This window comes from Perca flavescens, chromosome 12 (assembly GCF_004354835.1).
Source record: "Perca flavescens isolate YP-PL-M2 chromosome 12, PFLA_1.0, whole genome shotgun sequence".
NCBI lineage: Eukaryota > Metazoa > Chordata > Actinopteri > Perciformes > Percidae > Perca > Perca flavescens.
Window position 1 is genome coordinate 21,716,978 of NC_041342.1, and position 60,948 is coordinate 21,777,925.

The 60,948-nt window shown below is 39.8% G+C and overlaps 2 protein-coding genes across 2 annotated transcripts in view; one reads left to right on the plus strand and one right to left on the minus strand.

Moving 5' to 3' along the window:
• Nucleotides 1–1,042, plus strand: part of pigk (phosphatidylinositol glycan anchor biosynthesis, class K) — a 28,032-nt gene extending 26,990 nt beyond the window's left edge. Inside the window, exon 11 of the mRNA XM_028594161.1 lies at nucleotides 1–1,042. This exon is cut by the window's left edge and continues 353 nt beyond it. The gene's annotated coding sequence lies outside the window, so the exon portion shown is untranslated.
• Nucleotides 1,043–3,670: 2,628 nt separating this feature from the next.
• On the minus strand, nucleotides 3,671–60,449 carry st6galnac5a (ST6 (alpha-N-acetyl-neuraminyl-2,3-beta-galactosyl-1,3)-N-acetylgalactosaminide alpha-2,6-sialyltransferase 5a). Its single transcript, XM_028593811.1, has 6 exons — nucleotides 60,177–60,449; nucleotides 59,457–59,641; nucleotides 58,554–58,763; nucleotides 27,852–28,264; nucleotides 18,070–18,177; nucleotides 3,671–6,378 (listed from the first exon to the last, which is right to left on the minus strand). Exons 2-6 carry the CDS (start codon nucleotides 59,469–59,471, stop codon nucleotides 6,120–6,122), a joined length of 1,005 nt encoding a protein of 334 aa, XP_028449612.1. The 5' UTR covers nucleotides 59,472–59,641; nucleotides 60,177–60,449; the 3' UTR covers nucleotides 3,671–6,119.
• Nucleotides 60,450–60,948: the final 499 nt, after the last annotated feature.

A 60,948-nucleotide genomic window follows, 5' to 3' on the forward strand; every position in this document is an offset into this window, starting at 1 on the left:
TGCATCAGATATGCAAAGCCTTGTCTCTGCATGGGCATACCACTGGCAGTATGGCCATTTTTAACTGTTTTATGTTTTCTTTTTGACAAGGACACTTTTATTTATTTATTTTGTGTCAAAAGTTCTGTTTTGTTAAGCCATTCCATAATTGTGATGTAATGATTTGGTTAAAATGCACTTAATTGAGTCCGCAGATAAGAATTACATTTATTTTTGAGAGTGTGCTACTCTGCATATTTCAGCAGCAGCCTTTCTGTTTAAGTGCTACTCAGAACGTCTGCTCGGTCAGAAAAAGGAGCGGGGTGGTTGGCTGTGAGTGGGCTGTGAAGAGATTACTATTTAATGTCTCCCTTGTCCATATACATTACAGCCCTTGACTGTCATATCACGCTTGTGAAGGATAACAATCGCACCTAATCCCATCTCGCATGATGGACCCATCCACTTTCCCATTCACCAAATTGCCCTCCCCGTGGAAACATCCATTAGCTCCCCAGCCGTGTACTCCACTGATTGTATTCTGGGTGATGGACAGCTATTTCCCCGGCCATTCCACGTCTTGCGCTAAAGCAGCGATAAGTGACTGATAACCTAGTAAGCCGCCGGCCGTCCCAAATGAATCTGTGCTGGGACGTGTTTTCCCCCTCTCCTTTTCTCTGCATGTGTAACGACTCTGTATTGGGCTTATTGTTGGGGGGGTGACTGATGCTATAAGCATATGGATTGAACCTGAGGTAGTTTATCTTTGCTCCTTGGCACGAGGACTCGCCCATCGGGTGCCCACTGCCATTCTCCCTCGCGGCTGAAGTGGAAAATAGATGGAGTTGGAAATGAAACCACATGTATCGGAAGGCAGCTGCTGCGTCAGCCACCAAGTACCATTTCTTATACATTATTTATGTAACGCGTATTTCTTCATCCTTTTTCCTCCCTGTTTCTTATTTTCTGTAATCTCATGCCTCCTGGTCCCCTTTCAAAGAGAGCAAGCTCATTTTGTTTCCTTAATTGGAAAGATTTTGATTAAAGATGAAACACAAATGAATGTATTTGACTGAATTTTTTTTTCCTTCCTTAATTAGTCTAATACTGTAGAAAAACACAAGAACTGCTTTTACTGTTACAGACCTTTGAAGGTATATCTGACAGAGCTCAGTCTAAGCTTATTTTATTAAACAAAGACATCCTTGAAATTGATGCCGCTTGAGTTTACTTACACACCTGCTCTGTTGTTGCCTTACTGGAAACATTTAAAACAATCCAGAGAGGCTTGTATTTGAAAAGACACAACAGCCATTGGATGGCCTCCATAAACAATCAGTGTATACTAGGCAGGCAGCAGATACAATAAAAATTAAGCCAACCTATCTCAGATGGATTTGTTTGTTCTTAAGCCCACTTTAAAATTGACTCCATCTCCTCTGTGCCTCTGGTTCAGCACTCATAGATGGAATTGAATATACTCTGCCTTTCAACATGGTGATGTACTCTCCCATCTCCTCTGTCACTATGGTTTCCCTATGCAGAGCAGCCATCTCCAAAGAGGCAGAAAGATTTAAGGCTGAAGAGTCAGGCAGAATGCTCTGAATATGTCACACAGGTTGTTCAAACGACAGACAGCATTGGTATTCACCAGTGAGTGCACAGACATATGCTTGTCGTCTTTAGAAGTGGAACAACAACATTAGCCCCATGTGGCAGTCTGCTAAATTTAATGATGTACGCACAAACACACACATGCTGTTTGTAGACGTGTGTGCCTGATGTGTTGTCCAGTATCCATGGAAACTCTGGATTTCCAACTGCTTGCCTGTCAGTGAGCCTTTGTAATGTCAATCATTCCTAAGAATGATGATAGTAATTTTAGCAGTCACAGATTTTCATTCTCATCTGCAACAATAGCTGTGGCATAAATTATGCTCAGTGGTTGCCTGATAGACAGAATTATCAACTCGATACACTGTCAAGACTGTCAACTTTGTGAAACGGGAAGATTCAAAGGTCTGGACCGAGGCAAGCTCAGTGGCCCTAACTTTTTTTTTGAGTACCTTTTCTTAAACTTTAAGAAAACTAAAGTAAAGAAGAGTTAGAGAGGGTCGCATTTTAATTATGGTTGATTAGACAGAAAGTCTTTTAATAAATATGAACAGCTTTCTGTCTCTTGTCCAGATTGCATTGTTTGAATATATTTATTTATGCAAAGTCGATTTTATGGTTAGATTCCATCATTATGGGCAACAGGCAATTTTAGAGAAGAATCAAATGGTCTTTACCAATTAATCCTTTTTAATTCATTGATCCATTTTTTTGTCACTTTTCCAGGTCCATATGCAAAACCCCATGTAATAAATAATTCTGGGCCATAACCTGCTGGTTTTCCATCATACTTTGGCTTGTATGTCTGTGAAACAGGTGTTAAATTACATTTGATAGGTTAACCCTGCAGTACTTTGCAGCGCTGTGGAGATAGGTCTGGCAATGCAAAACTAACCCTACAGAAACCATGTTTATAGACCTAACAAACAATTAAGCAAAAGAACTGATCATTAAAATAATTGTTATCTGCAGCCCTAGTATCGTGTACTTTTTATGTGTATTAAAAGAGGATAAAGAGAACAGCATTATTTTTCAGCCCTGTTCATAGTTTTTGATATTCTACTTTAAATTTATATCTAGTACGTTTTATTGACCTGGCTCAGCGGTCTAATAATTGAAGTGCTAATGACCCTCTGCTGAATACTTATTTTCCCTTCATTGTCTTATAATGCTGCCTTGATATACTGTATGTGCTTTACCTTCAGTTTATGCCTCCGTTCTATTTTCAAATACAAAACAAATGCTCCAACACTCAGTCATGACAGTCAGGGATCTATTTGTAGCTTTGGGGAGTAATGGCCTCGTAACACTGCCTGTCTTTCATTATTATTTCAGTGTGACACAGCCTGATGTCACAATCAGACAGGAAGAGAGAGAGATTGAAAAGTAAAAATGGCAGCTGCTGTCAGTGGAGGGTGAAGGTGAATCACTGGCCTCCCATCCTCCACAAAACCTCCATTTTTTATCTTCATGTCTAGGGGGGGGCTACAACACACATACGGAGGTAGTATTCAAATTGTATTTTTAATATTGTTACATATAGAAATTACTGAACGCAGGAGGACTGATAAAAGTATTTTATTAAGTGGAATGATACATTTCCATCCTGGGCAACAACAAAAAAATAGAGGCAGGTGAGCGAGGATTTCTTCTGTTGATTTCTTCCCATGGAGCCGGCCTGAAAACTAGTTTAGTTAACTTCTGTTTTCTGGCAGGCAGGTTAGCCTGCCACTTTGCACTCTGCAGCTGCTAACAAACGACAGAGACGTTTGCGAGAAACGGTTAGTATGGACTGGATAATCACATCAAATAAATTATACATATAAAATATATACATGACCTGTATACATGGCATACAGGCAATCATACTTTATCGAGGCTAAGCTGTTACAGTTTTCAGGTGTTTCCTTTGGCATATCTGGCTCTCGAAAAAGGGGGACATTTTCGAAAAACTTGAGATTATTCCAGACGCTCGACTTTTTCGACATCTTGCATGCTGATAGTTACAGCCGAGTCTCTCTCTCTCTCTCTCTCACACACACACACACACACACACACACACACACACACACACACACACACACACACACACACACACACACACACACCCCTGTCTGAGAATAACTAATTATAGCCTAATTAATGTTAATGCATAAATGACAAATGTGGGATTACTATTCTTATATCATGAGCTATTTGGGATTTTTGGGGTAATGCATATATGATAATAATAAAATAAAAAAACTCCAAAGGGTTTGAATACTGATTTGGACATTGATTACCATGGATCAGCCCTAGAATATACAGTATGGCTGGAGCTTATTATTACACAGTCTATGGGCTGGAGTTAGCAGCTGGTTAGCTTAGTTTAGCATACAGGATGAGAGGAAACTGAAACACAGCTAGACCCAGCCTGTCAATAGGTAGCTAAATCCACCTACCAGCGCCTTTTCAAGCCCACCAGTTAATACATTATATTTTATTAGTTTTTGTAGAAATACAACTTATGCTTTTTAGTGTAATGTTTTATGGGGCTTATGTGACAGAACAACTCTTGGCTGGGACCAGGAGCTTCCTGGAATCAAGAAACAGTCCAGCAGCCCACATAACCCCCAGTAAAACAGCAAATTACATTCCAGTTTTCACAGCTAACAACTAGCTAGCCAGACAGAAAGGGTATAATCATATTTCTAATAAAGTCAAGCTATTCCTTTAAGTTATTCATGAAGCGGACAATTCACATATTCCACTGGTTTCGTCTTGTGAAATGTGAGAAATTGCTGCATTTCTGTTCTATATAATACCAATTGAATAGCTTTAGGTTTTGGACTGTTATATATAAAACAAGCAATCTAAAAATGTCATCTTGGGCTCGGGGAACTTGTGATGTACATATTTTGCTATTTGACTTTTTATAGACCAAACAATATAAAATGAAAATAGTTGTAGCCCCAAACGACATACTGGGACTCAGTTAATTAGGCAAAAAATATTCAAGTGCTCATCACTTTACTAATACAGACCGTTGTGCACAGCCAATCGCTGATAAGTCTCTCGAAAAACAAAGGCATTAGTCTTTGCTACAGCACAAAGTCGGCAGCAGGACTCTCAGTACAGCAGCAGCACCCCTGCAGCTGTTTGTGATGTATGAAAAATAATCACGTCCTCGTCGCTACCGAGGAAACGTGTTGTGAAACACGTCCTTGTGTGAGCACCTATGTATCTGACCAACATCATCCCTCCTCTCATTACTCACATTACAGAGATGAGGGTAAAATCAATAGGGACTTAGCACCAGGATGTATCATTAAGATAACCACATGTCTCATCACTTTCTCCAGACCAACACCTCATTCTTATTCATAGAGGAGCTAGGGGGGAAAATAGAGGATCTCAAAGAGAGGAAGGGGCAGTCTACAAGCAGCATATACTTCATCAAATGAGAGCAGACTGTACATAAAACACAATCCAGACCGAGAGAGGAAAAGACTGACAGATCACATACTCATCAGTTTAACAGAAGAACTGTGTAATTCTTCTGCAAGGCGATTCGGGCAGCAGATATATACTGTATAGTAGGATGGATGGCGCTGCTGCATCCCTGCTTTCGATTTTAATCTCCCACTTGTCTTGTGTGACATGGCTGTGCATTTACATGGAAATCCGGCTTGTAGCTATATAAATCGCGCTATTAAGTGGTGACAGGAGCCGACAAAGCCTTTTGATACATACGTACGGGCTGAGGCGGCACACACACACATTAGATAAAACCTCTCAGTTAATGTTACACACTTGTCACTCAGCCAGGAAGTGCTGCATTGCAAAGTTTGACTTGGGTGAGCTTACAATGCACATATCTGACAGTAAAAATGAAAGTCAGGGAAGTGATTCATATCTGCTTTTGTTGCTTGAGACAGGGGTCTTAAGAAGCTCATCCAACTTGACCTCCTCAGTCTTTGAAAAACGCAGACGAATATGAATCTGAACAGTTATGATTCACACTTCAAATAGCCAATACATTGTTAGATTACGGGCAGTGTAATGGTATTTTTCTTTCAGTGAACTGTAAGTGGTGAATCCTGCATAGATCCTTTGCGGAGAGCCCAAACTCAATGTTTGTATCCTCTGTGATCCCTCAGGTACACACACACACACACACACACACACACACACACACACACAGAATCCACAGTAAGACACAGCATGCATGCATTGCGAGTGGAGTGTGTAATGATGTGATGCCTCCTTGTATAAACTCACTTTACAAGTTGTACAAGGGATGTACAAAGTTTGATCGGGTTCACCTCAGTAAACAGAACACACTGCTGGAGAAGCAGTGGTGAAGCTGGAGAAATGTTCATAACAAATGTCAACAAGACTCACAGTTTATCCATGGTAACTATTTTTCTTGCCTACTACACATTTTATTCTTCTGTTAGGGGTCCAGCAGTCCTTAGTGCAAATGTCCCCCATCCTCCCTCTTTCTTAGATGAATCTCTAAATTATTTTCTTCACCCCAACACAGGTCACGTCTTCTGGGGTACCAGGGGCGCCGCTGTGACCGTGCCCTCCAGCGTCTGGTTGGCTGGGAGAGGCGGAGGACTCCAGTCCGGCTGGTAGAAGTGGATGTCAAAAGTCCGTGCCCATTTAGCGAAGACCCGCTTCTCTGTGATGAAGCGGTGGTGGCTTCCCCGCCGCCCACGCTCATGAGAAATGTACATGGCACACTCATCTGGACCACGTGGCTCGTAGTAGTGGTAAGGGACTGAGTGGTGCTGAGGCTCCCTGCAGTAGTAGTGAGAAAGGAGAGATGGTTGACATTTAAAAACGCTTTATGGGTGACTTAAGTTTCATGTGACACCCCAGAGTGGTTTTCATTTCGTGGGGATGGAGGGGGACTGATCTGCATTCATTTGTCTTTGCATGGGTTACACAACCAAATGTAGCTCATTTAAAAAAATGCCACCTGCACCTCAACACTGAATAAAAAACAAATGAAGAAACTAAGTTTGAGCATGACTAAAAATGGTTCTTTGGCATATGATTTAGTTTAGGGACATTTGTATAGAAGTGTGTTTGTATGATGTTCATTGTGTCTATATTTTTATTGTCTTCCTTTGTTTTTATAACAACATAACATTAACATAACTTTGTACAGCACTTTGCAGTAATTGAGGCTCGAGATACAGGGATACTTGATGAAAATGACAGGTCCCAACCGGTGATTTAGCAGTGTGTAAGAACTCATTAAGAACACTGTTTCCTTCAGGAGTCAAGACATTTTCACATTCTTTAGAGAAAAGGAAAGGAGGGTACTTAAAAAAAAAAAAAAAAAAAATCAACAACTTCACAATTTCAGTAAGTAATAAAATAAAAAGAAAGAGAAAAGAGGAGGGCATCGAAAAACACTCACACTGTATTAGGATTGGGTGTATTGGTTATTTATTCATGAATGCTTTGGCTTTATAAATGTCTACCCTTCATGTCCATAAAACATATTTGACGTGACGTTAGAGAAACATGTTTTTGGAATTCTCAGTTGGATCACATCCAGTAAAATCTACTGACTAAAAGGGTTGTCAAATATCAGCTTAAGCCAACAATTTGTTCAAAGAAATAATGCTGCATTTCCCTCATTATCATCAAGATTGAATTTGTGCCTAAATCCAAAATAAAAAAAATCCATCAGAACCAGGAACAAAGATATATTGAGCCTTTTACAGTTTGTTCTTTTTTATTAAGAAATCTAATAAGATTTGTTCCTTGTCCAATAAAATCCCCCAATTAAAGCGTTGGCTGAGACGGAAGAGACATGAGCTGTGATTTCAAACCAATAATCTCTGCTAATGAGAGGCTGGATGAGTTAGTTGCTATAGGAGCAAGACAGAGTCAGATCTGACTATGTATCCCAGAGTTCTTTGCATTTCTACTACTTGGAACCAGCATCATGGTCACGGTGTTGTAAAATGTTTAGTGAATATAGAGGTAAATTATATTTTATTCTGAGATGTATGGAAAGTGAACACTGCTAAAAACAAAATCCTTTTTTTTCTATTTCCCTAATACTCTGTTGCCATGGCAGCGGTATAATTGTTTTTGTGGCAAAGTACTTACTGTATTCATCTGTTATTTTGGACGTTTTGTCATTTGTTAATTTGGTAACTACTGTATTTTTGTAAGTTTCATTATCAATGTCAACCACAAAGTCCCTACTAATAATGAGGACATTTAGGGAAACTTTATTTTAGTTATAACTGCATCTCAAAATTGTACATAATTCTTTCCAATAACTATTAAATGCTGCTTAAATTGGTAGTAAAAAATAAAAAACTTGGTTCAAATCTTAAGTGTTTCTCTATAACATGTAATATTAGGTACTTATAAAGCAACTATAAGTTAAAAACATAAAAGATTTTAACACCTAAAAACTCCAATAACCTGCTTCAACAGGTTTCTGGTGGGTCGGGTTGATCAAATTTGATTGACAGTTGCAAAACAACTAAGCGGTAACACTTTATAATAACCATCACTGATAAATGGTAAATTTATTGTTAATTAAACTTAAGTTACTAGTTATTTTACGGTTAAACAATTAAATTAAAAATGTTTATTGTTGCACAACGTTTTGTATATTAAAGTATTTGTTAATGATTACCAAATTATTTGTAAACCTTTAGAAAAAAAACATCAATAAACATTTGGATGGCTATAAAGTTGCAACTGATGATTATAATAGCTTGTTAATGGTTAATAAACACGTTGTCTGTAACTGTGTCTCCATCTCCATGCTAAAAAATCCAGAATGTGTCATAAAGGATGAACAGTTCCTGTCTTATGTTAAATTCATACCACAAATAAAGCTTTCTCTTGCTTAAAATTTGGGGAATACAACTTGTGTATCCTCTACAGCCCTCAGTAGTCAATAATCAATCCACTGGATTGGATGTTGTTTTTGACTCTGTCTGCTGAGGATGAATGAGTGGAAAAATGGGCTGTATGGTGTGACATACAAGACAAATATAACCAAACAAAAAAAAGGCAGATGAAGCCAGGGGAAACAATGGGAGAGGGTTTGATTGTCCATAGCTTAAGTAGTGTAGCACGGAATTAGACCAATTCGGAATCTCCTTTCAAAAGGGGGCTAAAGAGGGAACAGGGTATATGTAGGAACCATAAGTTCATAGTATAGTAGGTCTTAAAAAAATGTCATAAAAAAGTCATAGTATAGTGTTACAGTCCCAGACATATTTACATTGTATATTTTGTGTGTGCCTAAATAATATGAGAGCTCTCTTCTCCTTTGAGAGTCTGTGCTCTGACAGGTGCCCTTTCCAGCCTATGGTTGCAGCACATATTGGTTCTCCTGCCAATGACACTTTCGCTGCAGACTGGCTGATTGGGAGGCTGGTATATTCCCAGATACCCGAGTGGAAGCAGAGGCTCGATGGTGGCAGCAGCTCGTTCCTCCTCGTTCTCTGAACTTTGTATTTAGACTGTTAGGTGCGCACCGCCATCCTCCCCAACCACCAACCCCATGTACATACTTATGCACACACAAATACATACTCACTCATGTTATACATGCATGTGCAAGTAAAGTATATAAGTATGTGCAATTGAAGTATATATGTATACGCAAGTGAAGTATATGTATGCACAAGTGAAGTATATATTTACAAGAAAGTGAAGTATATATTTATGAGAAAGTAAAATATCTATGTATGCCCAAGGGAAATATATACGTATGTGTGTGCAAGTGAAGTATGCATGTATGTGCAAGTGAAGTATATATGTATGCATGTACAGTATGTGCAAGTGATTAGTACCATTATATATGCACTGTATGTGCAAGTGAAGAATGCTGTGCTTGTCTTAGCTAGTTAACTTAGCTCCAACGTTAACTTGACTCCTAATTAACTATAAATACTTTGTGCATATAAAGAACACTTTATGTAGCTAATTAGCTAAGCTAATGGTATATACCATATCATTTGTCTGTGAATACAGTATTTTATTTGGATTTGTAGCAAATAAATTGCTGTTTGGGTCCATCTCTCCACTTCCTTTCTATTGTTGTGCTTTGACACCCCTAGAATGGGGTATAGAGAGGATACCATAAAAAAATCATAGTATAGTATGTCAAAAAATTCAGTATAGTATTTCATAAAAAGTCTTAATATAGTATCTCGGGAAAAAAATTTAAAAAGTCATAGTATAGTATGTTGAAAAGACATAAAAAGTCATAGTATAGTAAACCAAAAAAAGTCATAAAAGTCTTATTACAGTATGCCAAAAAAGCTATAAAGTCATAGTACATTATGTTGAAAAAGTCATAGTATAGTATGTCGAAAAAAGGTCATAGTATAGTATGTCAGAAAAAAGTCAAAAAAATCATTGTATAGTATGTAGAAAAAAGTCATAGCAAAGTATGTCGAAAAAAGTCATAAAAAGTCATAGTATAGTATGTCGAAAAAAAAAGTCATAGTATCTTATGTTGAAAAAAGTCATAGTATAGTAGGTCGAAAAGAGTCAAAAAAGTCATAGTATAGTATGTTGCAAAAAGTCATAAAAAGGATGTCATTGTATAGTATGTCATAGTATAGTATAGCTTTTTAAAGCAGATGGACTTTTCCTTAACAAGCCAGGAGTAAAGCTGTTCACCTCTAGCCTACTTTACTTTCTGCACCACACATCTGCTCCCTCGGCCAAGGACACGAGACAAGATGAATCAAAACAAGAGGAAGACACAACAAAGTACGGCAATGATCCACCACAGCCCCCACCTGAGCAAAGATTTGACCATGGGAGACCACAGAGCGAAGACGAGAAATCTCAACCCCCCTTTTCACCCGTCCAACACTCCTCAAACCCCCTTACCAACCCTGACGCCTTTGAGGATCCATCGCTCTCCCCATTCACCTTTTCCCCTGTTTCCACCTGCCACATGTTGGGGTTCACTGACTGGATGGAGTAGCTGGTAGATGCTGGAATCAAGTTTGCCCCACTGCCTTCTCCCATCATTCGCCCCCAGCATCAAACTGACCCTGTTTTGACTCAACCACTGAAAGTAAAACACCAGGCACCTCTGCCCCCTCAAGGACTGCAGCGAACTCCTTCTCCCCAGACTGATAAGTATGCTTGTGTACAAAATGCAACAAGCTTTAACTGATATGTGCTGGGTCCAGGCGGCAAGCCTAGTGGCACGCATGACTCTTTCCAGGACAAGCCTGGGCCCTGTGTATTAAATTCTTCTTCAATCTATGTTGTGATAGGTAATAGAAAAAGAATGGCGAATCCGCTAAGTAAGAAAAAGAAGCACTCAAATTTAGCATCCATTCCTCGTCAGCAACAGCCTGTCCCAAAAAATTATTTTAACACACTAACACTATCCTTACTAAATGTCAGGTCTTTGGCAGGTAAATCATTTTTAATCAATCATTTTATTATTAAGCACAATCTTGATTTTATGTTTTTAACTGAAACCTGGTTAGACCATAATAACCGTGATGCTGTTCTTATAGAGTCAGCTCCCCCTAACTTCAGTTTTATGAGTGAGCACAGAGTGAATAAGAAAGGAGGTGGAGTCGCCATTTTGTTTAATGACTCATTCCAATGTACTCAAATATCTTATGGAAACTTTGCTTCTTTTGAATATGTGGCACTTCAGCTAAGGTCCTCCCCTTGACCTATATTACTAAATATCTACAGGCCACCTAAATACTGTGCATCCTTCTTTGACGACTTTACTGAACTGCTGTCTATAATCTGTATTAACTTTGATTGTGTAGTTATTGCTGGTGATTTCAACATTCATGTTGATAACCCCCAGGATAGAGGGACCAAAGAACTGTGTTGTATAAATTGTTGAGAACTATGGACTGTCTCAGCATGTGACGGAGCCCACACACAACAAGGGGCACTCTCTGGACTTAATTATCTCAAAGGGTTTGAACATTTCCAAGGTTGTGGTGACTGATGCTGCTCTCTCTGATCATTCCTGTGTTTTCTTTAATGGCACTATCTTTATGCACAAAAGTGTCCAAACAAAGGTAATCAGAAAATGGCATCACTAAAAACACCAGTGAATCATTCATTCAGCTTTTCTCCTCCACACCCACCCTCTCAGGGGTCTCAGTCACTGAGCTTGTAGACAATTTCAATTGTAAAATTACAAATGTTATTGATGCCATTACTCCCACTAAAGTCAAAGCTGTCTCTGGTAAGAAAAGATCTCCATGGAGAAATATCATACTGGTAAGAACAGAAAAAAAAGAGAGTGTCCAAAAGCAGAATGCAGGTGGCGAAAAACTCATCTCCAGGTCCACTACAACACTTATAAAGAGAGACTTTGCATTTATAATTTGGAACTGAGGAATGCTAGGCGGTCCTTCTTCTCAGACATTATTGCCAAAAACAATAATAATTCACGTGCTTTGTTTGCTACTGTCGATAGGTTAACAAACCCTCCAGTACCAGTAGCATCTGAACTGTTGTCTACCAAGGCCTGCAATGATTTTGCCACTTTCTTCAAAGACAAAATTCAGAAAATTAGACAAACAGTCAGTGCTTCCATATCGAGTACAGGGTATGTGTTGTCACAGTGAACAGGCAAAACAAATTCAAATATGACTGAATTCCATATGATTAATCGTAAAAACCTGGAGGACATTATACAACATCTGAAAACCTCCTCCTGTTGCCTTGACATTCTACCAACGGGCCTTTTCAAAAATGTTTTGAATTGTTTGGCTACAGATCTTCTACAGATTGTAAACCCGTATCTTCTTTCAGGTATCTTCCCACAGGTCCTGAAAACTGCAGTCATCAAGCCACTCTTAAAAAAGAAAAATCTAGACACGTCACTAATGAGCAACTATAGACCAATATCAAACCTTCCATTTTTAAGTAAAATCATTGAAAAAACGGTTTCTCAACAACTCAACCTTTTCTTGTCACTAAACAAGAGCTTTGATGCCTTCCAGTCGGGTTTTCGACCACATCACAGCACTGAGACAGCTCTTGTTAAAGTCTTTAATGACATCCACTTAAACACAGAGTGGCGAAATTTCAGTCTTAGTATTACTTGATCTCAGTGCTGCATTTGATATGGTCGACCATGACATATTACTAGACCGATTGGAAAACTGGGTTGGCATTTCTGGCTCAGTACTAAAGTGGTTTGAGTCTTATTTAAAGAATAGGGACTACTTTGTGTCTATAGGGAATTTTACATCTGAGCATACAAATATGGAGTTCACCAAGGCTCAGTTCTGGAGCCTCTCTTGTTTAACATCTACATGCTTCCACTGGCTCAAATTATGGAAAACACTAAAATAAGTTACCATAGTTATGTGGATGACACACAAATTTATATAGCCTTATCGCCAGGGGACTATAGTCCAATACAACAACTGACTAAGTGCATTGAACAAATTAACAACTGGATGTGCCAGAATTTTCTTAAATTAAATGACGAAAAAACTGAGGTGGTTGTTTTTGGAGCAAAAGAGGAACGATTAAAAGTCAGCACTCAGCTTCAAACGACAATGTTAAAAACAACAGACAAAGCCAGAAATGTTGGTGTAGTCATGGACTCAGACCTTAATTTTAACAGCCACATTAAGACAATTACAAAGTCAGCCTATTTCCACCTTAAAAATATATCAAGGGTTAAAGGACTTATGTCTCAGCAGGATTTGGAAAAACTTGTCCATGGTTTTATCTTCAGTAGACTTGACTACTGCAACGGTGTCTTTACAGGTCTCCCTAAAAAATCAATCAGACAGCTGCAGCTGATTCAGAACGCTGCTGCACTAGTCCTCACTAAGACCAAGAAAGTGGATCACATCACTCCAGTACTGAAGTCTCTACACTGGCTTCCAGTGTCTCAAAGAATTGATTTCAAAATACTTTTGCTGGTTTATAAATCACTAAACGGTTTAGGGCCAAAATACATTTCTGATCTGCTGCTACACTATGACCCACCCAGACCTCTTAGGTCGTCTGGGACAGGTCTACTTGTTGTCCCCAGAGTCAGAACTAAACAGGAGGAAGCAGCGTTCAGTTTTTATGCTCCACATATCTGGAACAAGCTCCCAGAAAACTGCAGGTCGGCAGCAACTCTCAGTTCTTTTAAATCAAAGCTAAAGACCTATCTTTTTGATGTTGCCTTTCTTTTAATAACTGTTCATTTGTTATACTGAATTTGCATTGATGACACTGTATGACACTCGATAACTGCTCTTTAATGTTTAATTTCTTATACTGAACTGTAACTTTTATTCGCGTATTTTATCTCTGTTCTTTAAATTCTTATACTGCACTATCAATTTTATTCTTGTCTTTTAATGTTTTAATTTGTTTTTAATCGTTTTCTAACTGCTCTTTAATGTTTTATGTAAAGCACTTTGAATTGCCCTGTTGCTGAAATGTGCTATACAAATAAAGCTGCCTTGCCTGTAGTATGTCATTGTATAGTATGTCGAAAAATGTCATAAAAGTCATAAAAAGTCATAATATACAGTAGTATGTTGAAAAAAAAGTCATAAAAAGTCATAGTATAGTGTGTTGAAAAAACTAAAAAAAGTCATAGTATAGTATGTCGAAAAAAAGTCATAGTATAATATGTCGAAAAAAAGTCATACAAAGTTATAGTATAGTATTTCGCAAAAAAGTCCTAGTATAGTATGTAAAAAATAGTCAGTGTAGTATGTCAAAAAAAGTCCTAGTATAGTAGGTCGAAAAAGTCAAAAAAGTCATAGTATAGTACGTCGGAAAAAAAGTCATAGTATAGTATGTCGGAAAAAAGTCATAATAAAGTATGTTGAAAATAGTTATAGTATAATATGTCGAAAAAAGTCCAGTAGTTATAGTATAGTATGTCGGAAAAACAGTCATAGTATTGTTTGTCGCAAAAAGTCATAAAAAAGGCACAGTATGATCTGTCGAAAAATGTCATAAAAAGTCATAGTATAGTATGTCGAAAAAAAGTCATAAAAAGGCACAGTATAGTATGTTGAAAAAAGTCATAGTATAGTGTGTCGAAAAAAGTCATAAAAGTCATAATATATTATGTCATAAAAAGTCATAGTATAGAATGTTGAAAAAAGTAAAAAAAGTCATAGTATAGTAGGTCAAAAAAAGTCATAGTATTGTATGTCGGCCCTTACCTTATGTGTCTAGAACCAACCTACCGCGTCACCAACAAAATTACACTGAGCTGTTCTCTTAGCATATTTGTCTTCATTTTGGGTGTGAAACCTCAAAACAAACAGACCATAATCAAGTTGGAACCCATGACCATTGGGGTATTCCAACCAGCATTATCACACTGAGCCATCTTATATCACACCCTCACCATTGTTTTGTAGAATATCTGACTTGTTTATTTTGGGTTTTAAACTTTAAAATAAAATTATCCACACTGGGATTGAACCCCCAACCTTCAATTTTCAGATTGCTTGCCAGGTATTTATCACACTGAGCTATTTGCAAAGTTTAAATCAGACTGGTTTGACGTTGTATTTATTATTCAACAGTCAAGGACAAAAAAATGAAAAACTCTGGAGACACAGCAGGTGTTTGATTCTTTAACTCAGATTATGATCTACCCAACATGGCATCATGACTTTGCGTAAACATACACGCCACTTTCCTAAAGCCAAATGGCGTGTTATCTGTATGCATTTTCAGCTATCCACGTGTATGTGGTATGGGTTTAGTAAAAGAACACAGGGAAAGGCTTTAGTAACACAAAAAAGCGACAAAAACATGGAAAATAACGACAAAAACACGCTAAGGAAAACAATTAACGGTTGGGTTTAGCAAAGAAACATTGGGGAAGGCTTAAAAAAAACAAAACACAAAAACAGCTGAAAATCACCACACGTGGGACGCAATCCCAGCTCTTCTGGGTGAAAGTCCTGTGTTTTACCCATGTGCCACCCCAACCAACCTTGTTATGTGGACCTACGTCCCTTTATACTACTCGCTACGGCGAAAATTCACTCGTAATGTAGGTCAATGGCGGGCGAATTGCATTGATAAACACGCTAAAAAGCGATTATGCGTCTTGATAACACGCCAAAATGGCATACGAATTGGCGTGTCATACATAGCCACTTCATGAGATCAGTCTGATCTACCTGTAAAGTCATCATCATCTTATATGGGTGAGCTATACCTAAGACTTAAGTTTGCTATTTCGTTTGATTATTTTTTCTTCACACCACTGAGAGGAATACTTGGATAATCTCAAGATCGTATAGTTAGACAGTGGAGCCAAAATTTGAGCCTTTCACTTCAGACTTTAAGGCAACAGCCTCACTTGCTGAGACACTTCTTTTGTCAAAAATTAGGTCCATATCCATTCAAAAAAGGTAAAAAAAAAAAAAAAAAAGCCATAGTATAGTACGTCGAAAAAAGTCATAGTAAAGTAAGACGAAAAAAGTATTAGCATAGCATGTCGAAAAAAAGTCCTAAAAAGTAATAGTATAGTATGTTGAAGAAAGTCAAAAAAGTCATAGCATAATATGTAAAAAAAAGTCATTGTATAGTAAAAAAGTCATAAAGAGTCATAGTGTAGTATGTCAGAAAAAAGTCGTATGTCGAAAAAAGTCATACAAATTCATAGTATAGAATATCGAAAAAAGTAAAAAAAGTCATAGTACAGTATGTCAACAAAAGTCATAGCATAGTATGTTGAAAAAAGTGATAAACAGTCAGAGTACATGATGAAAAGTCTGTACATGCCATAAAAAGATTGTTTCCATCCTTACCTTATGTATCTAAAAGGATCAACGCCACCAACAAAATTACACAAGAGTCATAGTATAAGTATCTTGAAAAAAGTCATTAAAAAAATCACTAAAAAAGTCATAGCATAGTTTGTCATAAAATGTCATAAAAGGTGACAGTATAGTATGTCATAAAAAGTAATTAAAATATCATAGTATACTATGTCTTTAAAATATAAATGTCAAAAACGTCATAAAAATTAATTGTATAGTATGTCATAAAATGTCATAAATCACAAAAACGTCATGGTATAGTGTGTCAAAAAATTCATAGTATAGTATGTCATAAAAAAAAAAATCACTAAAAAGTCATGTGTTTACATGATGCTGGGCGCGCCCGCCTCTGTCACACAAACAGGCTGTCATAAAAACCTCATAAAAAATCCTAGTATAGAATGTCACAAAACGGTCAGAAAAAAAAAGTCATAAAAAGTCATAGTATAGCAGGTCATAAAAAAGTCATAAAAAGTCAGTGTCATAAAAATGCCATAAAAAGTTAGTGTCATGAAAATGTCAGTACAGTAAATAGAAAAACAAGCAGAGTGAGACCTTTGCATTTTCTCCCTCTCATATCTCACATGCACACAAATATATAAACTCAGCAAAAAAAGAAACATCCTCTCACTTTCAACTGCTTTTATTTTCAGCCAAGTGCGTACAACTTTGTATGAACATGAAAAAATTCAACTACTAACAACTAAACTGAACAATGTTTCACAGACGTGACTAACAAATGGAAAAATGTGTCCCTGAACAAAGGAAGGTCAAAATCAAAAGTCACAGCCATTATCTGGTGTGGCCACCAGCTGCATTAAGTACTGCAGTACACCTCCTCCTCATGGACTGCACTAGGTTTGCCAGTTCTTGCTGTGAGATGTTACCCCACTCTTCCACCAAGGCACCTGCAAGTTCCTGGACATTTCTGGGGGACATGGTTCTCGCCCTTACCCTCCGATCCAACAGGTCCCAGACGTGTTCAATGGGATTGGGAACCAGGCTCTTCGCTGGCCATCGCAGAACACTAACATTCCTGTCTTGCAGGAAATCACGCACAGAACAAGCGGTATGGCTCGTGGCATTATCATGCTGAAGGGTCATGTCAGGATGAGCCTGCAGGAAGGGTACCACATGAGGGAGGAGGAGGTCTTCCCTGTAACTTTTGATTTTGACCATCCTTGGTTCAGGGACACATTTTTCCATTTCTGTTAGCCACATGTCTGTGAAACATTGTTCAGTTTATTTCTTAGTAGTTGAATTTTGTTATGTTCATACAAAGTTTAACGCATGTTAACTTGGCTGAAAATAAAAGCAGCTGAGAGTGAGAGTTTATTTTTTTGCTGTGTGTATATATATATATATATATATATATATATATATATATATATATAAAAGAAATGTGTTTTCAATATTTGTAAAGTTAGCCCGTTTACTGACATGTTTAAAAAATAATAATTTCAGACAATTTAAGCATTCCAAAAACATCTCCAGCCACACTGACATTTTATTCATCAGCTCCCTGAATATATTTACAGTTTTAATCTTTTTTATCAGGTGGATGTTCTGCTATGAATTTCTATACACTTGAAGGGACTTCATATACAGTTTTGCTTTAAAAACTCTTAGTGCTGGTGCTTGTTGGTGAGCTGATGATTAGGTTTTACATGCAGCTCCACTGTCTCACCTGCAGAAGTCAGGGGCAACCATGCCGTAGACATTGATCCGATCGCACAGCTCCAGGGCGATGGTCATGGTGAACCAGCCGGTGCTCAGCCAAGAGTTTGATATCCTTCTGCAAAGCGGAGGAGGGGAAGAAGACAGTTAGATGGATTTCATGCGTGGGAGATCACAAGGATGAACAATGTACCATATTTGATTTTTTGGAAAATGATTAGCTGGAATAGACAATCAAAAAATCTGATATCTGCGTATTACGGCAGAATAAAGATTGATCTATATCCAAAGGATGATTTTTCTGACTGCAAAATCATTCAAGTTCCCTCGCAGCTTCATTAAAATACAGATGGATCCTACATATCGACTGATACAAATGAACCCTGCCAAATAATCAAAGTCTTAAGGTCTTGGTGTGCATGTAGTGCAGAGACTGTAGTTGAAATGACAAAGCTTCAGCTGCAGAACCATCTGCCTGCTTTCACACTCCAGTTTCTTAAGTCAAGCCCGCAAAGAAATGAGCACTAATCACAGTTTCCTGAGATACGCTGGTATGAAATAATTTTGTTATTGCATTAGTAAATCTAATCAGAGTGGTTTCTTTTAAGAGGGTTGCTGTCAGATGGAAAAACATGACAGTCTGAATAACATTTTTAAGAATCCCTAGTTGGTTTTGAATAGATGTTATGGGCTCCAAAGTCATACAATTTCAAACACCACTTCTAAAAGGACCACGAATATCTTCAGTTTAAAGTGGAAATAACTTTAAAATTAAGCAAAAATAACTAAAACTTTGATATTCTCATTCTAAAATATAAAAGACACTAAAATGTTTATCTTTAAGCTTCTTACATTCAGGCTGCAGTATAAAAAAAAAAAACGGTTTATCTTTCAAAGTCATTTAAAAAAAAAAAAATAACTACCTTACATTTATGAAATACCAACGTGTTTAGGATTTGTTTTGTTGACCCGATGATTAACTGACAACCAACAAACCGCTTTAATGACCCGATTGAAATTATAAATCACCCAAACTGTTTTGGCCCAAATTTAGCCCAGAGGGTGATGTTGGTCAGTCCGCCACTTTGGCCGACTGAAATATCTCTACAGCTATTAAATAAGCGATTGCCATTAAATGTATGGACATTCATGATCCTCAGAGGATGAATCCTGATTACTTTTGTGTATGATGATGAACATGGTAAATATTACCTGCTAAACAGCATGTTAGAACTGAGCATGTTGGCATGCTGATGTTAGCATTTAGCTCAAAGCACCGCTCTGCCTAAGTGCAGTCTCAACGTCTGAGTCGGAGCTGCTAGCTCTGGTTTTCACAAAGCAGAGGGACACCAAAACTTTATGGTGTTGATCTCTGGCTCGTTGGCTTGTAGCCATGATTGTAATCGCTGCCAAGCACAGTCATGCAGGGGGTTTAGCTGTTGTGGACCAAAGCACTTTTGGAACAATCAGTATTCATCAAATCAATGTATAAATTAGTTTCAGTGAAAAATTCATTACAACTGTTCCTGTACACACAGTGTAAAAATATTCAAGTATGAGCTGACATAACACAATTTAGCAGAGATAAATTTGAATCCTTCAGCTGAATCAGGCACAGCTGTGCATCTCTTCATGCTCCCCTGCTGCACAGTTGAACCTCATCTTGACTGGGATTGTGATTGGTGACCAGTAGATGTCTTCATGCATCAGTTATCAGGTGCACGGGCACTTTGGAAACAATGAATATAAGTAACCTATGCATCCTTTATTGTAATTGTTTCAACATTTACATTTCATCATTTACAGAGCTGTATAGAAACGAAGTAGAACTACTTCACTACTGTAATTAAGTACTAAAAGGCTGTATCTGTACTCTACTGGAGTATTCTTTTTTTCTCCTACTTTCACTTTTACTTGAGTACATATTTTCGATGAATGAAATACTTTTACTCCGATACATTTTTTATGTGCTGCTTCGTTACTCGTTACTGTTGTGAATTCCTCACGCTATGGAGACTCTGTAGGTTACAGTGTGTAGTTACATAATTTACGTAAGAAATCCCTGAGATCGCGTCGTGTTTCTTTTCTTGTACGGTTGCACGTTCAGAAGTCAGAGACGATGTAAGTTTGTACTCTATTTAGCCATTGTTGCAGCAGATGAAGCTAGTCCTGAGTTGTTTCAGTCTACAATGAGTACTGAAAGTTAACCGTTTGACCCTGTGATGTGAAGCTGTATGTTTATCTGTATGTTGCTAGCTTGCTAACTTTCCTGTACATCACACATGTTACTAGCTACTGCGTAATACGTTTTTGGGGGGCTTGAATCATTACTGTGCTGGAGAGGATGTTCATTTTACTTGCACAGTGTTATAATTGTACATTTTATTTCAGTATTTGTTAATATTTATTTTTAATAGAATAGAATATATTTAATATGAAATAATATAAACAATATGATATTCAAACTATTGACTACTTTCTTTAATAACTAAATAACTCAATATTTTTACTTTCAGTACTTGAGTAGTACATTTTAAAATAAACTACTTTGAAAAATGTTGAATACTTTAGTACTTCTACTTAAGTGTGATGCTTAAAGAGCACTTCTACTCAAATCACTTTTTTGATAGAGCACTTGTACTTTTACTCAAGTATGGGTCTCTAGTACTTTATACGCGTCTGGTCATTTATGAGAATAAATGAGAACAAATAAAACAAAATGAGTTCTACTTAAAGCATTGCATTTACATCAAATAAACTCATTAAATAATTAAATATGTAGTAGTGCCACCTGTAGCATTCTGCCATCAGTAAATGATTGCCCAATGGTAATGTTAGTATAAGATTGGCCTACATTTTATTGTATTTTGCATGAATCCAACAGTCAAGACATTTCATTCAACATCACAAATGTCAACCTCATGGTGGCGTTAAAGAAAAAGTCAGAGAATCACAAAAGTCATACACCACCTGGAAACATATTATATATGTTCAGGTATTTCACTGGATAAGTGAAAACTTTGGCCTGCTGGTGGCGCTGGATGAAACGTCAGGGACTCAACAAAGTAATAATACATTCATCCTCTTAGTACCATGAATATTTGTACCATATATCATATATCATGGCAATCCATTCAATAGTTAGTGAGCTTTTCCAATCCGGACCAAAGTGGTGGACCAACTGACAGGAACCCCAACCATCCATAGGAGTCATGCTGCGTGCGTGGCTGAAAAATAATTTTTCATTTTACCTAAACTTTAAACACCTAAAACATGTGTTAAAAAAATCTAGGTCCGCTCCAAAATATCAGGGTTTCATGCTTGGCCCAACAACGTTATAACATAACGTCCCTGGCGGCAGTGATAATGGCCCTCGTTTATGAAACGTGCGTACGACCTAAAACAGGCGTACGATGGGCGTACGCCGATTCCTACGCAAAGCTCGGCATTTATCAATTTGGACGTGAGCGTAGGCTGCGATCAAATCTCACGTCTGGTCTGAACTCGTGTACGCAAGTTTTCGAGTCAGTGTGGACTTGCGGTGCAGCATATAATCAGTTTAACAGGAGAAGGAGAAGTCATCAGTAGATCACTTATCAGCAATGGCAGATTTGGCTCTTTTAGAAGACCTCTATGCGCCGGTCTGCAACATTGTTTTAGCCTGTGGGGTTCTGCACAACATCGCACAGGAAGACACGGTGCCATAAATGTAGCGATGGAGCCAGATGACCCGATGCCCAGAGAGCAGTGTCCAGAACAGCCACCAACTGAGGGCTATATGAAGGAGACAGGATATTATTCCTCACTTTTAAAAGGTAGCCTATAGTGTTATGTTTGGCAATGATATTCAATACAGGAAACATGACGATGCACAACCTTTTTATTTATTCTTCAGGTTTTTGTTTCTCTTTCAAGTGAATGATTTATTTCTGCCATTGACCAAGTTATTTGGCTTGTTTTTCCAGCCCTCTGCTGTCAGGAGACAGGGTCCAGCAAGGGGGGGAGGAGGACACGCGCTCCCTCAGCTGTTGCCTCGTTTTGACGAACACGAGTAAAATAAAAGACACTGCATAAACTCCGCTACCGTGTGTTTATTTAATTATAGGTACACCTACATGTACATGTAGGCCTAATAGATTGCAATAGAAGCCTGTATATTACTATTAGGACTATATAAAATGTGTCAAAGATGTATAAATTAAATAGGCTAAACTTCAGCTGGAGTCCCATTTACTACGGCAACACTGTTGACCGCATCAGTGATCTTATTTCATCCCGCATTCTTTCTACAGCCTTTAATACCAGTTTTCAGGCTGCCAAATAGTGCACACGTTAGTGCAAATGAACCTGAGATATCAGGGTTTCAATCTCCACCTCTGAAAAGTTCCGCTTCTCAGCCGGATTACGTCTCGCCATGTCGTAAATTGTAGGGGCGAGGCCTCAAAACCCAGAATATATTGGGGCGTGTTATTTAAATGACGATGGTTTCCAGCCGCGGCATTTAACAATGTACGACCATTCTTACGCTCCAATTGGTGTGATACGAACTTTTCATGAATCCCACGTGAAGCCTGTCATAAGATGATTTCTGCGCTCATATCTGCGCTGGTTTCTACGTTAGGTTGATAAATGAGGGCCATTGTGAATAGGAGTGAGAAAACAGAGTATCAAACTCTTGTTTAAGTGCAGTTTGACAGGATGCTGCTTTCAGAAAGCTTGTTTCTGCTTCTCGTCTGTTCTCACATATATAGCACCAACAGCGGCGGAGGTTTCAACTTGGCAAGACAGAGAAACAAAGCTTGGGCCTGATAAGAAAAGTCTTCACAAGAACAACCAGGCAGACATCTCGACATCCTGCTCAACCTACGGTTGATGAGGGGGAAAACATTTGGAGTGGAGGTTTTACCTGGTTGTTTGAAAAGGAGTTTGTCCTATTTTCTCACAGAGAGAACCGTGTACGGCGGATACACATCAGGCAGAAATCCTTTAAAAAAAAGCTTGTTAAGCATTTGTATTTTGAACATTTTCCCTGCTCCCCCTGGGAACTATTATAGGGCATACATTTTACACTTGAATTCAGATACTCAAAACAAAAATAATTGCATACAGTAAATATGATACAATACATGGAGAGCCATCACATACCTCAGTTTTGTTCTCTTTCAGCAATTAAGCAAACAACTCTCCTTCGTCATCCCTCCATTATTTCACCCCAATCCCACCTTTAATACAACAACCTGCAGGAAAAATGCATCCACAAATGGTTGCTTCCGGCTGTTTTACTGTGTTGCCAAACAACCCTAACCCTCCTGAGTGGCAGTGTGATGAACAGTGACTACGCACTGTGGTCAGACTTTCATCTTTATTAGAGTCTGTCCATGCAACAAACAACAGTGTCGACCCAAAGTGATGCTATCGCAGCCAAAGCACAGACTTCTCATTTTCATTTAATTACGACAAGACCCAGGTTGTCTGGAACATGTTGATTTGTTGTGATATGCAAACACAGCCACTGGGCATTACTATGACAACAGTCTACCCCCCCCACACACACACACACACACACACACACACACACACCACACACACACCTTTTGCAGATTAAAAAACTTTCAAAGTTCAAAGCACAACATTTTGTCATCAAGCAGTCTGTGGTGGATGCGCGTTGGTCTTAGTCAGGAGGCATGCAGCTAATCTCACTTAAGAAGTCTTCCTCATTTCCTTGATGAACATGCTGATGAATAATGTGGTGTGAAATGTCAAGCTCTTAGCTTCAATGGCTGTCTTCAAAAAAGGACTGGAAGCAAGCTGTGAGTGGGAAGATGGATTTATCCCTGTGAAGGAGAACGGTGCTGCTCCTTGTGTTGACAGTTCAGTTACTATTTTATTAAAAAGAAAAATATTTGTAGGCTCATATTGAATAAAGTTGATAACTGGTTTCAATATAATGGCACTTTATTTGCCTTGAAAAAACTAATCACACTATACTTTTTACTTTTGAGGAAAAACTATCATAGATTCAAATTAGTCAGAAAGTGCATACTTTTTTTTTTTAAAGGTTTTCCCTTTATTTTGAAAGTGGATAGACATGGGGGATGATACGCAGCAAAGGGCAGCAGGTCTGATTTGAACCCTGCGCCGCTGCAGCCAACATGGGGCGAACGCTCTTACTGGGTGAGCTAAAGGTCGCCCCAATCTCTCTAATTATGAAAACAGGAGCTTATTACAGAAAGACAATTGTGCCGCTCTTTGTTGTTGCACTATGTTCATTTCTAATGAGCAAGTGTATTGTCATTGAGTTTAGTGTAATGGTTGTTATGTAACTGCTGAGAGTAAAGGCCACATGAAGGCGTGACTATGGCTGAAACACCTGTTGAATATCATTATCTGTGTACTCGTAAGGACATGAAGCTGAAACATAGTGAAAACAAAGATACATCTTTTATTGTCAAAGGTTTCTTCTTGCACTACAAACACCAGCAGGCATGTACAGTGTAAGGTTTATTTATACACAAGGTCTCTAATGACTGCAGTAATTACAAGCTGTTGGGTGTTGATTACTGATTTAAGGTACTTTGTTTCTATATCTACGACTTCCATGCCACTTGGCGTCTGATCACAGCTCCCATTTCTGTTGCATCACTTTTTTTGCAATCCTCAGGGGTGAAAACTGCAAGAATAAAGCTGCCATTTCTTTGGTTTGCACTCTTTCCATGCATGATTTTATTCCCCTTATTATTATTATTATTATACTTTTGATGTCACTTCTCTTCGAGCAGCAGACTCTCTTTCCTGCTTCAGTTGGGTTTGCTTTTTGTTTCTATTTTGTTGAATTGTCTATATATATCCCTCCCTCTTAACATTGTTGTAGGCTATTGTTTATTATAAATTGAATTCATAGGGCTTAAAAGGATGCTGGGTTTGGTCACTGGATCAATATCAGCTAAGTGTTCTTCCAGGTCTGTGAACTCTCCACTGTGGCTGCAGCTGTTCTATTGTTCTGCGTTGCATATTGGGCCTACTGTGGCTTCTCTTATCCTCTTTCCAACTTTTTAAATCACCACAGATTTGTTTTCCAGGTCAGCCTATACTTTAGCTGGCATTGTTTCAGCTTTTTCAACAGCATTTAGATTTGCTGTTAAAGGGATCAAACCTGTGATCCTTTGGTAACTGAACAAACCTGCCACCTACATATTTTATTCCAGCAAACTACACCACTACTCAGGCCAATGTATCAAGTTGAAACCTAACAGTGCAACACAGCGGGACTGTAAGCGATTACAACAAAATCTTTATGGGGAACATAAAATATGGCATAAAAAAAAAAACTAACTTATTTCAATAGCTAATTTGACTTTAATTTAACACAGAGGATGCAGAGGGACACCTGCTTTTTATTGCTCCTCTGTTAGAGTTTTTAAAATGGCTGGATGTGACAACATCCCACACCATCTTAATTACCTTTACTGAAACAGCATAAGCCATAATTACAATTACTGGCTTGCAGGGTTGCCGATCGCACAGTTGATTACCCAGAAACTTTGCTGTTAATGCTTCTCACACAGGCTCAGAGTATTAAAACAATGTTTCATTTTTGTAAATTCAGTAAAGATATTGTTATTTCATAACAGTTTCTTTCTCTCTCTTCCAATCCCACGCTCCACAGAGTAGAAATGACCTAAAATAAGCCTCACAGATATTAATGCCTAATGCTAGAAAAGGATAACAGTACAGCAGAAGTTGCTTGCTCACTGTAAACATTTACCATGATTGCAAACACAGATCCTGAAGGATGGATGTCTGAGCTATTCACCAAATCCTCTTCTCTGCAATTTCCCTCTGACATCTATCTTAAAGCTGAAGTCAATTTCAGTCTCCAATGACCCTCCGGACAAAGAGAGAGACACACAAAACAGAGTGTGTTGGGTAGCGTTATCATTAAGCATGTATGGCCACAGGACTGGGAACTTAGCTTGGACTCATGGAGTACTTAGCTTGGACAAGTGAGTATGGCTTTACTGTTAAACACACCATTCAAAGTTGTCCCCTCCTCCCCAGCACAATGCCCAGAGAGAGAGAGAGAGAGAGAGAGAGAGAGAGAGAGAGAAAGAGAGGAGAGAGAGAGAGAGAGAGAGAGAGAGAGAGAGAGAGAGAGAGAGAGAGAGAGAGAGAGAGATAAGTGTGTGTGGAAGCTGGCATCTACAATTTGTTTACATGCGAAACAAGTTGCTCAGTAACCACAATTAAGGACTATCATACAAATGATGGTCTCAAAATTATAAGCAACATATAAGCTACAAATACGTAGAATTAGAAGTTTATAAGTGATATTCTTGTTTTGTAATTAATAAAAAGTACCCTGATTCTATTGTTATTACAGCTGAGTGCACCATGTTTAAATCAAAGAACATTTAAAAGGCATTTGTCTCTTATGAAAGCTGATTTGAAGTTCTGAAATAAAAAAAAACAGCTATCTTTAAACATGTTTAGTATTGTAAAATATGTGTTTTGAAGGTACAAAATAGTAATAACTGTGGTAGAATATGTTGGAAAAGCTATTAACCTTGAATGTTGACTATAGTGTCCTGAAGGCCGGATGATGCTTCATTGTAACCAAACAACTGTGTGGAATTGGTTTTGACTGGAAAGGTTCCTTGCTTTTTTAAATGTGGAACTGATTTTACTGTTTTATGTCAGAATACTTGCATGTTACACATTGAGCATTTCTTCTCTACTCCAAAGTAAAACGAATACATTCATACTATTGTTATACATGTTCCTTTGTTCTACGAGCCAAGGTTAGCTTAGCCGTGTAACACTATGGAGATTGACCACTTAAAGAAAGGAGAAATCTAAGCTCTCATCCACCAGCCTTTCAATTGGACTAACATTAAAAGGCACATATTGTACCTCACGCCGCTGCACATTTCTGCCTCATATTGCATCTCTTTGAGCAGGACCAGGTGCCTACTTTGCCTGATCATTACCATAACTACACCATGAGTGACTATATTTATTAGAAAAAGAGTAATAAGTATGGGTACTAGAAACCAGAAATCTAACATGGTTAAGCACTTGTTATACAGTAGGCTTAAATATGCAAATTTACCACACCGATATGATCTTTTAACCAAAACAAAGCATGCCAAAATATAATAATGCCACTGTAATTTAAAGGCTCAAACTGAAGATTATCTGTTAATTCTTTGTTTTCAATCAATGGATTCATCACTGAGTCAATAAAAGTGTCTTAAAATAGTGAAAAAGCCCAAGATGAAGTTGATGAAATTCTGTATTTTGTCCGATCATAAGTCTAAATTCCAAATATACTCAGTTTACAATGATGTAAAAAGCAACATATTCTCAGATTTGAGAATCTTGAACCAACAAATGTTTGGAATATTTCCTTGATGAACTTGATTAATCTGAACCTCCATCCATCTATCTTTGTCCGCTTATCCGGTGTCGGGTTGCGGGGGGAGCAGCTCCAGCAGGGGACCCCAAACTTCCCTTTCCCGAGCAACATTAACCAGCTCCGACTGGGGGATCCCGAGGCGTTCCCAGGCCAGGTTGGAGATATAATCCCTCCACCTAGTCCTGGGTCTTCCCTGAACCTCTTACTCAAAAATTGCTGGTTTATTTACTGTATATCAACTAATCTATTCACTCCATACTAATCTGCTAAATTCTTTGTCCTTCGTGCATCTCATAGTCAGAATCAGATTGATTTCCCTCCTTTTTGCATTCTCGAACACTCATTGTGATCGTGACACACACCAATCTTTTCCTCACCTGTCCTTGCCGGTCTCCTTCTTGAAGAGCTCGTCAAACTGCAGCATCTTCTGCCAGGAGATGATGTAGACTTTGAGTTTGGGCAGCACCTGGTTCATCAGCCTCAGGTTGTTGTACACCAGGCCCTTCCCGTCACGCCTCATGTAGCTGCTGGGGCCCCAGAAGATGAACACTGTGTCCTGGCTGGCGTTGAGCAGCTCGTGGCGACTCCGCAGGACCCTCTGCATGCTTGAGTGAGCGATGACACGCAGGGAGGTGCGGCGGCCGACGTCGCGGGCGTAACCTCTGGCGGTGGGAGCGTCGTTCATGCGGATGACGCACTCTGCCCGGTCAATCTCTTCCCCCCGACCGCCTCCGCTGAGGTGACCTGAGCTGGTCACAAGGGCGCAAGTCTGGCAGTGCATCCTGAGAGGCTGATTAATGGAAGAAAACAAGAATGAAGTAAACAAGGAGAAATTAAAACTTTCTCATACAAATATGTATTGTGCATCAACATATTTGGCCTCCTCATTCCCTGTGGAAGCACCTGCAGCACTGCCAGCAGAATATTTTGTTTTGCACCATATTTGCTATAAACTTTTTTTTTTTTTTCCAGAAGTCAAAACTGCTCTGAAAGTTGTGTTTAGCCCCGGTTTATACAGAAATATGCAAAGCAGACAGAAATGCACACCTAGGGGGACTTTGGTAAAAAGCTTTGTTATGTGTTTGAGGCAGAAAATGCTTTGTTGACAAATGGGTAGTGACAGAGCCTCCTGGGAATATGTAGCTTGTCATATTGCTTTGCGATTGGTAGAAACCCCGGGGTCTTACAAAGGATTCACCTTACATCTTTCTCCCACTCGCACACAACAGACGAATGTGTGTTTACCTCCAAAACAACAGTCCTGATGCATAACATTCATATTGAATTCTGAACCTATAAAGTATTCAGCATATGCTATATTTGATCAGGAACTCCATAGTAAACTCATGAAAGAGATTACTGCTGATATTAAAATACACATGATGAATATATATGTGGATTAAATACCCACACAAATCAGTTTACTACTTTTATCAATTTACAGCTTCATCACTTCATCATACTGATGATTGCAAACAAATCATCAATGCATCAAAATCAGCATGAAACAGACCTGATCAGGGGATTTGTTTAACTTGGTATGAGTTAAACATGTATGGTAGGAAAATACCCATTTTAATTTGCAAGAGGGTTCGTTGTTGGGGCATAAAAAACAGGAGCTTCAGTCACACAGACTGCTCAACTGGCTCGTGTTTCAATAGGAACCGTGACTAAAGTGACATCAGCATTTAGATCTTTGGGAAAGACATCAGTAAATATGGTCGAACAACTTGGTTCGACAGTGCACATGCGATGACGGTGATGCTCGTGCGTGAGTGCAATATTTAAGGAAAAACAGAAGAGCAACTCTATCTCTCTGAGATTGTCCATGCAGGACGTGACCAGACAGTGTCTGCAAGAACAATCTGTCGACAATTACATAAAGAGGGATATTATATTAGGGTTGCAGGGTTACAAAGATGAATGCACATTTGCACAACCATTTACAGAGATGTGGAAAAAGTGACATTGTCAGATGAGTCATCCTTCACCAAATTCTCAACTCTCCACCACAAACATCAAAACACCAAATGAGGGAATATCTTTTGGAAGAATGGTGTTCCATCCCTTCAGTAGAGTTCCAGAGACTTGTCGAATCAATGCCAAGGCGCAATGAAGCTGTTCTGGCGGCACATGGTGGCCAAATACACTTTGGATTTTCCTTTAATTTGTCACACATCTGTATATGTACTTACTGTACTAATATACATGTTTATGTTATTATATTTTTTATTTTTATGTTTTTGCTTCTTTGTTTACATTGCTCGTGAATTATCTTAAAATTATAATATTTGTTTGTCTTTAGGCTTTGTAGGTCTTCTCATGTCTCCTTTTTATTTTAATTATTATTCATATCTGGTATTGTTAAAATCTTAAATAACAAGTTAAAACTAATCTGGATGAAACAAACACTGACCAGCCACTTAAGTTAAAAAATAAAATAGCTGTGTCACATATTCCATATTGACAAACCCGAGGAGGTATAGTAATCAATGAATCATTTCTGTCAAATTATAAGCAAAAATAAAACAATGTCTGGTTCCTGCTTCTCATTTTGAATATTTGTTTCTACAGTATGTTAGTGAACAGAATATATTTGGGTTTTGGATTGCTGGTCAGACAAAACAAGCAATTTGAATATGTCAGCTATTTTCTGACATTTTATGGATTAACTCGACTAAACAAGAAAATTGTTGACGGGTTGATCAGTGATGAAAATAACAGTTGCAGCCATATAGCTAAACAGTAGAGATATATCCAAAGGGCATGTTCTACCAAATCTAACATGCATTTTGTTGTATTTTGTTGATTTAAATTATATTTATGGCTGCAATTATAAAAAACAAAATTAATTTTTCCATCTTCCTGATTATTCTGCAGTTTTTTTTCCTTCAGTCATACAATTATCCCCTGTTAGCTAGTGTTTGAAACGGTTTTGAAAAGACATGCATTTGTATATTTGATATCTCTAGCATGCTCATCTGAGTTTGTGCACATAATTCATTAACATAAACCTATTTGTGTATGTTAAGCTGGTGTGTGTGTGTGTGTGTGTGTGTGTGTGTGTGTGTGTGTGTGTGTGTGTGTGTGTGTGTGTGTGTCTGCTACACATGTACTTTGTATGCATGCATGTGAGTGTGTCTGGGATTTTCCCCTGCACTGTAAAGCAATGCTATGCAAACCAGGCCCTGCAGATCCTTCTAATGCACCCTGGAATATCTCCCCAGCAGAAATATGGGGGTTATTTACATTCTTATAGCCATAACAAATTTACATTTTCATGGCATTAACAAGAACAAATGATTATAAGCTGGATATGTGTGTGTGTGTGAGTGGGGGGGGGGGTCATTATCAGATGTGTTATTATCATCCTCATCTGCTGACTTTGAGTTAGTGGCAGATTTCCATCTGAACAGCCTCATCTGGTTAATGAGACCTTGAGGAACAGAAAGGAAGGTGGGAAAGAGAGAAGAAAAATGATAAAAACAAAGTAAAAAAGAAAAGATGGTGAAAGCAAAAAGAGATATATGGAGGCAGTGAGAGCCACCTCGGTGCCATAGTGTTTGATGAAATGTTGAGCTAATGAGGTCCTAGTGGTCTACGCCATCACCAGCAGCAGCATCCATCCATTCCTCCCATCTCTCCCCACAGCCCCTCCCCTTTCCCACCTGGCAGCGCCTTGACAGCAAATCTGGCTGTAGAGCTGCAGCACCAGTGGAGCAGGTCAGAAATCCCATTTTCACCCAGGGGCTTTTAAGTGGCTTCACAGACGCTATTCTCTCTTCCTCTGTCTCACGGAGAATTTAAGTGGGCCTTGCTGGCCAGAATTGGCCTCTTCAGGGAGCTTGGTCAGGCTATTACCGAGAAATAGGCTGAATGGTCTGGACAAGGCTCTCCATTTCAGCCGGAATTACATGACCTATCCAATATGGTGGTTTGGGTTGAGGAGATTGACTCGAAGAACTGGCTGCGAGACACACTACTCCTAAAAACTGTAAATTTCATTTGATTTGTATTTATCCTCAACAAAACTCCAGTGAAAATTGTGTTCCAATGATTCATGTAATGGTTCATAATTCAAAACACATCTATCATTAATGTGTTCCTTCAAACAACAAAATACCTTTGATCATAATTCAAATATTTACTGCATCTAAACTCCAGCTGTTAAGGTTCTTTATAAGTGCATTTAATCAGTTTCCTGGTGCATCACCTCATCAAAACTGCAATCAGTAATTTAACCAAAGTGAATAAACACCCTAAATTATGTATTCTGATTAACATTAGGCTATTTTTGTCTTTATGGAGGCATAAAAATAGACACAAGAAAGAAGAAAAACTTGAAATGTTTTTTCAGGTTAGCACAATATAGTCTGAAAAGTAAGCAGTAAAGCTGCACTCATAGTCATCGTGAGTCCGTGTTTCTTCTACAAATTCAGTGTTTAGTTTGTTTAGAAATAGAAGTCACCAAAGGGACATTTCACCTCTCAAACCTTTCATTTTAGCTCAAAGAAGAAAAATTATTGACACTTCACAACAAAAGGAAAGATAAAGAAAAAGTCCAAAAACTTTCCTCTCCCATTAATTATCTCATAACCCCTAGTTTTGGAACCACTGGATTAAACTAGCCAACTGTATACAAAGTAGTTAAAAGTTCCAACTAGCCCTGCAGCAATGTAAAGTTCGTTAATGCATCAGTACAATCTAACAAACTAATAATGTCATATTTAATAATACATCAACAGTCACAAGGTACACTTTTACTTTTGATACTTTAAGTGCATTTTGCTGATGATACTTCTGTACTTTTGTTTTCAGTTTTACATTTACATCATGCCTAACCAGCCTAATCAGCACTGTCTGCAAGCTGCGTAGCGAATCAGAGAAGTCAGATTTTTTCTTTTTTTATTTCGCCATTTGGCCTAGCTAGCTAACATTAAGTGAGGGGACAATGGAGCGGGAGATTGGTCGGAGAATCGGCGCAGCGGGTGCGGTATTACATTCAATTTATCGCACCGTTGTGACGAAAAGAGAGCTGAGCCAGAAGGCAAAGCTCTCGATCTACCGGTCAGTTTTCGTTCCTACCCTCACCTATGGTCATGAAGGCTGGGTCATGACCGAAAGAACGAGATCCAGGGTACAAGCGGCCAAAATGGGTTTCCTCAGGAGGGTGGCTGGCGTCTCCCTTAGAGATAGGGTGAGAAGCTCAGTCATCCGTGAGGAGCTCAGAGTAGAGCCGCTGCTCCTTCGCGTCGAAAGGAGCCAGTTGAGGTGGTTTTGGCATCTGGTAAGGATGCCCCCTGGGCGCCTCCCTAGGGAGGTGTTCCAGGCACGTCCAGCTGGGAGGAGGCCTCGGGGAAGACCCAGGACTAGGTGGAGGGATTATATCTCCAACCTGGCCTGGGAATGCCTCGGGATCCCCCAGTCGGAGCTGGTTAATGTGGCTCGGGAAAGGGAAGTTTGGGGTCCCCTGCTGGAGCTGCTCCCCCCACGACCCGACACTGGATAAGCAGATGAATATGGATGAATGGATGGATAGCTAACGTTAGCTCAGCGTTGGTCTTTTGTGCTTCTTGTGGTCGGCAGTTAGAAGTTAACCTTCGAGGCTTTATTGCTATTTAACCCAAAACCATAATTATGCACGTAAGCCTAAAGTCTGGGCGCCTAGTCTATATCATAGACAGTATATAATGGACCAATAGAACCCGTGTCTCTGGACGGAGACCAGTGAAGGCTATTAGAAGCACTTTTCCGGTGATGGCCAGCTTTACTGCGCAGCCTCCAACTGACAGAATGTGACGTGAGCAACGTGTCTGAAAGTTGTAAGTCTTCTGGTAGCTGTGCCAAGAGAAATCTCAATCATTTCCAATCTTACAGATACGGAGAGCGTATGTATATGTAAGGAGATAACATAAGCACAGGCTAATTATTGCTAACTAACATTCCAGTTAACATTAGTAATTAAACCTAAACAGCTCATGTAAGTCGAAACTGCCTGCGAGCTTCTCCTGTACTATACGGTAATTCCTCTACTATGCGACAGTAAGTCACTTGGTTATGACACAATCGTTAGCTTATATTTACAAAAACGTCTGCTACGGAGCCATAACGTGAGGTACAAGGTAATGGAGCCTTTTATACATTGTTGTGTTTCTTTGGAACTAAACAACGGACAAATAGAGTCTTCAAACATTTCTGATGTAAAGTTATTCGCAGTCAAGTGACGTAAAAAAAAAATGGCGGTCAGCGGAATGCTAACAGGAGGTGATGGCCAGTTAGCAACAAAATGGCACCATAGATGGCTCGAGTTCTGAAGCGAAGCTTACCCCCTTGGTCTATATCCTTGATGTTACACTTCCGGGATTGCTGCACTGCCGCAGGAAATTCCACCGGATGCATGCATTTTTCGTTTCCTTCCACTTTCTTAGTGTTGGAATTTTTTTTACTGCTCCCCAGATCTCTGCAGGTTAAATTGAGACAGGTAGCTAGACTATCTGTCCAATCTGAGTTTTCTCTCACACCACTATTTTATACAGCGGCTCTGTGCGGAGTTTAGCACCGCCCATGACGATTGTGATTGGTTTAAAGAAATGCCATTAAACCAGAGCACGTTTTCCTCCCATCCCCAAATGCTATGTGAGTAGCCAGACCCTCCTTCAGCGCGCTTTGGAGGAGGGTCGGGCAAAGCGAGACTACTGGGTGCCTAACCAAGCAGCGCTGGTGTGTCGGCGGACATGTTAACACTTTGAAGCAGCCATGATGGGGCTGTGTGGCTGCGGCTCATCTACATATTCAGTGGAAATAATCTGTTGATAGTCATACTGACATCATACCATAACATTAAACTACAGTTTCAATGTCTATAACTGTAGAATATGTCACATACATGAAATAAATGTCAATTTTTAACTCAATGCTCCCCATTTCGTTTTAAAATAAAAGCCCTCTGGCTTTATTATTTACAATTTAGCGCACGCTTCATAACCTTTTCCTCTAACACAAATATCAATGACATGATCTGCTGATACATTACACCTTTCGCATTTAGCTTTAATGTCTATATCTGTAGAATATGTCACGGACGTGAAACAAATAGAAATGTTGATATTTTATAAAAGTTTCAAAAAGTGTTTTGTATCCCCTTGTGAGCCACAGTGTGATAGTTGTAGGGCTGCACTAATTATTATTCTCAAAAAAATCAGCAAATTATTTTCTAGATTAGTTGATTCATATTTTGGTCTAGAAATAAAATAAATGCCCAATCATAGTTTCCCAGAAAAACTTGTTTTGTCCAAAATTCAATTTACTATCATAGCAAATAGAGAAAAGCAGTAAACCCTCACATTTGAGAAGCAGAATGACAAAATCGCTTTTCAATTCATGAGATTTCTAGCCTAAGAGGGATGAAGGTTAACCTTGTCCCACTTGTGACACACACCGCAAGTCTGCTCTGGTTTCATTAAGCCCATCCATCTATCCACAGTGGCCTAGTAAAAAGTAAAAAAACACCAACCTACAGACAACAGCCAGTCACATCTCTGCTCCGCCTGAAGGAGTGACAACCCAGGCAGCAGGGGCCGCCCTCCTCTGTTTCCTCATTCTGGTTGGCATTTGAACCCTTCTCAGCCTACAGTGAACCCATCCTTCACAGCGCTGCATGAGTCATCACTGCCTGCCCACCGCTCACCCTGCCTGACTTTCTGATTCGAGGAAAACGTGGCTGTCAAAGCTGCAGGGATTAACCTTGAGAAACATGGTGGAGGGGATGATAGGGAGAGGTAGCCCGAATCCCAGACCACCTGGGGAGGTGGTATGCTTGAGAGCAGAGAGAGACGGGGTGGGTGGGGATCAAAGAGTGTTCTGGTGTTGATTCAAGCAGCAAATAAACTATTTTCTCGCCACTGAATATGTGTTTCCAGTGATATTAAAGTAAGAATTTTCCTGGAACATGTTTGTTCACCTGCACCTGTATTCACCCTCTGTCTGAGATGCTCTTTTGGAACTCATGTCTCTTTAAGCTTCCCTCCCAAAAAAGCAAAGTCTGCTCTGATTGGTCAACGTTTCTGGGTCTTCCGCATCTGTGCTCTCGCCGTCTTTGTACCGTCTGGCATTGCAGCCGGGGTAATGACTGTAATGGACTATAGCAGCACTTTCTACCGTGAAAATCCCCAATAAAAGCTTCTAAACCAAAAACTACACAATCGAACTTGTTTCAGCTGAAATGTGATCCGAAATTGGGGAGAAATTAACATTGAAAAACCAAGATTATAGCATATGTAAACACTGCAGTAACGTGCCTGGAGCAGATGACCGTATAAAGAATTCTGGCACGGTTTGATGTAAGCTTGAGACAAGAGTAGAAAAAAACTGTTGGAAGCGGAGTGTTCAGAACGGTCAATTAAACTATGGAGAGGAATAAAATTACTTATATAATTACACATTGCCACTATGTGATTGTAATTGGTTAAGAGTGCAGATCGGCCAGGCCTGATTGGCTTCATAGTCTTCATGCTCAGAGCCCTATGCTGCCCATGGATAACAGGCAATAATTGGTGGTTAAAACTCACATAGGTCTTAAGGGGGCATGAATTTAGCTTTAATTCCTCACCCGACTCCCCCCCTCTTCCTTCCCCAACTCAGCTTGGTCCCTTGAGGAAAAGACATACTTACACTGCAGTGAACCATTACGCTTGATGTGTGCCATACCCCCACAGTGCGGAGAAATGGCATTTGAGTGTTATTGATTTTGTGTGGGTGAATACAGTTGGAAGGGGGCTCGAGCGAGGGCTTAGTGAAGATGCTGGGTCTTTAAGGATGCGAAATGGAGGATATGGCCGGTAAATGTGAGTGTCGAGAGACCGGCAGTCATGCAGCCCAGCAGGATGCTGTCTGGCTGTCTAGTATCGCCCAGAGATACAACAACAGAACAGAGCGTTTTCAGCCTCCTACAGGCCTCGGGCCATGACCTTTAGGCTCGTCAAAGATTCCTTTGTTTTCTGTAGCCTTCTCAGAGTGACGCCTTTTACCCACGGTCAGAAATTAATGGTGGCAGGAAGCAAAAACACTCTTTAAAGTTATTGATTTTTTTTAAGCAAAGAAGGGAAAATTCTGACCTTAATATACATGCAAGTATCTTTTATCATATATCACCCTGCTTATGTGTTCTGTTTTGAATGCACCTTTTGTCCTCCATGGCCCATCAGTGACTGATGGGTCACATTCTCCAGCGTAATATGGTTGAAGAAAAGAAAAGCGAGTTTTGATCATTAAATAACCAAAGACGCAGCTTATAGCAGAACAAAATGTTAGCACCACATGGCCAGGAAACATGACTAAAGCCACATTTATGCTTGACACATATCCCGCCATAGATACATACACAACAGTGTAGGTTTTGATTCATAGAGTACCTGTTTTTCAGTCCCTCCAGGATTTCACAATGTCGCGATCACAACAATTCGCGCAAATTCAACCAATCACTGTGAATTCGGTGCGACTCGCAATTTTGACCAATCACCGCAACTTTTCCACAAATTGGAGTTTCCCGCGACTACAACCAATCACCCACGTGCCAGACTTTGCGTCAATATGTGACAGAGCCACTGACCAAGCAGGAGGGAGAAAGGGTTGACGTTACACACGTAAAATCAGGCATTTTGGGCCGCAACAATCTCAAAAAAAGGCTGTGAAATCCTGGAGGGTCTGGTTTATGGCACCACTGCAACATTAAATGTATCGTAGATAATCTGACCCGATTCTGCTTTAATTATATCCCCACAGTAACTGTTTACAATATTTAATTTACTTTGGTTCTGAAAGATCCACCTTGTTTCATTAGTTAAATTGAGAATTGGCTGAAACAGGCAATCCATCCCTTAGTTGTTGTGACAACCTCATGGTGACATCAGAGGAAAAGTCAGGATCACCAAAGTCATTAAGCATCCTTTGATAATCATGAATGACTGTACAAAATCTAATGGCAATCCATCTGATACTGTAGATCTTGGAATATTTTCACTGGATAAATAAAAAATTTGACCTGCTAGTGTCGAGATATTTATTACCATCCCTGGAGCCACGGCTAACATTGCTACACAGCAAACGACCGCTGCAGCAACAAATAAAACAGCTAATATTATAAAATAAATCCTTAAACAAAATCAACAAAGCGAAAGTGGACAGACTGGTTGAAAATGGCATCACAACCTTTTGTAAAGCCAGCTGTTTCTAACAGCGGAGTCAATAAATCCAGTGGATATTTGCAATGATAATGTATTATTTCATCATTTAGTAAAATTGCCTGTGAAAAAGGCCATAAAAAAGCTCTAAAATGAGATTTAAAAAAATGTTTCCTGCTGTGAGAGCCATGAAGAAGAAGAAGAAGAAGAAGAAGAAGAAGAAGAAGGAAATGGAAGGTGAAATGCAAGGACAAAGAAATTAAATAGATGGAGAGAGTGAAAGAGTGACTGAATGGATAATTAAAGAGAAAAATGCTCTATTGAGAGGAGAACCAGACCTGCTTCTACTGTGCTGATGAGTACACAGGCTGAGTGCTGCTGGGTAGAGTCGATAGAGGAGGGCTTGTTTGGAGCCGTTTGTCCGGCATGCATGTTTGACCGCCGGCCATTAGAGAGAGCTGAGGTGGGGAGCGAGGGCTGCGGAGAACTAATGAAGAGGAGGAGGAGGAAGAGAAAGGGTGAGTGGATATCGAAACAGGGGCAATTAGGGATTCCAGCGATCAGCAGTGGTACTCCAGGTTGACAGCTCCTGCTGCTCCGACACTCTGGTCTTAATTAGGGCAGAGTTTTCTGTGAGCACCTTGAAAAAGAAGACATCTTTGATGGAGGGCAATTATCTACCCAGACTACTAGAGTTTAGATGCCAAATTAGCATCTGGCCTAAAAAGAGACTAATGAAAGTTAATTGATGGCGGTAGAGAGAGTTATTTTTTTTTTTTTATACATGGCTGATGATCTGGCAGGGGGGGTGGGGGTGCACAGGTTGAAACAAGAGCTGATAACATCCAGAGCATCTGAAGAACAGGAGAGATTGGCGGCCAAAGCTCTGATCTTCAAAGCAAGTGGGAATGTAAAGAGGGCTCTTCATAACGTGTGTGTGTGTGTGTGTGTGTGTGTGTGTGTGTGTGTGTGTGAAGAGAGAAACACAGATCGCTCTTCAGAGTGGACATTTAACGTGCGCCTGTGATCAAAGTAAAAGTGTACGGCCATTGGAGTGGGATGCAACAGTTTGCAGGACATCAAACCGAGTCTAACACACACACACACACACACACACACACACACACACACACACACACACACACACACACACACACACACACACACACACACACACACACACACACACACACACACACACACACACACACACACACACTGACTAGACATTTCTGAACAAAAACGGCGATCAAACTCACAACCAGAAAAATTCAGTAATGCCTCCCAAATGTAAGGGACAGTTCAGCAGTCTGTAAACCAGAACCTCATGTTGTTTTTGTTCATTTATAGAAAGGGCAGAAAATAGAGGACTGTTGTAGCCTGAGCAGGAGACTAAAACATAGGTAAACAAGTTTTAAAGTGGTGTGTAAAACGAAATAGTTACGATGCAGCTGTCAATGGCAGCGCAAACTTAAAATGTCCAATATGTAATATATTTCCTTTAATAAATCCAAAACTGACCCCAATGCGTCAGATATTAAGGAAATATGCTATCTTTTCTGACAACAATGCTAATGCCAGTATTTTCTCCTTTTGAAATTTCCGTTTGTGTTTTGGCCTGTGTGTCAACTAGGGTTGGGTACCGAACCCTGTACTTTTACCAGTACCGACCTAATCATGTCGGTATTACAGAGTATTGGTTCACGTAAAATTAAACGGTGCCAAATTTCGGTACCTGAGATCGCGTAAGCGCAAGCTTATCTGTCCTCTCTGCATGTTGACAGAGAGCGGAGGAGAGAGGGAGAGGTTTGATTTTTAGTTAATTTCTGTCAGTGTAAAATATTCTAAATAAATAACAATGTTCTGCAGTAACTATTTTAAACACTAGCTGTCAGTATTATATATTGCACCTTTAATGGATAAATTGGCTGGTTACCTAAGGTCAAATAAACTAGAGCCACATATAAACAACCACCATTTTATTAGCAGTAAGACTTCCAATTGACAAATTGATTACCAGTATTAAATCAATATAACAATAGCAACAGAGTGTTCATAAAATTCATCCTCTCTCGAAGTGCCCTTTTTAAAAGGAACACGCCGACTTATTGGGAATTTAGCTTATTCACCGTAACCCCCAGAGTAAGACAAGTCGATACATACCCTTCTTATCTCCGTGCGTGCTGTAAGGCTGTCTGACGGCTCCAGCAGCAGCTCCAGTAATCCTACTGCTCCGAATAAGTGACAAAATAACGCCAACATGTTCCTATTTACATGGTGTGATTTGTAGAGTCAGTGTGTACAAAAAAACAACGTAACATGACACACAGCCATCTAACTGTAAACAAACCGGGAACTATATTCTCAGGCGGAAGAATATAGTACTTGGGCGGAGTGATATGCTCGCAGCAAGCCTGTCTGACAATATAGTTCCCGGTTTGTTTACTGTTAGAAGATGGCTGTGTCTCATGTTATGTTGTTTTTTGTACACGCTGTGACTATACAAATAACACATAAATAGGAACATGTTGGCGTTATTTTGTCACTTTTGTCACAATTCGGAGCAGTAGGCTAGTTGGAACCAGTTACCTGCAGGATCTGTGCTAGGCTAAGCTAATGCTGGAACCGTCAGACAGCGTTACAGCACGCACAGAGATGAGAATGGTATGTATCGACTTGTCTTACTCTGGGGGTTACGGTGAATAAGCTAAATTCCCAATAAGTCGGCGTGTTCCTTTAAGTGTACCAAAGTTGACTGTTGGCTGTCCAATTAGTTGAAATGAAGTGAAATCACACTCAGGATTAATATCAGTTTGGTTTGGAAACGTTTGACATTTGTAGTTTCCCTACATGTATCAAGGACAATTCAGTCTGGTACAAAAACTAGACTAAACTACTTGTCGTTTCTTATATTCAAAACATGTGGTTACGTTTTTTTCTGACAAGCAACCTCTCGTGGTCATGCAAATAATGAGAAAAAAAAAAACAATCAAGCATGTTTTATGTTCAGCAAAGGTGAAAGTAGCTCATCGTGTTTATGCATCTACAAAACGTCTCAAGGTACATTACACCTGCAAGTATTTACACCGTTTCTTATTGATTCTCAGTGCGATCTCCAGCAGACTTGCAGATCAGAGTTTGGCAGTGGAAACACTGATGCACTGTGTTTGGAGATGGAAAAATAATTATTGTAACAACAACAACAACACTGTTTTGTACAGTATCACTCCACCACACAAACTGCAGATTCGCTCTAACACAGTAAACAAGGACAGGAAACAAGAAAAAAAAACTTAGTTCTGATGGACACAAAATACACTTACCTTTCTAGCTTTTCTCTAATATTAGCATTTTTTCATGCTAATTAATCTAGTTTTACTTCTTGACCTCTAATAATGATCGATGTCTAAGTGAAATAATCTGATAAGTGAAAATGTCGAATGAACTGCTCACAACTTTATATGCATCCAACTTATGACTAAAGCTCACAATAAGAAGACATTGCTTCATATAAAGAAGTTACAAGAAAAACATTTTGGGAACTGCTTTTTTAGAATTACTGTATTTGCAGTGACACAACAACATGTATAGAATACAATAAAATGCAAAAACACCACAGTCTATGTCCTCAAAGTTGACCACAAAGTTATTGCATAATTTCTGTGACACTGCCTCAACAAAACTTGACCGCTAAAACTTGTAATATACAGAGCTGCATTTTATTTATTATACAAGTGTCCACCCACACTTAATCCACAGCTTCGTTTCTGTCTCACACTCTACTCCGCTGCACTGCTAACCCAATCTAAAATGCCCTTGTATCACAAACACCTCTTCAGATCCTATGCAGCGCAACTCTGCCTTGAAGGCAGGACTGTGTCATTAAATCTTAACTCTCCTCACCACCTGCAAGGTGAAAAGAAGAATGCTGCATCTTGTTTCTTTCGCTCGCTTTTCTCCCAGATAAAAACGTGAACCTCCTCCTTGTCCAGTGTGGTTGACCCGGAGAGGAAAACACTTGCTGTGAGTTTCTATTAGTATGAGCTGCTAGAGCGACTGGACGCAGGCAGCCTTACGTGTCAAGCCAGTGGGAGTGTGAAGACAATTGGATTGCAGCTTGTTACAACACACACTGCTTTGCCTTAATTGGCTCCATATCAGCCTGCTTGCTGCTGGTGCAAACTGTACAATGGTGCAGCCACTGCATGTTCCTATAACCTCCACCCAGATAGAGGAGGATAGAGCTACTGCTATGAGGACCACACAGACACATCCCTGTAGGAATGATTGCCTTGGCATGAATACAAAAAATGAGGTGCAATTTACCAGGTCAAAGAATCTCATCTTTTTTCTCTGAAATTGCAGCAGGAGGTGGCGAGTAGAGAAGTTGGAGAAGGAAAAAGCCAGGAGGAAATGACAGAGGGACATTAGAAAGAGAGAGGGAGGCAGAAAGATGGGTAAAAGACAAAGAGAGAGGGGGAGAGCATGACAGAGGCGGGCTGAGGAGGGAAGGAACATGAAAGGCAATCTGATAGATGAAAAAGAGGAACAAGAAAAAGGAGTGGCTGTCAGAGAAAGAAGCACTTTGGAGACCAAGAAATGTAGGCCATGGCCTTCAGAGAGACATTAGAGGGATTTCAGGGGCATCCTTTGATGACGGAAAAGTGTGAAATGAACAGCCGCACCGAAGTTATGATATCTGATAAGGTCATTATGCCAGCACTAAGCCGCAGCCTCGCCAACAATATTAAAGCATCTGCAGGATTTTTCCTCCTGACCACATCCAGATACCTGACAACAGCGCTTGAGGAAGATTTCACATTTCTCACAAGTGAACTTGCAGCCGCCTTCATCATCACACCGTTTATTGATGTGATGGGCTGATATGTTCTCATAATCCTCTTAGATCAGATCAGTTGCTGGGACTGATGGTTATCACCTGGCACGACGTGGTAAACAACGGACTGAATCGATAACGAGAAGATGATCTTGTTAAGAGAAGTCTGGTGAGAGTAATGACTCAGAGGTCTGAGCACTAAGTGTGCCCCACTATTTCAGGTTCACATCACGTCCACCCCTGCACTGCAAAAAGTACCATTTATACACAAGATACGGCGAGTTGAAAATGAAACTGAAAGATAAAGGTGCAGCGTGTGAAATCCTAGCGTGAAGGCGAATATATGCATGGGTAGGGACAGCGGGAGGAAATTTAAATATGGAACTCAGGCGAACTGTTAACCATCAAACTCGAGATGACAAGTTTGTTATGAACAAGGGCGAACAGGCAATTTTCACACCAACGCAAGAAACTTCTTTTTCCAGACTGGAGACTGGCTGTTAAATCTTGAAGTGCGTGTGTAATAAATCCAGTCAAGCTAAATCCCAAAGGAGCAATTACTGTTGTGTTCTCACAATATAACATGCCCAAAAAAACAAAAAGAAGACATCAATAATACGTCGACAATACTACAGTCCCTATATGAAGGAAAGCTCTGCTTCCCTCTGAAAACATTTAACATTAAATATTCTAGTTGGAGATTGTCCATTATGTGCTGGAGCAGAGGATAATGAGAGACAGTAGCCAAAAAGAGAGGTGTGTGTGTGTGTGTGTGTGTGTGTGTGTGTGTGTGTGTGTGTAAAACACCAGCTGCCAGTGACAACACTCGTCAAGCAGGAAGAATCTCCTGGGAGGCGACAGATTTCATATTGGCAAGCAGGACACGTGAGTGTGAGAGTCTTTCAATCTCTCAGTGCTTGTGTCTACAGTATGTCTGTGGTGGAAAGTACCTCAACTAACTCATTACATTTATTCAAGAACTGTGCTTAGTAAACTAAACTCTAATTTAGAGGGAAATATTGCATTTTTTACTCCTCCACATTTTGACATTTTGACATGGACTAAGATTTTGCAAAAAACCATTATAAGCTTATAAAATACAATACACTGTTATAGATTAGAGCTTTCGTGCGTAACTTTTTGATATTAATGAATGTCTGTTACATTCAAACTATTGTCAAATGAGTTGCTACAAAGCTAATTAAGACTATCAAACAACTTTCTCTGTATTTCTCAGTATGGCTATGTTCAGAAGATTGTGTCGTTCGGAAATTTGGTTAAAATTTGTGCTAGAAAAAAAGTCCAAAAATGAATACAAATTTATGAAGCAGAACTTTTTGTTAACACTTTCACCAAAAGACACATTTCTACTCTATACTTCTTACATGGTTTCATTTTAACAATTTTAGGCCTGAAGGAGGTAATATTATCCAATATTTAAAAGAAAAGAAAAGTCCTTTGTGTATCAGAACTTTGTTTTTTTCCCTCTCCCATTAATCTTCTCATGACCCCTCAGATTTATCTTGTGACTCTTTTGAGGGGGCCGACTCCTATATTGGAAATTGCTGGACTGAACTACCTAACTGTATATTAATCAGTTAAAACTAGCTCCACCTCGAGCAGCTACAACTGCACAAATACTTCTGGAGTAACAACATAATGTAAAATATAACAAGGGTCACAGGGACAATTTTTCTGCAGAATAAGAACTTTTACTTTTGATACTTGAGGTACATTTTGCTGATCATTTTCATGTACTTTTACTTTTTAATGTTTAATGCAGTACTTTTAATGATCTGAATTTGTCTTCCACCACTGGGTATGCAAACTAAAATGACTAACAACATCTATACCCATCTGCATGATGAAACAAATTCCCAGTGTGGCCAACTGGAACTAGAAGAGCTCATTTAAAAAAATTCTGCTGCGTTCCCAGACTCCGATATTTAATAGGAAAACGGTAAAGAAATTAATCACAATGCTAATGTTTATTGCCAAAGTAATGCCTATTCATTTACTTAATGGGTAAGCACCTGAGATGTGATAATAGCCAAACTGGTGATTAGGAACATGCAAGTGAGCGTTACATTCACACATGTTGATCTTCACAACGAGAGAAATAATTCCTCAGTAAATGGCTGTTTGGAGGTTTTCTCAGTTTTTCACCAAGGTGATGAGCCTCCCCCACAAACATCATGCGTATTAGTCTAATCCTGGGTGTATTGTGCCTAGCAGGAATTCATAAAAACACAAACAATGTGCACATGTATGCTAAGCCTTCTGTCTGGTAGCTGCTGCCACACTGTTTTATCTGCTAATGAGCCCCGGTCAGCCCTTTTCACGTTACTGCACTCTGAAGGAAAGGTGAGCATCACACAGACATAGTGCTGAGAAAAATGTCCCGTTTGTGATATATTAGATTGTTAATATGGAGACATCAATGTGTAAGCAGCATTTTTGTTTTAGCGGTATCCAACATGGGGCATGGCCCTCTCCAATGGGTCACAATATTCATTTGAGGGGTTGTGAGATGACTAATGAAGGAAAGAAGAAAATTGCTTCACAAATATGTGTTCGTTATTTGGACTTTTCTCAAATCTTTGCTTCTTAGTGAAATCATATATATTTTTCTATATTGTTTCTATCGCAATGTTGAAAAACCAGCGGCCGGACTGCGTTACAGCAATATTTACGTCATTTGGACGACGATCCTTGCACGTCATTTTCATTTTGCACTAAAGCGCTTTAAAAATAAGAAAATACTCAGTACTATTCATTTGTCAAGTATTTAATTCACACAAGAGTAGGCCTATACTTTTTTTTACCATGTGGTTATTTCATACTATTTATTGTATTACCAGAAACATGCTATAGGGGATATACTGTATATAGTCATCAAGATACGCAATGATCTATATCGGGATAGTAGGTTTTGGTCATGAGCCTGTGCAGTTGATACAGTTCCTCTGTTATTAGCTGAGCATCTGATGCTATCATCATCATCAAGGCTTTCATTGCATTATTAACGAGATGATGATGGAGGACGGAATTAACACTGCAATTATGAGCCGAGGAAATTGAGTCATCTTCGGCTCATAAATAGACAGATACTCTTTTGCATTTCTGAAATGAGCCTCTGCATCTGTTAATTTCTGTTCATTTTATTAGCTGTAGCCAGCTGTCTTTACATCATTTTTTTCACTGTAAAAATTTGTGTTTTCAGTGTTATTTTTGTCATGTCAAAACTTTTCTCCCAGCTCAGTGTTATTGTTGGAATTGGTAAATGGACAGCATCTATACAGTGCCTTTCTAACATAACGGACTAAGTGCTTTACAATTTGACTGACACACACACACACACACACACACACACACACACACACACACACACACACACACACACACACACACACACACACACACACACACACACACACACACACACACACACACACACACACACACACACACACACACACACACACACACACACAGCAAGTGTAGTGTCTTGCTCAAGGACACTTCGACATGCGGACAGGAGAAGCAAGGGATTGAACAGTCAACCTTCTGATTAAATTGTTTTGAAACTTAACTTTGTGGAGTTTTTAAAGCATTAACAGTGATTGTGGAGGAGTTTGGGTTGTTTAGGGACCACGTCTGAACTTCTATTAACCAAAGCAGAGCGCTTCGAAAGAAACAACTGAAGGTTAACAAGCATTGAAGCAACTTCACTCATAGTTCCTTTTGTTTATCTTGACTGCAAATAACTTCAGTTTGAGACGAGGCAGAAGTTTCAAAGGAGTTCCTCCATAAATAAAAAGTGAATCCCTGCTGGCACAAATAGAAAGATAGACAAGTGCTGTTGCAAAATTTTTAATGAGGAAATCATTTAAGTTCAGTTTTTGAATGGCTGGCAAACAAATAATTTCATTATTTAATTACAAAAAAGTTAAAGCAACCTGTCTCATACGGTAATAAACACGAATCACACTTGATTTTGAGTTTATGATCTCAAAGCATTGATTCTACAAAGAAGCTGTCAGGCTTAGGCTTATTGTTGTATATGTTGTTTGTTCAGCAGAGGTTATTTTTGCTGTGCAGATGCACAACAGAGGACAGAACAAGGACTCAACAACAATACTTTTTCTTGGGTGATAAATGTTTGTGCAGCCCTGAAATACGTGTTGAAGGTTGTCTGACTCAGAGGTAGCTTATAACAAGAACCAGAACTGTGTAGAAGGGTTTATTTTAGTTACTTTCAATGTATTTACATGCAGTTTCAAAAAACAAAACACGATTATATTCGGGTTAAGGCAATACCCCGGTTTCTCAAACAACATGTAAACACCTTATCCAGAGTTCTCATACCCTCGTTAACAGACCTAGATAACTCATTTAGTAACCAGGGTATTTATGCATGTATACAGAACCGGGCTAAGTTCAGGTTACACGTTTGCACATGCTCCATAGGTTATGTTTGTCCCTCCCCACTCAGCTGCAGTGGTTTTTGACCTGGAAATAATCATCAGCGCTGTGGAGAAACAAACCTTTGCTATGATACAACGCAACAGCGTTGCCCAGATCAATTGCTTCACTCCACACCAGACAGCAGCGGACACCAGACAATTGCTAAACACATTGTCCATCACTGGGGCTGTCAGCGCTGTGTCTCGGCAAAGAAGTGGAGGGACCGACTAGCCCGCTGCAGGCGCAGTAGGTCAACCGGAATAAAAAGCTTTATTCTGACCAGTTGTCACAGAGCGCCACCTACTGTACCGGAGGTAGAGTTACTCCCATCATTCTTCCCTGTTCAAGTATACGGGGAGAACTGGAATAGGGTAAGACCATAACCCTGGTTACTGCTGTGCACAAAAACACACTGAGTGTGTCCTCTAACTGTGTCAAGTATTCAAATTCATCTCATAATCTTTTTATAGCACATCAAGGAACAAGTGAAAAAGGCTGTGGTGAGCTTTTTCTTATTACACAGGTTTTTCAATGCAACCTGGATTTTGGGACTTTTAGATTTCTTGCAGTTAAGATTAAGCTTTAAACAGAATAACAATTTTTTTTCAGGAGCCCCTGGTTCCATAAGTAAAAGTCCCATTTATTTCTTCCCATAAAAAAATGTCTTGCGCGATTCATAAGCGATTCAAGCTCTACGGCTTGGAACAGCATTAAACTCTTAGTTGGAGCATCAGTCCAAAAGAGAAACTGCTGCTTGATAAAAAAGTTGAGCGTATGTACGTAATTGTGTCCATAGAAACTTCAGGGGAGATGTTAAGGTGCTGTATACGACATTCTAAACATTAATATAGCAGCAAACAACTATTTGTTATGTAAAGATATAATTGCATAATGGTGTCCTGAGCAGAGAATTAAGTCACACTCCCTCTGTGTGTGTTGTAATCTGAGCTGGCCCCTCCTTTTGAAACTGTTGGCCCTCCCCATTTCCACCTCCATATTTGCTTGTGATGTCAGAGGTGAGAGCCGTGTACAGGCAATGCCGGCCCAGACTCATATAGCATCTATATGTAATTAGGTGCATTTCGCCAAAAAAAATCTAGTCACATAACTTAAAACTCTGTGACAAGCACAGCCAACAGCGAGTGAAAGCTAAAGATTACAGTGTTGCTGACAATTCTGCGTACATTTGAAATGAATTTAACAACTATAGCGCCATGTTTGGTCAACAAATACAACAATTGAGCATTTTCAAATGGCTACTGCTTTGATTCATGCCTCTAACTGGCTTCTTCTCAATGGCAACAGCAGCCGAGCTTTCATGGGTATTGTATTTAGACCTTCTGCCATGATGGATTTAAAACCTGTAAATCATAAAACAAACCTATATGGTCAATACATTATCCAGGAGAGTCCTGTGTTTCGATGTGAAGTAACACTGAAGATGTTGAAAAAAATAATTTGAAACAGGAATACATAATGGGGAAAAACACTTCTGGGACCAGCGGCTTCGCCTACTTCACATATCTATTCTATTTTTTAACTGCAGGCAATTGATGAGATTGTGTTGAGTATGTGAGTGTTAAACATCAACTGCACTCTGTGCCTTCTGCCTAAAATCAATTTAGTCATACTGACAATCATGGAAACTTCCACTGTTGACCTACATGTCACTGTGACCCACTTGCTATTGCTGAGGTGTGTCCAAGTTCTTAATGAAGGTAAAATCTTAGGCAAACTGCAATGTATACAATGTATACAAACCTCCCTAATTCTGCAGGATGTTTGGGCTGAGAGGTGCTGTATCTGCAGGCTAAAATATACTGTCTGAAACCAACAGTCTCACACCCGCCTTCCACAATAATTGACACAGTGTGATAAGCTGTACGGACAAATTCTATCCTCCACACTGCTCAAATTACCACTTTCCTCTACTGTCTTTGTTCACTGCAGAACTACACTAACAACTCTGCTGGGGCAGTAATGGAGACAGTGTGTTTTTAGAAAAGAGACGAAACAACAAGGAAAGATTACTCCAGCCTGATTGACTCTCCGTTAACCTTCACTACATGTGTCTCTATGTGTAAATGTATTATACTGAACAAAATTATAAATGCAACACTTTTGTTTTTGCCCCCATTTTTCATGAGCTGAACTCAAAGATCAAAGACTTTTTCTATGTACACAAAAGGCTTATTTCTCTCAAATATTGTTCACAAATCCGAGATAATCCATCCACCTCACAGGTGGGTAGGGTTGGGCGATGTCCCCTAAATTGGCAGTTGACAATGTTTACAGTAAAACGTTGTGATGGACGATGATCTCGTCGTCATCGCCCGGGGGCACTGAATAACGCATTCAATAAACAGAAACATAACTCTGCACATGAACAGATGTGCAGTATTAGCTCACACATAAAATAGCACCCTCGTGAATTAGTCTACTGTTGCTAACGTACATTCATAAATCCTACATAACATCGTTATCAGACTTACTTATTGATGCACGCACACAATAGTATCCACAAAGTTAGTCCAATGAGGCGATAAAGGGAAGTGTGATAGCGTTCCACGTCAAATGCTTCTTTGATGCTTTTATACTTTGCTTGTTTGAGATCTAATAGCTATCTCATCTACTTAAGATGCACAAAGTGGCTAGGTGTATATGGGGTATCAGTAAAGTCAGGTCACCAGCCTTTAGAACAGCTTAAATGCTCCTCAGCACAGATTCAACAAGTCTCTGAAGTCTACTTGAGGGATGACCATTTGGTGTCTAACATGTCATGCTAAAATGTCTCTGTTCAACTTAGTTGAGCTCTGGTGATTATGATGGCCATAACATAATATTTACATCAGTTTCATACTCCGTAAACCATTCAGTGAGCCCTTAAGCATCTGCATCAGCAGCTCTGTATAAAGTACAGGAAAAAATGCTTACTCCTCAATACCACTGGAGGTGTAATGAGAGGGCTCGTCAGTGAGAGCGGGAGACCAAAGAACCTTCGATGGACAACCATGACACTGTCTCCACAATTATGGGGGGTGGGATATACATCAAAGTCCGGTCTGTAATAGGGACTGTTTCGACTTTAGGCAGACCATCATGCAGGCAGAAATTTACAGCATGTCACATCAGCAAAACACATCAAGGCTACAGCAAGTTGTTTCTGTCTTCTAAGGTTTCCTCTTTTACTTTGTCATTTCTTTTTTTTTTTTACAACAAAACTTTGCCAACTTTAACACAGCTAAACCCAGTATCCAATACGTTTCTAATCTGGGGGCAAGGGGAGTGCTCAAGGCATACAGAAAGAGATTACACCAAAATACAAGTTGATCATTCCTCAGCACCACCATTGAGGACATGCTCATTAATCACGTCTAAAGAGCCGAGTAACGTAGCCCGCCTTGTAGGTTTGTAGAGCCAGAGGAAGGAAAAGCAAAGAAATTGGGTTTCATTGCGATGCTTTCTGCCGGCCGCCTCTTTGCATTCACTCTAAACGATGCAGAAGGGGGGTGGCAGCTCGTCATCTATCTACTGATATTGTACCAAAAAGTATCATCAATTTATCATAGTTTAACGTTTTCAGATCCTTCACAGGTCTTGTAGGAGCCAAATAAGGAGAGTGCTCCACAGGCTACAGCTTACCGAGCACCAAAGGTTAAAACACGGAGAGGCATGAAATCACCATTCAGCTCATGACACACGGTTAAGAAATTTCCCTACTCTTCCTTTATGATGAAAATGTATGACTTCACCAGTGATTCCCTAACCACAGAATGCCAAAAGTCACCAAGTGTGAGATTACTCTGTCGAGGGAATGCTTATCGGGAGGCAGTGCCCCTCTCCCACTCTTCATCCATAATTGCTTTCCAGGCCTGCATTGGAAAGAGCCTGAAGCTGTTTTATGTTTGGCGGGAGCAGAATGCACAGGAGATAAGTTGAAATCCAAGACTATGCCCCAATTGGGACCACTGTTGCATAACGAAACCACCATTCTTTTCTCATCAGTCAAAACAGAGCATTTTTAGTATTCTAACAAGGTCTCTGCATAAAAAGTTATCTGGCGCTAATGTTACGTGCAGTTTGTGTTGTAATTTAAAACTCCAAGTGGTACAAAACAAAAAGACAGACCTCACACACACAAGTCCACATACACAAGTCCGCACACATAAGCACACAGAGTGAAATATCTCAACAATTATTGGATGGCTTGCCATGATATTTGGAACAATCATGGTTCCTGGAGGATTAATCATACAAACTTTGGTGAACATCTGACTTTTCACCTAGGGCCACCAGTGGATCAAAGCTTTCAATTATTCTGTGAAATATCTCAACATCTACTAAATGAATGAGTTAGCACATGGTTCAGACATTCATGGTTCCCAGAGAATGAATCATCATAACTTTGGTGATACCCTCACTTTTCCTCTAATGCCATCATGAGATTGACATTTTTGTTTTGGTGTTAAATGTTATCAACTATTGGATGGATTGCCATGAATTTTGAAAATGAATTTTCCACAGACATCAGGAGGGATTTTAATCACTTTGGTGATTCCCTGACTTTTCCTCTAGCAGGTTTAACTTTTCCCTACGACCAAATACCTGCAAAAGTTTCTATAGGAGTACATAGGAGTCTTATTATTTAAGAAGCCAAAGGTTTGACTGTCAAATGATATTAAACATCTTGTGTCTTGTTAGATAGGAAAAGTCATTGAAGTTCATCCTTTTCCAGCATGACATGTGGCAGGGTGCCCTCTCATGTTTGATAAGACTCCTCTCGTCTGCACCACAATCTCCTCCATTACTTTTCCTCCACCTGTCTCACAGGATATCTGTTAGGAATCTGCATGATAACGATGTCAGAGAGGCAATCAGAGGGAGATGGTTACACTGGCTCTTCCTCACATCTCCACAGAGAGACGGGCAAGAGTGGTTTCCTGTCCTCCTCCTCCTCCTCACTGACAAAATAAAACAGAGGATACTGCTAGAAGAAAGGGAACCCCTTGGGATTTAACACTCTCTTTCGCTCTTGGTTTCTGCTTCTTTCCCTCTCTAGTCTCATTCTCGCGGCTGAACCTTTTCCGGGTCCTATATTCTCTTTTATCATTCTCTCCGTCCTTATATTTTCCTAGCTTTGTCCTCTTCTCTCATTCTCTTTGCCTTACTATTCAAGAGTTTCTTTACCTTTTCATCTCCTTCCCAAGTTTCTTTCTCTGCTTCCTTATCTTGACCTTCCTCCTCCTCCTACAGTCTTCACGTGTCCAGGCCAACCAATGCTGCTGCATAACTAGAAATAAATTACCCTTCATTCTGACCTAAATCAAACATGTTGCATAGTACACAGGATTTAAAATACATAAATATGGTCTGTTACTTACAAAAATTTGGTTCATAACCCGCTGAGAAAAAAATTCTCAAGCAGGATTTTCAATGTTCTTGCAAATGTTTTTGCATCTTGGCCAGAAGTCTGCAGAAACCTTACAGACTTCGAAAGGTTTGCTGGGTTGCTATGAGTTTAATACTCTGGTGGAAGATAAAGTGAAATGGTCGAAGGCTGACTGGCAGTGCACCCTGCACGCCAGCCAGCTGATATCTTGGAAAGATCAATATGGCAGAGAGGTCAGCAAGCAAAGATGAAGACAAATGTTCATGTCAGAGGTTTTTTTCCAAACTCCAATCATTAAGCACTGCAGGAGAACAAATGCGAGGCAAGGCCAAAAACCTTTTCACTTCTCGATATGTACAAAGAAAACTCATTCATGTTGTCAGGCGGGACACAATGTCTCAGAAAACTGACTGCAAAGTATTTGAAGGTTGGACTGCATTATGCACTTCCACATGCTGTAGTAGCAAAGTGCATTCGAATCATAGAGTATTGATTGCAGCTTGCGGTGGCAGAATGTGAAGGGTGACATAATAGCAGGTTTGAAGAAGCATAAATGATGTTCAGTGGAGCCATGGCCCTAATTGATGTCCCTTGTCGCTGAAATGTCAATAAGTTTATTGCCAAGAGAAAAAAATAAATTGGTGGTTTACTTATGATGCTCTGCTGCTCCCGTCAGAGAGGGGAAATCAATTCTCATCGAAAGCTGGGTTTACGGACGCATTACAGACAAATCCTCATCAAATCAAAACATACACTGTCACTGAATATTGGCATTTCAGCTAGTGAGATAAAAAAATGCTGCTGTGTGCCCCGTCAGCTGTCTTTAAATATGAATGACTCGCTTAATATTTGTGCATTGCTCAACTTCTGACAGAACTCTGAGACTTAGCTGTGCAATAATTTTGATTCCAAGACCAAAAGCTAAAACTGCTTCTGGCATATTGACTGCAACTCAGGATAAATATTGGACTGGATTGTATAGTTCTGTCCCACACCACGTCCATCATCTACATCCCATTTATAAACAGTGTTACAAAATTTTACGTTTACACACTTAAATGAAAACTTCTGTTTCAGGCATATGGCTCCTATTGGCTATGACAAAAATCTTACCAATCAAACACCAACTAAATTACTGAGATCTGGAGACCAATTGCACTACACACAGCTCTATAATAGAGTCCAAACAGGCTCTGCAAAAACATCAGCTTAAACCAAATATTTAAACCAAATTAGGAAGAGGTGGAAAGATGAATGCATGCGAAATGTTTATCATAATTGCGACGGTGGCCAGTTGGAAAAAATTGAGATATCCCCCAATGCAGACATGAACATGCAGCCGATGTTCATGCATTTTCTGTTTATACTACAATGGGTGTCTGCATAAGGAGGCATGTTGACACATTATTGTTAGGACAGTGATTATTGTCAAACTGCATGCGAGACAGTCCATGTGGACCCTTGTGGCTGTGCAGACATAGAATGTATCATTTGCACTTAATTCTAACCTTCACCTTCATCGCTATATGCATAACCAAAAGCCTAACCCACACCTTACAAAGTTTTATGCCTCAGGACTAAATACCCTCTATTTTCTGGGCACCCTGGTTGCCTAGGGTTTAAGGCGCCAACTCTGAACCTCAACGTCCCCGGTTTTCACCCAGCTGGGGACCTTTACTGCATTGTTTCCGGTCATCTCTCTACCATCTCTGTAAGGTATAAAATTCCCCCAAACTTTAATTACCAAAAACATCCTCGCTTTCAAGGTCTTAAACTCAACTTTTAGATACACAGACAGATAAAAACTACTACTAGTACAGCAGTGAGTAGTCAGATTTCTGCTAAATTAATACATGTTTGTAATGTCAGTAATAATAATAATGTTCATTTTGTGTATTTGGCTGCCTGAGTTTCTGCCCTTTAGCAGCTTTAAAATAAAAAAAAGTGAAAATGTTACACATAGACCTTAAATCGCCATGACTATATGTGCCAGTTAAGTACAGTATGGCATACATAAAGTGAACTGTGAATTCACTGTGCACATCAACAGCATGCATTTCCTACAGAGCGGAGTAGTATATATCTACGATGTTCCACTTCTGGGATTGTTCAGGTGCCCCGGAAATTCCGCCGTAAGTCCTTAATTTTGGCCGGATGTCCGTTACCTTCTGCTCCTCTTTCTGCAGGGTAAATTGAGACAGCTAGCTAGACTATCTATGCAATCTGAGTTTTCTGTTGCACGACTAAAACAACCTTTGAACGTACACATTCCACCAAAACAAGTTCCTTCCCAAGAGTATTTTGCAGAGGCGCCATTGCTCCGTGCGGCACTTAGCTCCGCCCAAGACGATTGTGATTGGTTTAAAGAAATGCCAATAAACCAGAACACGTTTTTCTCCCATCCCAGAATGCTGTGGACTTGCCAGACCCTCTTCCGCAGCACTGTAGAGGAAGGTCTGGCAATGTGAGACTAGAGCAGAGTGACTCAAAATGGAAACATACTGTAAGTGGACAGATCGGCAGCATTTTCTCCTGAGAAAACTCTGCCAGCTGAACTTTTCACAGTCATCAACATTAGAGGTTTCCACACTGGTTGGTTTTTGCGCCAATGAGATTTATTTTAATGAATAAGTTACACCTTCTGTTGCCAACCTGCATTACTTTGTCACAAGATTAAGTGACTCTCTAGACCCAAAGGTGTTTAATTTAGCAAAAGTTCATTTTCCAACAAGACTACTTTTTATGACGTACCCGAACAATGCGTTTACTTTTAAATCTGTCCAGCTGAACCATGTTCATGCTGCTTATTTGTCTCATCCACACAGCAACAGCCTATTCTAAGAGCTGGGAGGAGATTGTCAAATTACTTGTATGCAAAACAACGTGTGACATAATCTGATGAGTTAAAGCAAGTTTGCAACAGCAAACAGTTTCCTTGAAACTAACTCCAGAGAGATGCAAGACAACTACAAAGAAACAAAAAATGGCTAAAAAGAGACACAAAATGGCTAAAGAGATGCAAAACAATTACAAACACACACAAGTTGACTACAAAGAGCCAGAAAACTACAACAAAGAGACATTCATTCTGGGACTCATTTTGTCAGTTGGAGAACTGTTGTATTCAACATTTGGCTCAGTGGTGCAGATCACTACACAAACCACCCAACAACCCATCAACCAAATTGCCTGCAGAGAAGCACGCCATCTTATATGTTACATAAAAAAAATAATTTACAAGATGATTAGGTCTGCTTTACTTGCAATGCCTTCACTCCCCAGTACTCACATTGATTGTTTTCTCCTGGCTTGGTTAATAGATGGAAGTCAATACACCCCTGCTGTGACGTCAGGGTTCACCTAGCTGCAGGTCTCCTGGGCGTACCAATTAGAGCATAAGAATGCAGCCAAGGATTTCATTAGTAGCCTAAGCTGTTATTAGTAACGACAGGTCGGTATTGAGTGTGGCGCAACATGGTGCTAGAGAAAATGGTGATAAATGACAGAGGGGCGAGGCGCTCTCTAAAGAGCTGTGCAGATAGATGACTGCTGGGGCCCGTTTCAGAAAGCAGGTTTAGTGAAAACTGAGTTTGTTAACCCTGATATGAGGGCAACTCTGGGTTTTCTGTTTCAGAAAGGGAGGTTATTTAAACCTGAGAAAGAGGGGTAACTCCAGCCCGTTTCAGAAAGGTAGGTAATTTAACCTCAGAGTCAGTTACTATGGTAACTGAGCCTGTGAACCTAACCTGGTCAGGAGCAGGTTTTCTTCAATAAACCTTGGGCGTTTCTCAATACCAAAAATGCAAACTACGGACTTGTGTTCTTGGGGAGAACGTTCTTGCTGGTTGTTCTTGGAAGAATTAACTCGCAAGTTCACAAGCACAGAAAACGCTGTTAACAGTTTGAGACGATGCCTTCTTCCTGTTATTGCTCAACACCCCCAGCACAGAGGCTACCTGCAAGGCTCCAAAATATCAGCTAGAAATGAAAGCCACAACAATATAACCACTTTGTATTAAAACAATCTCCGGACAAGAAAACCTCATAATGCTACAACTATTGCAATAATATTGAAAAATTAAGCTAATTGAGCTTTAATTTTATTGTTTATGGTTTAGCTCAAACACCCCTTACTTATTCAAAAGAGTGGAACGCGATCCCTACTATTATTAGCATATAAGTTTAAGTAAGTTTAAATTAAACAAATAAATAGGCATATGCACTGGTGTGTCCTATATGTTCCTATTAGTGTTGTGGAATTATCATTTCTATATTATTGTAGTGCACTGTATATGCCCAGGGAGATGTAAATTAGAAATTAAAATTATAAAAGGTTGGTGTCTCCCCTTTAGTCTACATAACATGTCATAGCAGGTTAAGACTTTATGTACAACTGTTCATTTATCATACAGACTGAAACTCAACTTCTAATAAATCAGAAAACAAATACACCGAAAAGAAACGCGTGTATCTCAGACTGTATATTATTAGTCTATCTGGTATAGGTAGCTCTCCTGTGTGTGTGTGTGTGTGTGTGTGTGTGTGTGTGTGTGTGTGTGTGTGTGTGTGTGTGTGTGTGTGTGTGTGTGTTTGAGTTTAACTCCGAAAAGACAGTTAACCACATGTGTTGTGATATTTACACAAACGATCCAAAACGGAAAAATAAATTTACGGAACCGGACCCCCACCTCCGGGGTCCTACAGCGGGGTCTCCGAGTGTGTGCGTGTGTGTGTGTGTGTGTGTGTGTGTGTGTGTGTGTGTGTGTGGGGGGGGTCTCCGAGTGTGTCTGTCCGAGCGCCGAGCAAGCGGCCCCGGCAGGCGTAAGCTGGCGGGCGCGTCATTTTATGGAGCTCCGAAAACTCCGAAAACTTTGGAGCAAATTGTCAATTTTTTTATTTTGGGCTGTCTATGTACTAAAAATCCATCCATCACTGAATGCCGAAATGAATGTTGGGATACAGGTGCTGCGAAGTTCATACAAGTTACCAACCGATGTATCCTCGGAAAATGGGCGTGTCAAGAATACATCCGGGAATTTTAACTGTTCTTGGCGAAATGCGAACTTGTGTATTGGGACTGTACTTTGGCAACACGAGATGACGTTTCACAGGGACACAGGAACACAAGTCAATAGAAGAACACAGATTGGGAAACGCCCCTTGAGTTTCTCTCAGTCTCCTCCCTCTGACACAGGCCCGACTAGATGTATTTCAATTTCCAGATAACTAGTGAGAGGTAGCGTTTTTCTTCACAGTCCATCAGATATGTAGATACCTTATCCGTCCTCATATCACTAACGTCACCCATCGTGGACATGATTTTACATCCCAGCAGATTGTTTATGTGTGTTGTTTTTGCAAACGCAGAGCAGTCAGAAAAGTGTGCCTCGCTCTGAAACGTTTTTTAAACGTTTTTGTAGTGTTCCCTGGACACAAACCAGTGAGAACCATTAAAAAGAATTAAATGATTATAAATTATAATTCTGTTAATGACATGGTGCTGCAACCTCAGAATGGGATTAGTAGTAGTTTACTTTTTCGCACGCAGGATTGCACCAAAATGAAATTATAGGTGTAATACCATTCCAGTTGTCACCAGTAATATTGTAGGTCTACCTGTAATTAAATATGAAATGAATACACTATATTAGAGCTTACACATTGACTCGAGGAGCAATTTCCTTCCACACCAATTCTCGCTATTTTGCAGCAGCAGTGTTGCTTTTTTAAACAAAATATTATATATTCAAACTTGCTGTATGTGAGCATGAGTAGTTAAAGTATGCCGACCGATTTGTTTGTGGTTGTTGCCATGGTGAATCGTAGTGTCATGGCTCAATTCATGCTGCCTTTTTATTGTGGTGGTGCACTCTCTTAACTCTGAGTCAACCTACTGAGTTGATTGAACCAACTCAAATCAGCTTTTCTGGAACCGAAAACTCAAGAGTTTTCCATCTCAGGGTAAATCAACTCCGAGATCAGGGTTAGACTCCTTATTCCTGAAACGGCCCAGTCATTAGACATGGGTGACGTGTGTGTGTGTGTGTGTAAAGTGGCGATGCAGTGCGCAAATGGGTTTCTTAAGAGGAAAATATCAAACTGGCTTCACCTTCAAAGGCTTTGCAGCGCATTAGCCAAACATGTTGAAGCCATTCGTCCGCCCCCTTCCAGCATTGTGGGACAGAAACACACAAACACATCTGTTTACCTTATGGTCGATGATGCCACTGTATCCCTGGAGGACTGGGGGGTGAGGCTTGGCCACCCTGACGGAGGCTTCAGTGGGCCGCCGCAGCTGTTCATGCTGTCGGATGCGCGTGTCGTTAGCGTCCCTGGAAGCGCCGTTGAAGCTGCCGTTGTACACGAGGAACAAGCTGGCGCACAGGAGAAGCACGAGGAGCACGGCTATCCCATGGCGCTGACACAAAGACACAAACAGATGCGGACTAATTATTCCTGTTGCACCGCACTGAGTTTAGGCTGCACCTAACGAGAGATGAGAGGCAGCCAGCTGCTGCATCGATCATGTCATGTCACGTGCGACCAAAACTTTAAAAAGTTATCTAATTAATTTAAGGGCTTGGACATAGTTTTGACTATGATAATCTTTATGTTTGCATTTTAATGCTCAGCTGCGTTCAGGAGCCTACATAACCTGCACGGTACGCGATAAAGTAAAAGTTCATATCGATATCTTGATCTTGTAAGTCAAAATGTGCAGTCTGAGCTTCCTGGTAAAGCCATATTATAGCACAGATGCAAACGATAACACTTTTGATTTGTTTTGTTCATTTTGTTTATTATCTGCATACTTTATTTTCACAACAAGAAATATTAAAGAGAAACCATGCATGCACTAAAGGCAGGAAAAGCAAACACCCGGCGCGCTGTGCTCCATAGTGTATAATTTTAAGGGGGGGGAAAATCCAGAGTTTAGTGCTGAACAGAAGGCACAGCTGGATGCCTATTGTTCAGATCTTAATCTTTTGATCCGACAGAGTGCACACAGCAGCGTTATGGCGATCGGAGCGCACTTCACTGAACAATGCTGGATGTAAAAGCCAGCACAAACAGTTTCCCAATAGGGCTACATCATAACAGAAACCTTTACCATAGGTGTCTTCATTTTGCAGCGCGCTGTCTTATCGCTGCGGCTCAGTGCGGTTGACTCCACTTTTCTTCATAGTCCAGCGGCATCTGTTCGCATCCCGAATACCACTCCAGTCCGTCCGCGCTGTGCCAGCCTGCCTGCCGCTGCCTGTGTGCCTTCAGACTGGAGCCCAGGCGCAATTCATACTGTGGAGACCGAGGCGACAGATGTTCACTATTGTAGCTCTGCTGGGTCTTAACGCCCCCCGAGTTTGAGGGGCTGAGGAGTGGAGGCGCAGTTAATTAAAGAGACTATAGCTGCAAGAGGGTGATAAGGCCGTTTTGTTTAATGGTTATTTCCTGCTGAGTAATATTTGATGGAAATCTCTGCTTGCATTACTCTAGAGTATATGGACGGACGCTACAATCTGAGGTGGATTAAGAATCCAAGAGAAGTTAAACAACAGCGAGGATATCCTGGAGCGCAGCCAAAAACTGAGTCTGTTAATCAGAGAGGTGAAATTTAAGCAGGTAGTTTTACTCAAGTACTGTACTGTACACATTTGAAGCAGGCTACTTGAACTTTTACTTTAGTTTTTGCAACTTCATACATTTCACAAGTAAATATTATGCTTTTTACTGGACTACATTTATTTGACAGCTAGACTTAAGAAATTAATTTTTTTTTTCATACAAAGCATATAATCAGCTTGTAAAATAAAATGTATGGTTACAAAACTACCGGTTAAGGGTGTAGCAGGGAAAGGCGGACCCAAAATGCAGAGAGCAGGCAGGCAGGCAGGGGTAAGTTGAAAACGAGGATTTAATGATGAAACACAAAAAGAAACCAAGGAAGTCCTGAGCGCAGCAGCAGGCAAAAACAACAATACCAAAAATGAAACAAAAGGAAATCCATGGAGCAAAAAAAACAGACACGAACTAACACCGGGAGACACGACAGGCACACACAGAAACATACAAACAATGATCTGACACTAGGCAAGGGGAACACCAAGACTAAATACAGAGGGTAATGAGCTAACACAAGACAGGTGACACAAGGGCTGGGAAACAGGTGAAACACATTAGGCTGGGCAGAGTAATCAAAAAAGGCGGGAAAACACAAGACAGAAAGATAACCAACAAGACAAGACAAAAAACAAGACCGTCAAAATAAAACAGGAAACAGAGCACAAAACAGACTACCAAAATAAGACAAGACACCAAAACCATAACACTACCAGACAGTTTAACTAACAATAAATATACTTACATACAATATTACTGCTGTTAATGCATCGAAACTTGAACATCAGTTTAACAGCTTTTAGTCCTACATCTTCTTGAATCTGCCCAGTTTTCTCTTGTATTTATTGGATTGTACACTTAATTCTCTTGGTTTTGTCTTTGTATCATAAAGTGCTGTTATGAATAAGGTTTGTTTGCTTGCTTGCAGTACTGAAAGTACCGTACTGATAGCCTATCTTTTCATTGGCTAAACAAACATTATGGAT

Coding starts and splice junctions, on each gene's coding strand:
- st6galnac5a (XM_028593811.1), bottom strand. Junction 18,178..27,851: donor AAGGAGACCGGCAAGGACAG/GTGAGGAAAAGA, acceptor TCCGCTTTGCAG/AAGGATATCAAACTCTTGGC. Junction 6,379..18,069: donor GTTGCCCCTGACTTCTGCAG/GTGAGACAGTGG, acceptor CTACTACTGCAG/GGAGCCTCAGCACCACTCAG.